Here is a 66,616-nt window from a genome sequence, read left to right on the forward strand (position 1 = left end):
TAAATAGGCGTGTGGAGTTTGAGTGGCATCGTCGTACGCCTGAGTCAGCCAAGTCGTTCCTAACTGTATGGCTAAGACTTGCACTTGCGATTTATCTCGAGGGCTTTTAAACAAGACCACGTAATGTGTATTGAGACTGATGGTGCGATGGTCTTTACTTTGTTGAAACAAGTTTTGGGTAATGTAAACGACACTGGCATTACGGTGATGCCCTTTGCGCGTGAACCACAGTTTAATTTCTTCTTCGTCTTCTCCTAACATGTCTTCGAAAATGACCAAATGGGTTTGACGGGAGTCAGAGACGATGCCGTCGTCTTCTTTAGGAATGCCTTCCACAAACACGATGGAATCGCCTTGACTTTCTCGCAAGAGGCTGTACGCCGATTGCCACTCTTTGTAACACCACACGATCCGCTGAGGTGGTCGATCGATCAAATGATGTTTATGTTCGATCAAACGTTTGACGAATTCGGTTTTGCCTGAACCGCTAGGTCCAGCAATGAGCATGTTAAAGGGATGGCGAAGATACAAAGCCTCCCAACTGGCACGATCTAAGTGTTCGTCGATGACTTTGACAGTAGTGGAAGAGAAAGCAGAGACAGCAGAGGTAGCCATAGTGTCAGGAATGTCATTTGTGACACGAAAACAAACAAGACGAGAGTTTATATACTTTTTTTCAGAACACGTTTATTAAATGTTTCAAATATGAACAACACGAAAGACAAAAATACATAAAAGCCAAATAGTTATGTACAGAAATAAAAAACACATCAAAACGATCAAAGTGGAATATAAACAAGTCTCTGTACAACATGTTTTGGGTAACCAAGATGTCCCAGGGACAGTGTGTAATGTTCTTAAGTCTCTACATGAGGTATTGTCACACAAGTGTCCTCCCGGAATGACCTTTCAGGAATGTCCATGACAGTCCTGTCCTGAAGCGAGTGGTTGTTCTCGGTGACGGGTTCTTCTTGCACTGTCACTAACACAGGTTGAAAAGTAACTTTTTTCCTTGAACAACTCTTGTGCATACTGAGCCACTTATTGGGTCCAAACCTCAAAACCCCCCTTTTTCCAGTCACGAACATCTGTCCAATGGGGGTGTAAGTCACAAGCGACACACACATCGTCATACACGTCTTCGGTAGCTAAAAGTTGACGAATCTTTTTTTCCTGTTGAGGTCGAGAAGTATCCAGATGAAACCGCAAGGCTTTGAGGAAAAGGAGTTTTTCGTAACCATTTAAGGCCATGGGGGTGTGGTAAGTACTGATCGTAAAGAGTCCACAAGGAGACGGCTGGTAAACGAAATCCCAGAAAACAAGTCACTAAGACACACACTATCCGTCGTCCCAAATTGAATGGATACAGTTCTTGTAATAATCGATGGTAATGATCCACGGTTTGAATATGGTCATTGAGTTCCTTCCACGGAATCTGTTCAATGATATGTGACATAATCCGTGGCATGGCAGCCTGATTTTATAGTCTCTTTGTTTCGGAAGCAATAAAGATAATTTCTAACTAGACATGTTCGTTCTCCAGTAGGGAATTTAAATGTTACATACTGTAACCGAAACGTCAGTTTGTCTATATGTTTCGTCTTCCGCTAAGCAGATTCCACGTAACATATGTTGGTAATCCTTTAACTCGTCTTCCTCAATACGTTGCAGTAGGTGAATCTCGAAGTAACCAAAATTACGAACGTTTAGTTCATTCACAAACTGAAAGTGCTCAACAAGGTCTGACCACTGAAACAATTTCTGACGAATCAGTCCTCTTATACCATTCAGGTACCAGTGGTTAAAGATCTGGTGACGTAACGGATGCAATTGTTCTTTACGTTTGACTTGTATTTTGACCAGCTGTCGGTAAATCCTTTCTCTCAACTCCGCAGGCAAGCCCAAAATGTTCTCTTGTAAAGTATCCATAAGTATATACACTGTTTTTGGAATCCTTGGGTGGTGGCCAATAGCCTCGTTTACCTTTGTGCCTGACGTAATATCCACTCATAATCAGTCTTCTTATACTTTGGAACAGAGCATAATTTAAAAACGGATGAATAACTTTGCGTTTGCGTTTCACTTGTATTTTGATCAGTTCTCGGTAAATGTGTTCTCTCAACTCCATAGGCAAAGCACGAATGTTTCTAGCAAAGGATCCATGAATAGGTCATACTAAATCCTCTTTGGTCTGACACAAGAAATGTACCGTTTGCACAGACATGGTTTTACTTCAGTGTTGAATTTAAATCGTTTAGTTACTAATTTACACATAACAATTCGTTCAGGAGTTTCCTCTTTCGGTGACCGTCGAGCATGTTCTACGTAGGCCGAATCTTGCGGTTCCCAGTGGTGAAGTGACACACCGCAACTGAAGCACTTGACTTTATCTCCTTCGCCCAAGTAGAAAAATCCGGCTCTGGCTAATTTTTCGGGGGTCGGGCCTCCCAGATACTTAGGCCATTTTCCTTTGAACGATTGAAGACGATTTTCAAAGTCGCAGTATTCCGACAAACGCACAGGAAACGAATATTCGTCTTTCACAGGTTCGTTTCGATGAGAGTTGGGTGACATGGACAGGCGTTTGCTCAGAGCTGGATGACATCCGTACAGGAGTAGACGTGAAGGTGAACATTCCCCTTTAAAACGAAACCCAGTAAAGTGTCCAAGAGGACGAGCGGCATCGCTTTCGCATCCCTCAGGTTTGACACGCACAGCATCACTTTCCATGATAGGGGTAGTGAGAACAAAGTTCCCATGATGCTTTAGGGCATCGCTCAGGTCACAACGTACAGCATCGTACCCATCGCAAGGCTCACAATCGCAGTCCACTTCAGAAGTCCCACACTTGAAGTGTGCCTTTCTAAACTTGTTTTGTGTTTCTCTGAAAGTATTCATTTTGTTCGCTTGGTCTTGGTAGTCACAATGAACTATCGATCTTGCCTAGAGTTCCTTTTCATATACAGACCAATACCGACGTGTCCATACGGTAAAGTGAAATGATTGGGAAGTCGCACTCGCTTCTGGTACACGATTTGATAGACTTTTTCCAAGGGTCGACTGACGATGTGGTGAGTGGGTAAACGTACAATCTTGTTCGGTTGATAGGTGGTCACTTTAAAGTTTCCATCCTCTCCCGATTGCAAGGCTTCTTTCAGTACCCCAAAGTTGACCACTCGACTGGTACGATAATTCAGAGTCAATCCTTTCACTTTGCACGTCGTGTGCACTTCTCCTTGTTTGTCCCGGTATTCGTAGCCGTAATTTTTGGGACCGCCACTGACGAAACTTAGAATCTTGTCGTCGGGATGCTCGTCTGTCCAGGCTCCTAAACGGTCTCCTTCGATATCAGGGTGCTGTTGACTCGGGTGATGAATGTAGATGCAACTGTCCGTGTCAAAGTACAGGACGCGTTCCCCTAACAGTTCTAAAGCTTCGTACAATTTTAAACGAGCATGAGCTGTCACGTAAGCCGCAATGATGACATTTCCAAAAGGGTCGTCTTGTACAAAGTCCAGATCTTCTTCGTAATTGACCAAGATCAAATCCTCGCGAACGACGTCCACGTGTTTCATGCATTTGGTTTTGTCGTGAATCATCTGGAAGTAGCGGGAAGGTTCTGTCAAATATTCCGTCTTGAGTAAACACGGTCGTTGTGCCATTTTACCCCACAAGCAATTTAACATCACTTTGGCAAACGATCGCCTGCCTTCGTTTTTCTCGATGTGATCTAAAGTGATGCCTTCTTGTTCATTGTATTTCTCTTTGAATTTTATTTGTTCTTCGGGAGTGTGACACCAGGAAGGATAGCCGCTGGCTTCTTGTTTCAGTTTCAAAAAAGCATCCACGTAGTCAGCGAAAATGCCTTTCTGACTAGGATCACCCTTGTGGTATTGTTGTGTCTTGGGAAAGTGGTAAATTTCGTACACTTCTAACAGTTGGTATCCCATGTCCAGAGCTTTGAACAATTCTACGCTGACCCACGTCCCCGTCAAGGCCCGTTCTTCCTGGGTGTGATGGCAAGGCTGGTCTTGGTTGCACGTTTCGGCACAAGTACGGCACAAAGGAAACATCAGTTTGCCTTGGCAATGGTGAGGTAACTCGGGATGGTACAAGTGCGTGGGCGGCAAAACTTTACACTTGATCAGACCTTCGTATTGTCGAATGTTTTTCAGGTCGATGTGTTCCGTCAGCAATTGTGGGTGCCCTACAGGAATGCGACAATATTTGCACACGTAGGGATACAGCGAACACACGTCCAAGTATTTGATTTCTTCTCCTTTCTCTTCGTCGGCTTGGTACAGCAAACAGGTGGCATTGGTCCTTCCTCCGTACAAACTATCCCTCGGGTTCAGGGGGTCCATCAGCTTGTAACTTTCCACGAGGTGGTTTAATTCGGGATCGGTTTTCAAACGGTGGTCGTACTCGTGTTCCCACATTTCAACCACTTGGTATCCTTTCTGTTCTAACTTTAGGCGTCGCTGACAAGTGGCCTGGTACAAGTCTTTCATGGTTCGTTGTAAAAACTGATTTTTAGTGCTACGATCAGGGTAACAGACGGGACATCCGTGAAATAAGCAACCGTTAAACTCGTACACGATCTTGGGGTTTTCTAAGTCCCAGCCATCTACCGAATACGTTCCGATGGTCTTTTCGCCTCCTCCGTTGCGGGCATGCTGAATCCATTTGTCTTCCTTGTCGCACAAGTAATGTAACCAACGTAGGGCTTTGAGCGAGTATTGACGTTTGACATAGTTGGTTGATTGAGGGCTGATGACAGCCACGGTGATTTCAGGCATGAATCGTTGTCTGTACACTAAAGAACACGCTTTGGCAATGGTGCAAACTTCTTTCAGAGGATCGACCCCTCCGTGTTCCATGAACAGTTCTCGAAATTTTCCACAGCAACGTCGTAAAATGTCCACGTCGGAACGACAATACTTTAGCATTTCTTCCTGAAAGTCGAAAGGGTCCGAGGCGTGAGCCTGGTACCAAGCGTAGAAAGCTTCTCGTTGTTCGGTACGCATGTTGTCGGGGTCGTAATAGTGAGCCTCAGGTAAATGGGGTAGAACGGCGTGTTGATTGGCTTCCGTATTGAAAAAGTGTGGAAAGTACCCTTTAGCCATTTCTGTCATTCCAAACGTTTTAGGCATTTGTTCAAAGGCATGGCCAAGTAACTCATTGAATCTTTAAACTGTACTTGTCCTACTTGCATGAAAATGATTTTGGCTCCGTTCAAAGTCACTTTAGGACGCTCGGTGCCTTGTTCCGTATAGTATCTCAAAAGAAACTGTCCATCGTATCCGGAGAAATTGTGAGCCATCACCGTGGCATGACGATGACAATCTCCGTAACGTTCGATGTCCTCTTGGCTCCACGTCTTGTCGATGGGGTCTAAGACCCATTGGGCAAAATCGGCTAACGTGTTCGGTCCTCGAAAGATTTTTTCACGCCCTCCAGGAATTTTGCTGCAGTGAGGGCAATGACTGAAGATAGGTTCCTGAATGCACTTCTCGCACGCTCGATGAGCCACGCAGAAATTAGGAATGTGAATACCGGTCTCTTGGATGCATTCGAAATAAAAAAGATGAAATTGCCTTTCTTCTTGTGACCGTCCTCTTTCTCTGGTGGGGGTTGGTATTTTTGCACATAGCATTGGTGTTCCAAGTCCACGATGTGGTGACAAATGTGACATTTTTTCTTTCCTGAACATACGTGTACCTTGGCACTATTGGTACGTATGCCTTGTCCACACGTAGGGCACAATCTCAGCAGTTGACAAGCACATTTCTGCTGTGAACCTTGCGTCTTCAAATGTTGTTGGTAACAGGTAGGACTGACAAACGTGCGCAGACAAGTTGAACAAGGCACTGGCTCTTCGCTCAGACAGGGTGAAGAGGCCAAACATCCTGTGCATTTCGATCCACAATGCTTGTGTTGCTCTCGATTATTATAACCATGGTCACATTTCTCACAGTAATAACCGTATCCCAGGAATGCAGTGATACTGGTAATGGTATCGAAATGTTCATCGTGATGATAGACATGAATGTATTTTCCGTCCTTAAAGTCTTGGCCTCGAAACAACAGAGGCCCACGCACTTCTTGAGGGTGCACTTTCAAGGTGTAGCGTGGAGCTAGGACATCTTGCAATTTTTGCATTTCAGGAATGCCGCAGGGTGTGTCTTTGGATAGGTCAGCTTGTTGCAACAGGAGTTCTGCTTCGTTTCGTTGTTTGGCTCGGTCCGATTGCTGAATAGTTTTCCAGGCTCTTTTCCATTCTGTCGTGTCGTTCTTGTTGGCATAGGTTCGTCCCACCACGATGGCTCGGGCTAAACACATCTGGTCTTGAGAATTGTGAATTTGGACGAGACTCTTTTTGGTGCTGCGATGGTCGTTCACCAGTAACACCTTATTGTGTTGTCCGGTCCCTTGAGGAGGAGAGACGTGAGTCATGTCCAGTGTGGCTTTTCCATCGGTGATGTCAAACTGGTCATTAGATTGTTGCACGTGTTGAATCTTGTCCATGACTTCGGAAGGGGTTAGTTCTGCGGGTCTGCTAAACTGGATCCAAACAGGGGATTTGAAACCGTCGTGTTGTATGGAAAGTCTCAAGCGATCGTCTTCTTTGGGTTGACACTGTCGCTTGAGTGCGGTGAGCAAAGAATCCCACACCCCAGTGATGAACCCTTCTGCTTTCTCTAACGGTACTTCAGCCTTGAAATCTTTAAACTTCACCGTGTATTTGTAAGCCGTGGTTCTAAATTTTCTAGAGGAGCGCTTTTCCGTCTCTCGAATGGAATAGTATTTTTCAGGGTTGACTAAGGGTGGCTAACTTTGTTTAGAGGGTTCGAATTCTGGTTCACTCATGTCCTCTTCAAAATCACTGGCATGAATTTGTGCCAAGACTTCAGCCCTGGTACGAGGCGCTAGATCATGTTTCTGCCTCTTACTTTCTTCTTCTTCTTCTTTCTTCTCGAATGAATAGGATCGTTTCATCTTGAGTGAAAAACGTCAAATGACTCAAGTTCAAACACCATAGACTAATTTATAGTCATGGCAAACCAGCGTATATAAAAAGGGTGTGTCTTGTACTTTCACTATTCATTTCACTCTCAAACCGAGGAGAACGATGGAAGAGACTACCCAGATGGAACGTTTCGTCAGAGCTTTGCGAGGGGTCATTAGAAAATTCTCTTCAGACCAGCCGACGGACTACTCTCCTTCCTTTCGAGATAAAAGTCAAGATACTTGCTATATCTGTCAAAAGAAAGGGCATTGGTTTTTAGAGTGTCCAGACCGTCAAAAAAGGAAAAAAAACAGGGGCTAGAAAAGACAAAAGTCAAGATACCTGTTATTATTGTCAAGAAAAAGGACATTGGTCTCCAGATTGCCCAAAAAAGAAACAATAGGAGTCAGAAGAAAAGAGGGATTCTTCAGAAGAAGAGAGGGATTCTTCAGAGGAAGAAAGCAGCCAGGTAAAGAAAAAGAAACAGGAGAAGAAAAGAAGAAGGGAAGAAAGTGAGGAGGAAGAAGAGGAAAAGAATGTCTCGAAAAGACATTGACTTTCAATTGCCTACCCTTTTTTTATTTTTTTTTTTATTTTTTTTTTTTTTATTTTTAAAAAAATCCCATGTTAAATTTCCCTTGACGCTATACAGTCCCACCCTGTTTAAATTCCCTTGACGCTATACAGTCCCATATTCCCATGTTCAATTCCCCTTGACGCTCAACAGTCCCAAAATCTATTTCCCATGTTAATTTCCCTTGACGCTAAACAGTCCCAGGGTTTTTCTCCATGTTAAATTTCCATTGACTCTAAACAGTCCCGGGGGGGGGGGGTCTGTAATGCTAATTCCCATTGACGCTGAATCGTCCCCATTCACTACTGACCTGTATAGACTCATTATGTATTAACATTGAGAAAAACAACTTTTACAATGATATAAAACAAAATGTTCAGATTTACGACACAAGTTACCACGAAAGGATAATACTTTATTACCATCAGAATCAGTTACAATTACATCATCGTGTCACTATGGTCCTTCTCTGTTGTAAGTCTTACTGAACACAAATGTTCGACTGATATTAAATGTAAAATCAAGAAAGTTTTTCTTTAATACCGCTCGATTTTATCTAGCGCAAACTTTATCTTTCGTAATACCACGTATACACATATAACGAGGGTCTTTAAAGTACAAGAGTCTCAGATAAACGCTTTATGTGGGTATAAACAACTATGTTAATTTCCGGCTGTCGTAAAGAAGGTATCAGGCTCTTTGCTATTCTATATAAAATAAACCAACTCCTCTCATAAAAATTGTTTGTTGAATTATTATTGTTTTATGTTTTGGGTGGTTTTATATTAGTTATTTTGTTATTTAGAAGCTTTATGAGTGTGGTTATTTATATCGTATTGATATCTTTTATTATCTTTTAAAAGTTTGAAATGTAGTCGAAGTTCAAGTCTGTTTCTTTGATACTATGTTTGTTCATTTATTTGTAATATCCATAAATATCTAATAAGTACTTTGTTTGATGTGTTGTCTTGTAGTTAAATTTTTAGGAGAATTAATTTGTCATTTATATGTGATGTATGTCTTGATTTGTTTCTTTGCCTGGCAATTAATTCAAAGTCACAGACTTCTACACATTCCTCAACTGCACCATTTCTATGACTTATGTTACATACTCTAAATATGATACCTGAATCCCAATCATCGTTGAAAGTCCTAAGTTGGTTCATTTGTTAAAATTGCTATATTTTAAACTGAAAATAAAACAGAACAAGTTATGGTTGATTGTTTTGAATATTAACCTGGGCATCAAACATAAAATAAACCTACAGAATGTGTGCATCTATGTGTTCTTCATTATGTATGTTCATGTACTATAGTATTGCATGTGTACCTCTTAAATCAAGCAAAATACAGTGTGATCATTTCCATTTGTTTTTGTTCCTCATTAAAGAAGTATTGTGTTGCTTCTGTAAACAGTTATTTCATTCAATATCCATATGAATAGAATATGTTTGGCAAGCCTTCTAAAGTTATCGTATTTTTATATTGCTTATTTGAAATAATTTTGAAGACCATTTTCTCTTTTTTTATTTTTTTTTTATTTGTCATAGTATCAAAACTTCTTGTAAACACATTCCTGATCAATCAGGTATGACATTTCTCAAAGTGTATTAGCTGCCACGTTAATAATTAAACAGCCGGTCGTTCTCATTGACCAAATCATATTTTCACTCAGACTTTGTTTTACATTCAACCATCCTTTTGGGTAATTGTGTTAAATCATTCTTTTTACAGTTGTGTTTCCTTCCAATTTTGGTTCTGCAGTACCTTCAGAATCATTAGACAAATTTTTAATTCCCTGAAAGTGTTGGTGTCTTTAACTGTTACCTACATAGGATTACAAAGTACTATGGTATTCTTAAGTTTTATTTATTGTTTTCATATCACTTTCGAACGCATCTCTAATCTTATCCTTGGTACAGTTGGTTGCAAGTATTACCGAATAAATTTATTGCATTCCACAGGATACTCAGTCTCTGTTTAAATACGTTCAGTGCATTTAAAGTATTTTTCTTTTGATGGTCAATTTTAGAAGCTGAACTACTATAGTCCGCTTCACGGCTGTTAATTTCTAATCATCTAGTTTTCTCCACGTTTTAAAATTTTTCAAATCATGATCATCTAACGTGTTAGCAAATGTGCGTCGATTCGTTTTTGAACATAACTGATACTACCTGTATGTAATATTTGCAACGGAATCGTTAAATGTGAAAGTTAAAGTCAATGTTCAGTGATTGACCTAGTGAATTGTCTTATCGTCTGATTTGTTTAATAAAACCTGAATAAGTCATTTCTCCCTCCATGTTTGGAATTGCTTAATGTGAAATTCAGAGCTCGTTGTCAAAGGTCTTTCGCTAAATATGTACGTTACAATCTGTCAGGGGTGGGGAGTATGTGATTTTCCCACTCCTTTTGGTATTTTGACTTTCGCTATCTAGGAAATGATCGACCATGGTCTTATTGCCCGGATCGAGCAAACAATGATATAAAATATGAATTTAATGGAAGGAATAACATAGATCTGAGTAGAAACATAGAATAGAACAACACGAGGCCCCTATGTAAAATATAACAATTTAATCAATTACATAAGCAAAATGAAATTAAATTAAACATTAAATTTGAACGATACACTTTCTTTTAGAAATAGAGTTAAAAAATTATGCTGAATTCAATTAGCCGTTCCCTTAAACCGATAAAAAAGAATTCAACAAAACTAAGTTATGGTCAGCTCGCAACCTGATAGGATACACAAACAGCCCATTAACGTGAATTTATGGTCTTTTCTAACAGCTACACGTATTCCTACTGGAACAATGACACAACTGGAGCCCTTATATAAACATCACCCCCCCCCCTCTGTGGGCTGTTAATCACTAGCTGACTATGTCAGTCGACACATATTACTAATGCTAACACCATCATTTATTGTTAGAAATTAATTCACAATTTCATTACACGAATTAATGGACTTCACTCATTGTTCTAACTACGTTCATTGGTTATTAGTGATTCACTGACATACATTTTCAGACAAGGAAAAATTAATGCATATCAAAGTAATGAGTAAAATTCCTACATTACATGATTTCTATCACATTCAAGACCGATTAATGTACGATTGTTTTCTGAACTCTAAGACAACTGAAGTATGAATTGAAAATGTATAAATTCATCAAATATTTACAAATTTAAATCAATGCATATTGTATATTATTGAAACCATACTTTTGTGTTTCCCGAGCCCTCGCTCGCTTCTCATGAGATAATTCCCTCTGTCTCTTCTCTGGTTCCGGGCCTCTCAGACTCCAGGCCCCCCCTCTCTCTCTCTCTCTCTCTCTCTCTCGGATAATTAATTTAACGTGAGATATCACTTAAAAGGTTTCCTCGGTGTTGTTAAATTCTGGCTTCCCGCAGAAGCCCAGAATGACATATATTTTTTTTTTTGCGAGGGACATTACTTTAAAATGTTTAAGTTCTTCTGGGAACAGAAACCCCCTCGTTGAGCTTTGCCAACCAGGATTGCTTTATCTAACCGTCAAAACTTTCAGCATTCCCATCGAAGTCAGAATAATTCTGTAAATATCGCCTCTGTAAATAACTATTCTGGAAACTATCATTTTATGAAACCTATTTCAAACGGCCCAAGATTTTCCAAAATTCTCTCTGGCTAATCTCAGGTCTATCATTTCCACTATTTGACCTTACATAAAAACTGGCCTCTTCCATGAGTCTGAGTGTTATCGAACGGACTCAAATTAAAATTCACTTATGCCTCCAAAAAGAGCATATCTCATCCTTCGCAAGCAGCAATTTATTGTGAGCCTAGCCCATATAATGGTTACCTAGCACGCTGACCACGACCAAATGTACTGCGAAATTAATTCTACACAATTTGCACAATTATGCAATTATACCGTGAAACTCTATTTTCCTTTCTCATCGCTAATCCTTATACCTAATGTTTATAACACCTCTTTGCCATTATTGCTTGTAATTTTCATTTTACCGTGAAAAATAGTTTTAACTGGTAGAGATTCTCTGGTAGACTCAGTTGTTATCCTTTTATGTAATGTTTGTGGTTATTAATTCGGATGAGAAAACTATTTATAAAAATGGGCAAACTGTATTCGATTCAACAGATGGCTCTAGATCTCTCCCGATTGAATAGTAACCTTTAAATTACAGTTGGTTAAACTGCATAATAATGGCTCAGACATACTAGAAATTTTGAATTTTCAGCACTCAATATCAATATGTTTTCATTGTCGTTTATAGCGGAAATGGTAAATTATCCACTCCATTATATGGAATAAATTTTCCAATTATATTTATATCCCTTATTTTTCTTTTGATTGTTACTCCGATTTTTGTGCATTTTCTACGTGTCATCCGCTAAAAAATGTTCTTTTTTACTCTTGAATATTATGGGTTTCAGAGTTTCCAACCTTTTTCCTGGGGCCTCGAGTGGCCGAGTGGTCTAAAGCGCTCTCCGTTACGGATCACTGCCATCTCACCTCTGTCTGCGTGGGTTTGAGCCTAGGATATAGCCAATGTGGGTATGTGAGAAAGCTTGCCAGTAGCTTCTCGTGGGTCGGTGGTTCTTCCTGGGGTTTATCCGGGTTCTTCCTCCACCATGAATACTGGCCGCCATGCATAGCCTATCGTGTGCTGAAAATGGCGTTAAACCCCACAACAACAACAACAACAACCTTCTTCTTAGTCTGCATCGTTTATTACTTTGTATATTTTGTACTCAGTGACTATTATTTTATGCTAGTCAGGGATTATTGCCATGCTCTTCTCTTCCCAGTTTACAAAAAGAAAACAACAACAACAAACAGTCAGTATAACAAACAATCGTATGCGCAGTTTTTGCATTTTTTCTGACACCTCCGTAATGTTTGAATTTTTTAATGTAATAATTTTAAATTTATTTTACTTTTTCATTTACCTAAAACTAATACCATTTAGTGTAGTTCCGTCGTTGTCTGCAGGTTGCATTGGATACAGTGCTGGTGTACTTAATAAGCTATCCCATTTAAAGTTATGCAATCGACCACCCTTTGGTTTTGCTCGCGTTGAACTTTGCACTAGTGCTTGCAAAGCAGGATTTTGTTTATTCTGTGGACGGTTAACAGTTCTGGTATTTGTTTATATTCCTTTCATGCCCTTTTGTATCATTTAAAGTATACTTTAAAACTGTCTTCGAGTCTGGTTTCATTGCTTTCTTCGCTTCTGTCTGTCTATTCGATAGAATTTGTATGAAAATTACTGGTAAGTATAAGTATAATTTTAAGATTTGTCTAAAGTAGTATAACATAATGATTCAATTAATTTTACATGAACATAATCTCATGTTCCAATCAGATGCATCGATGTCGATAGTATAATTTAATAGTAAAAAGGTCATAGCAAGATAGAAAAATAATGTAAAATTAATGAATATGAAGACATTGTGAAGAGGCTAATTTCTGTCGATCTACAAAGAGCACATTAGTTTGGCCCAGAGAAGAATTAATTTGATTTATGGAGACAGGTGTTTGTTAAATTGTTATACTGCAAGGATTCCTAATATATGGTCGGTAAAACAAGATATTCTTAAATTAAGCATTCATTTACTTAACCATGAGACCGACTGTTAGACACGGCTAACTTAGATTTCATAGTGGAACTGTCAAACTTGAAAATTCCAGAAACCGTTAGTCGAAAACCTAGAAGGTCAAACTGACCCCACATTTTGGTGTCTAGATAAAAGGAGGTAAATATATTTCATCCTGAATGGTTACGCTAATAGGGGTGTGTTTCCCACAAGAAATATCCTAGATATCGCTCCCCCCACCCCACCCCGGTCGAAAAATCTAATTAGTCTAAGCTTTGCTGCAAGAGTAAAGAGATAGGGGACTCCAAGAGTCACTTTGAAAGAAAATTTCTCGTAAAACGTTTGTCCAAGGGACCGGATGTCTGGAAGGTCGACGGACACAATTTTTTGGCGGCAGAAGCGAGGAACGCTCGAAACACGAAGGGGAAAATAGCTCTTCAGACGTATCCTCAGATGTACCTACGCACTGACCTATCAAAGTATCTGTGTATCTACATGTTGACATATCCTCCTACCCACACAAACTTTAAGGACCGAAGAGAGGTGAAACAGTACAAAGCTTGGAGAGAAAAAGGGAAAGGAAGGAAAAGAAAAGGCAGAAGGACAGAGAACAGCTACAGTGAAATTGAAGTGAACCAGAGCTAAGTAGGTTATGCAATTGTTCAAAGCATTGGCTTCGATTGTTCACTCGATCGTATGATGAACTAATTTTTATCAGTAAAGAGATCGGCTATTTTTATAAATACATTTGCGTTTGAAATATTTGATAGAAGATTTATTTCGAAGAGAAGTGTATCTTCCTAATGTATTGTATTATCACCATTGTTTATGTAATTGATTAAATTCTGATTTCTACGTACGGGAGCTCGAGTCGTTCTGTTCTATATATCTGCTCAGATCTCTGTTTATTTTACCTATAAGTTTACTCGATCCGGGCAATAACACCGAGGGCGATCATCTCCTAGATAACGAGAACCGAATAAAGCGGACACCTTGAAAGAAGGTACAATCCGCCAATCAACCCACACCCTTAACAAAGGGGGGTGGGGTACGTTTACAGACATGTTCCAGATACAGCGAAGTTAAATGCATACGTGCTATCAATATAGCTTGTACTTACTGCCAGGCTTGTAAAGTGAGTAAATTATAAACTGGGCAGAACGCAACAGGGAACAAATAATGAATACTAAAATACGTGCAGAACGAAAGAGAACGAAGCAAATAGAGAACGTGTCAACGCGTTCATGAAACAGTTCATGAACCAAAGAAACTGCACAAATGAAATTTTTTTTTAAAACTCGCAAGAGTTCCAGACTTTGAACTTTAAAATCAACTACTCATAACATAATATCCAAATAATCACAGGTTAATTTAAATTCTTATTGCTCCATGGGGTCAGGTAACGGATTAAAATCTTTATCATCGGATGATTGCATTGAGCACTCTGACATAGGTGTTCCTATTTGACATTATTTCATATTAAAATGATTTAATTATCTTAGATTTATTTAGATCAGCTCCATGTCAACAAGAGTTTCAACCAACTGATGTTAGCATACATACTGCCTAGTTTACAGATTTTGCCAGAAAGTCATATCACTCTGTAGTATGTATCTATTTATTGGATCATCAGGAACAAATTTTAATGTATTATTGCTCATAATGTACCTACTAATATTGTTTTGTGTGTAGTATATTTGTGATCTCATAAAATATTAAATATTTGTGTAAATTCTTTGTTAATTTGAGAGTTAAAGTAAATTTTGGAGCACTCAAATAAAATGCATTGCATATTATTTTCTTTTTTGAAAGTGAAGTCCAATGTATATGCATTTAAAGTTTTTTATTTTTGTATCACGACTATATGCCATAAATAATAATACCGAATATTATCAATTATTTTTTTTAAAAATTATTTGTATAATTTACAAATATATGAAGTGAAAAAACGAGAGGCGTTTTTCATTTTAGCTCACTTTGCTCTCTCAACGATTCGAGTAAGACATTCCATTTTCTTGAGATTTGCATGATTTTGTTATTGCATTCTTTACAACTGTTATTTAGTTTCTGAAGTAAAGTGGTTCCCTTTGGAAATAATTTTTTTTTAAATTCGTTTTACAACTGATATCAAGTATGTGGAACGAGGGTGAGAACATAAGCAATGTTTGGGTGTGTGGGAGGTCTATCATGGATGGTTAGTATTAACTTTGCCTAGGAGTTTTAAAACATAATGTTATTACGGCCAAGGTGCCCTAAATGTTTTCACCCCACACGCAATCTGTGTACATGCATCTAAGGGTATCTCTGTTTGAAAAAAATAAAATATTGAGGGTGTTACCCAGAGAATTGCCCGCTTAACGTGGGTCTGTAGAGTTATGCTTACGAAGGATAATTTTTTAAATTTAAAATTGGTGGACAGTAGAATCATGATGGCCCAGGAATTTTGTTTTCAAATTATTTTTGTCGTGTATGTCTTGAGTGTTTTTATTGCTACACCGTGTGACTGTGTGGATCGCTGATGCTCTGACACCTACGTTGTTTTAACCTGATACCATGTGCAAACAAAGGTTGTTATACCTTTAACGCTATCATGGAATATTAATGAAATCCTTATTGTTATCAAAATAATTATTCGCTGACAAAGTGGTTACATATTCTAAAGACAATCTTAGAATATACATTTTTGGAATGGTTGTGGTGACTGGGATATCATTTAATGAGTCAGCTCTGTGGTGGATCGTCCATCATATATGTCAGCCACAATTTACTCTCCAAGCAATGGATCTTTTTTCTCTGACGCTCCCCTGTATCAGTCACCAACAAAGACTTAACGTCTCAGGAATTAATTCAACGCATATTCGACATAGTTGTGAACTTTCTTCGCATCACACTCATTCAAAGAAAGTATGTAAGCAGCAGAGATACCAGATTTAATAAAATGTTATTTGTTGAAAAATTTAAACATGAAAGATGTTACGCCTTCGTCGTATACATAATGTCTTAAATACTTACAGCCATTAAGGTTCATAATAATTACTTAGCGTAGAGTTTATCTTATGGAATATTCTTGGTAATGTTTTACTTCCGACTATACAAGTCAATGAGAACTAAAAATTTGTGTTTGTTCTTTGTCGGCATGCAGCAGCCTTCTTGTTGGAAACTTTCTCTGCAGAGTGTAGTGGAAATCTCAATCTTTGGTCATGCCTACGCCATGCATCCAGGGTAGTTAACCGGTTTGTCAGTCGGTGTGTGTATGCGTGGATTACAACAACCTCCGGGCCCCGTACACACACACAGGTCACAAATGTTATGTGTACCTTGAGTGACCGTAGTAGCATCAGATAGTAGCCGCTGTTTATACTTGTCTAGCAGTAGTAAAACGAAAATATGCCGGAAACTCATACTTTTATATTACACAAATAACAAAAAAGTCCCGAGATAAATTTACGCGATAAACGATCTTCTGAAAACTTGCCAAGAAAAAAAATATTACACATATACAATGTTTTCATCTATGGAATAACGACCTTCTTTGGTATATGTACCCAACAGAAACATAACTTTGTTATGCAGGCACGAGAGAACGTGCACAGGATGCTGACACTACCGAAGCAGATTGAGACCTTCAGCAGACACAATTAGACATCAAAGCTCTCTCGTTAATGAATAGATTTGTAAGTACCGTACTATGATCAAAACTTAACCATGCCTCCAAAGTTTCTATGTAAATTATTTTGCTGATATTGTTCTTTGGAAAATTGAAATGTTAATGTACTAAAGAAAATCCTGCTCGTGTTTTTGGTTTGTTATTCAAGGCTGTCTAGTTCTCAGACGCCAAGCATTTCATTTTCAATTTCTTCGGTACCTCCCAAGATTTCTTCTCTTTCATCTTATAATTAGTTTTGACGTATGCCTGCAAACATTATCAACATGTTCAAATTTTCCTTTATCGTTTCAAGCTTGTCGAAAAAAATGTCTCTTTTTGTCATTGAAATTGTATTTCGTTGTGCAACATATTGAATGTTTCTTCCGTTTGTTCTTTGGGTCATCTTCCTCAAACTTTATTCTATATGATTCAGCATTACACGTTTCTTCACTGTTTTTCCCTGTAGACATATTTGATTTTTTGCGAGCTGAATTCATCTATATCATGTCGACACGATTCCACGCGTCCCTTGAAGAGCGATGACCATAAAGGCACTAGCATGGTATTCTTACTGCTTGTCTAGAGGAACAATTAGTTACTTGGGTAGTTACTGAGAGGTAAATGTCACTAAAGTCACTAGTAGTCACTATTTCTGTTAGTCACGTCAAATTTAGTGTCAGTCTTTTTGTGTCAGTCGTTTGTTTGATATTGAAGAAAATTTAACAAATAAATATTGTTGAAACAGGTAGTTGATAAAAATACGATTGCTGTTGATGATAGTTACCAGCCCTTGTTTAAACAAGATCAAGTTAACTTGTAGAAAGTGCAATGTTTATGCATCTCCGCAGGAAGTTGGAGAAAAGTAAATATTTATGGCTGAGGTATACAAAATGCGCGAATAGTCGAAAAGTTTAGTGGAAAAGTAAAAAACTGAATGAAACATAAAAATATAACTGCTCCATGTAAAAGCAAAATTTATGTAACACTTTGTTCATTGAGAGAACAATTAAAGTCAACGATATACAATACATACCTGCTAGACACAAGGAATTAACGAAATGGAAACATATATTTCATGCTCAAATATCTGGACTAAATAATTCATTTTTTGATGAATTTTAACATGCCAATAATTGAAAACGTTTTGATAAATAAATTAGCATGTTCGACGCTAAAAATAATAAGGTCTTACAGGCTAATTTTAAGGCTAAGATTTTACACGTTTTAACGTAAGCATAATCAAACAGTGTTTTGCACACAAAAACCTAGAAGCTCCAAATATATGGATAACATGATTGACCGTTTGACCAATTCCGACAACAGTACTGAAATGTGTTGTTAAATAAAGCAGAGGGTTCAATATCTATGGATAATTACGTTGAGAGCTTAACAAAGTCTAACCTCAAGATATTGAAAGAATTTTCGCTAACTGAATATGGAGGCTTCAATCGACAATAATCAGACGAAAAAAGTTTGACAAAGTCCAATGCAAAAGATTGAAACGATTTGTTTTCCAATAAATTAATAACTTAATGAATTCAAATCCTATCGGTACACCTGATAACTGCGTGTACATATAAACAAAATATGGAAGACGCAGACGGACAGTTGATGAACTTCTGTCAAATTCACTTTAAATAGCCATGTATGTTCAAATTACGCACAAATAATCCAAGGCACGTTCCATCCGACTTCCGTTTATACATAAAATTTATAGAAAGGAGATCCAAGCCAGTTGTTAAAAGAAGTGATTTTTCTGTTCACATATTGTACGACGCTTTTTTTAAAAATTGCAAAACTAATATATACATAGATTTTAAGTCTAAGAATGGAAAACTTGCATTATATGCAGTGGAAGACAAAAACACAATTTAAGTAAACCGGCTGTTCCTTTTCTGTGACAATGTCATACTTAAAATGGACTGGTCATAGGAAAAAAAATTATTTGCAAATATTCTGGTTTTCATTCGCAATTTGTCCGGTAATAACAGTCGTTTGTATGTCAAGGAATACTTTAGAGACGGACCTGATGAAGAAGGTAAATTAATATAGAAGAACGACGATAATGAGAGACTAACAAGAGAAGGCATTTAAAAAAATCCAGATGCTTAAGCGTTTATATCATAAATCAGATAGGTTTTAAATAATTTTTATTTGCTTGTAATTTAGTCTTTCACTCAAACATTTTAAGAAGACATACGAAACTGTTAGTATAATTTGTTCGGGACAGCTTGTCATTTATAAAGTATAAAAATTTTGAGTTTCTGGAACACTGAAATTTAAGTCTGAAATTCAATTGTAAGGGTTAGGAGCAAATCAGTGAGTCTGAATTCCTGATATGCGTTATTTAAAAAAATGAGAAAATGATAATAAAGCCTTGAGTCGGCAGCATTTGTGTCTGATAGGAATGGGTATGTATGTATGTATGTATGTATGTATGTATGTATGTATGTATGTATGCATGCAGGTAGGTAAATAGGCTGACAGGCAGGCAGGCAGGTAGATAGGTAGGTATGTAGGTAGGTAGGTAGGTACGTGTATGTATGTAATTATATATGTATGTATGTACGTACGTACGTATGAATGCATCTATAGATGGATAGATGGATGAATGGATAGGTACGTATGTACATACGGATATAAGTATGTCTGTAAATTTAATCCCTTAACATAATTTTGATATTGAAACACAACTTTGCGCCTTCTTCCCCGAAGATGGGGCATTTAAAATAATGTTTGTTAGAGGAGCTCATAAAGTTGTACATTAACATATTTGGATATCTTATCTGGTCCAATGTAACGTATAGCTGTCATATGCAATTCAACAAAAGTAACGTCACAGCGCTTAATGCGTTTCCTCCTTGTTTATACGGAAGACGCAGGCTCAAGAAAAGCTATTTGAGATTTATTGATAATCTCTTTTTTGATTAAGAACGCTGAAACACATGTATATATTTTCTCGGGAAAAGAAAAATTTTTGACACTATTTCATCCTTATTATGAATTTCAAAAATATCCATAGCAAATATGGAAAGGTTCCAACACAAATAATGGTGTCTCAAACAATGGTGTCTCAGTCTCGTGCCATTTTTTATACGCGCTTCCACATCCAGGTGTAGAAAGAAGGTCTTTTCAACCACTATAGATGTTTCCTTGCAGTCCAAATAAATGCAAAATACCAATTGTCTTACTATCAATGAATAAACCTCTGCGAAGTCCTGTCTTCAAAAGACGCAAATATTCCAACGAAATGACTTGTCTTTCGTTAGGAAAGTGTCCTTTATACTTAGCTTAAAGATTTGCGTATTTCGTTTTTTCAATTTGCGAAATCGGGATTTGGCAGCAGGCTAGGTTTATCAGTGTCCTCTCTCAAAGTGTAAAGATCAAAGTAAACGTCATTAAAAAGGATCTCTAAATTTTGTCTTTAATAAATAGGTTTCTGTTTATGGGTGTAACCACTAAGACAGGATTTAATGTAAGAAAAATATTTTCTCTGATTGATTGGCTATCTCGCTGTATTTAAAATTAGAAGCACCAAATATTTCATCTGCATCCGCAACGAGTGACAATCATATCCAACAAAACTCCAGTCAGAACCTGTCCTTCGTCATTGAAATAAAGCAAATGCAATGGTTTCTTCTTTACAGGTTGACACATAATGTTTCTAAGCTGATTATCTAGGACATTGGCGGACGCATTCGTTGGTGTCGTCTGCAAATGTATTTCATCGTGCAGAGCACCGGAACAACTACCTTGACAAAAAGCAGTTCGATATTTCCTTGGCGCCAAAATCCAATGACTCCAGCCGATCGCTTCAAAGTCAACTATAAATGGCATTTTACAGCATCCACCACGGGCCTTACGAGGACAGCCCTCAATATTTCTTTTGTTTCTTCTAAAGGTTTTGATTTTTGTGTGAAGGTACAACCATGGTCTTCTTTTGTTCAATGATTTCTGCCTATCATGGCCTTTAGCAAGCCTTCTGCGCTTTCGTCTGCGTTTATGGACAAGAACAAGTTCTGCGCCTCGACCGCATCCATCACATGAAATGTACACTCTAAGTGCTTTTTCTTCCGATTCCACCATATTTTGAATAAAATCATGTGGCAGACTAAGTTTTAACCACTTGGTTCTTCGTACGTGCGACTCTATTGAAGTCAGTTTATGATCCGGTTGACCGTTAGAATTCACACTATACACGGAGAGACGGACAGTTCGACCCCGTCGCTTGCCTCGTTTTTGCATCTCGGCCTGTCTCAGGTGTTTGGGGTATTTTACAAGAATGAGAATGTTAGCGGTTTTTACGTCTAGTTCTTTGCCTTTCGTATCTTTGGACAATCGGAACTGTATGATATTTTCGTCCAAGAAGATATCTGAAAATTAAGAAAGACAACGTTTTTAAGAATATGTATTGCTCCACAAATTGAAATTTGACTATTAGAAGAGTCTTAGGATCGTCATTACTTACTAATATGCGAAACTAGAATTCAAATGTCAACACGGTTCAACTAAAGTCACTGAAACTCTACAAGAATCTATGACTAACGGAAACACTCGCCTGATCATCTACGAAAAGTAAAAAAATTAGAACCAATTATAGCTCATAATAATGTCTTGTTTGTTAATTAAATAAATGAATAATATTATTTATTTTGGGTTAACTGAAATTCTCTCTCTCTCTCTCTCTCACACACACACACACACACACACACACACACACACACACACAGATCCAAAAGGGAATGTAAAATAGGTGCAGACTAGAAAGGTGAATTTTTTAACAGTGTAGCTTAGGTGACGGTCTGCACTCGAACACAAATGTTGTATGACGTTATAGGTTATCAAGTGAGGGTGAACATGTCTATGCGTATCAGCACAGCAGTAGGCAACGGTCTGGACGCCAACTGAAATGCCGTATTACGACAACAAAAAACCAAAAACGTTTCTTATGAGAAGTCTGTGTTTACAGCCATGTTATTCATTTTTTTTGGAGGGAAATATAAAGGCTTAGAGTTTGTCGACAGGGATAACGGGAGTGTTTATGCAGTCTAAATGAGATTAAATGACTAATTGTTGTTTACTTCATAACAAAACTAAAATAGTTATACTTCGGACAACTCAATGATCTCTCTTACCGTATTCTATAATATCGTCACCCTCACGTACCCTACTTTTTATAAAAATGACAAAATTAGTATCCTTATATTCTCTGTTTGTGTGTATATATATATATATATATATATATATATATATATATATATATATATATATATATATATATACCAGGTTATAAAATATACACCACCTAGTTTTGTAACATCTAGAACCCACATATTTACTGTCCACCAACCAATAATCTACTATCAATGCCCAGTTATCGACCATCCAACCACCAATTAAACTATGCCTAATAGCTTTGTTACTACTATCCAACAAATACTGTCTGTTATCAGTACAGAAACAAAAGTATCATCGTAATAATCCTTACGTATCAATATCCAATTATTTATTATCTACCACCTTGGTGTCTAATACCCAGCACCCATGTATCTGCTATCCAGCACCCAGTGACCTAATATTCATCCAGTGATTTACCATTTACACATTGCATCTAATATCCATCGCCCACGCCCACGCATATACAATTCACTAAACAATTATCTACTTTCCATAACCATTAATCTAACATAAACACCCAATGATGAACTATTACCAAGAATCAAATATTTACTATCGGCACCCAGTTGTCCACCATCCACCAGCCAGCTATTTATTATTATCCACGAACCAGGTATCTACTATCCAACAGACAGTTATCTACCATCCACCAATCGATTATATACTATCTAGAACCCAGTAATCTAATAACAACGTCCAGTTATCTACTATACAGAGCCCATTTATTTCTTATCCAAAACCCATTTATCTGCTGTACGTACCCAAACAAAACTATCTACCTAATAGTCAATAGATACAAATACCGAAGTATTTACTATCAACCACTTAGTTGCCTGATAACCAGCACCGAGTTATATACTGTTCCATAACCAATTATGTACTATCAAAGTATCAAATGGTTACTATCAACACCCAGTTATCAACAATTTGGTACCCAAAGGGCTACTATCAACACCCAGTTATGAACAATTCAGTACCCAAAGGGCTACTATCAACACACAGTTATTGATAATTCGGTACCCAAAGGGCTACTATCAACACCCATGTATCGATAATTCGGTACCCAAAGGGCTACTATTAATACCCAGTTATCAACAATTCAGTACAAAAGGGCTACTATCTACCCAATGATTTACTATCAAAGCCAAATTATATACAATCCATTACAGTTATCTATTTCCATACCCAGTTATCTATTATAAAACCCAAATATTTAATATCCACCTACCACTTATATATTATCCGATACCCTGTTATTTTCTGTCCATCAACGAGTAATTTACTATCAACACGCAGTTATCTACTATCCACCAACCAGTTATCTACTATTTACCAACCAATGATTTACTCTCCACCAACAAGTAATCTACTATCCACCAAACAGGTATATACTTTCCATCAACAAGTTATCTATACCCTCTAAATAAAACTAACGTTTCTATCCCCATATCACTCTATGCTCCCTCTTGTAAATTCAATAACAAAAGATCTAGCCCCTTCTATAAGGCCCCATAGTTAACTCCCTTTATAACATGTCATCTGTTCTCTATTATATTTTTAAACAGAGCTACCTTCAGTATATAAAAAAATCCTTACTCAGCAAGCTATAGACCATCTAAATCCTTTCTTTAAAAAACCTAACAATTTCAACCCATATATACCATTTTATAGCTAAAGTAAAAGGTATATTTCCAATCATAATGTCCCTACGTTCTATTTTAAAATAAAACTATTGTTACATTTGCCTCTGTCTATTTGTTGTTCCATGGAACAACGTGAGTTTGTCTGCACTCTAAACTATTTTTTAATTTAGCTAAGATGTCGTAGCCTCAGCTTGATTTATTGTTGTTGAGGCTACGAACTGATCCCATATCATGTAATGGAGCAACAACAACAACAAAAAAAAAACATCACTCAAGTCAGAAAAACAAGAGTGTAGAAATCTACTACATAAGTATAATCATGTTGTGAAAGAAGTTTGGCTTATTTTGAATTTATTAAGCCCTAATACGATAAAATAAATTGGCATGGTTACACTAACCTCACCGTATCCGCCATGACAGATAACGCGAGACTCTCGCCTTGACCCCTTTTTTATATGAGGCTTGCCAGACCATATTTGGATATTCTACGCTATGTTATTATCAATGAAGTGGTAAATAATGGCTTCTTGGTGGAATTTCAAAGTTGCCGATAAACCGTATTTACTTTTAATGCGCAGAATTTCTGACTCAAACCGCGCCATATTTTTCCTACGATTTGTTTACGTTTCCAAATAAAGCCTCAATGTTCTTATATGGCACACAAAAAAAACGAGGCTGCGAACGGAAGTAATCATTATTTGAACTAATATGGCGGACGAGCTAAACGAAAATATCGGATAAAAAAGGTAAACGAGATTTTACAACTATTTCTACAATGATTTTCGATACTTCCGGTATTAAATAAGAGGACTACTGAATTTATTGGATTATATGCAAGGAATATGTTCAAATTGTTGACATTAGGCTAAAAGAGCGTCGGGTGTGAATCACACCCGGCTTGCTCCATTGACACTTATATTCTCATGTTGGTACCCTGTCCACGAGGTAGGAGTAAAGGTACTAATATTAGTACTATCTTACAATTGTGCTAGTTTATTGTTAGGCTAAAGTTTCATTCATCAGCTTTGACACAAAGATAAAATTAGACGTTCTCCCTTGCTATGGTAGATTGATAAATAAACTCATCGAATATTTTACCCCACCCCATAGTCGATTTACTATTGACAGTTGGAACTTTATATTTTTCAGCTATGCAAAGAACGTTTTTGGCAAACAGTAATGTGCTGAAGTTAATCTGGGTTTCCTGTTGTTGAATGCCATGTAAACTAAAGTGTGTGTGTGTGTGCGTGTGTGTGTGTGTGTGTGTGTGTCTGTCAAACACAGAGAGAAAGAGAGTTAAAGCCCAGTTTTATAATATACAGTACCCAGTTTTTTAATATCCAGCCTTATCAAGAGCATTACTTATTATACCATAAACATAAATAGTAGTAGTAGTAGTAGCAGTATGGCATGCAAAAAAAAATGAAGTAGATCACCAATTTTGCTGTATTATAGGACAAGTGGAAATTAACATTTGGTTATACCTTTATGTATGTTTGTTCGAGATAGACAAGAAAATGTGAGCTTGTCTGCATTCTCAATCACACAATTTAATCTATGTTCTTTCTACTTGGTACATATAGTGACATAAAAGTAAATTGAAGTGGGATCATAATTTATTAGAGAAAAATAGAACGTTGTAGAAATACAGTAATTCGATTATTATTATTATTATTATTATTATTATTATTCATACAAGAAATACGTGACATGGAAATGGAGCTTTAGACCGAAACATGCATGAGTTCTAGTTTAAATTAGGTGGACCTTTCATTCATATTTTTCGCAATAGTGTTTGGCTCTAGATTTCAGGCATCAGTGAAAATATTTGATACGTAGTTTTATTTACTCTTTTTCCATATTGCATTTCCAGTGCGTACAAACTTGATGCGACAAAAGATTTCCTGGATTGCATTCTTTTTTCAGTGCATACAAACTAATGAATTCTGAAATCAAACAAGACAAATGTTTTGTAACGGAAAGCTTTGAGTACGTCCCATTCTTTTATTTTTGTTTGTTGTTTTTTTTTTTGGCATTTTTTAAAATAATTTTTTAAAAATCCGGAACATTAGGCAACCATTTTATGTAGTATTCATCCGTAATGTAAAACAATTAGAAAGTAAAGTTTATCAAGTAATATAAATATGGAAACAGTGTTATGATCAGCGTTTTGAAACTGATCTAGAATTCCGACGCATCATCGAAGAGTACGACTTGGTGGATTTCAAGCCATGCAATAGTTTGTTTTGGAGGATAGATCAATGTGACCCGTATGCTGCACGAAGTAGACAATACTCAAGAAGAACCAATCAAATACATACAAATACAACTTTTACTTTCTCGTTGTATCCTTTGGTGTAGAAATATATTCGGGCACCATGAAATGTTCACAGAACACATCAACGTATAATACATTCGTTAGTAAAAAGGGTTAATCAAACGTAAGATGTTACCACCGACAAACTTGTTTCATTCAGTTTCAGCACATCTTTGTCACGGAAAACTGATGTTTCCTTTATGCCGTATGATTGCTGAAACATGTAATCATGACAAAATTGTCCTGAATTTTTTTAATGGGGAAAATTATCTCAGCGTCACATGATTTCAAAGACGGAATACTTGCCAGATCAAGTTTGTTAGTTTCATCTCGCCAACATTAGACGAGAACACATAAAGCACGTGGAAATCAATACGTGACGATTTGATTATGACGAATTACGAAGGAGAGACAGAGTTTGTAGCACTTCATGAGCTTGAAAATGAGAACAGTCAATGCCCGTTTTTAAATTGTAATCCATTTTGGAATATTTAGGTGGTGAACTCGACCGATTGAAACGAAGATTCAAAGGCCGGACAAATCGAACATTTTAATGTGAAACGGTGATGCTCAAAACTGTTACTTTTGTCCAATCCTCTAATCATTGGTCACCATTTTGAAAGGTGTATGAGACCGTCCATGGCAAACGAGTACGACTTCCCGATCACAACATGTTCTTACGGACACACATATCTTCACCATTTATAACGTTCCAACACCAACAGAGAATTGTCAGTACAGACAATAACCGAAAAGATGAATTACACACAGAACAAATATCACTGTATTCTACCAAAAGATAAAACGATGCAATACCCTGCGCCCGGAGTGACGATATACCTTGCGACATCATTGAAACTGCCCGACTTTGTCGTTTGACTATGGAAAGCGATGCTGTTCTTGTACAGCTGAATGGATATCATCTACACACTTACCAGCCACTCTTGACAACATCCATTCAAAAAGTATTAAACATTTACTAAGAAGATCACACATTTCCTTTGACGTTGTCAGACTGTCATTTTGAAAGACGTTTCCAGACGTCGGAAGGGAAATGGCCTACACGTCTGGATATACCGAGTTTTATATCTTTAGCTATAGCTGAACTGGTCTGCTTGGGAGAAGTAGATAAAGTACAAAGTTTTATTTGTGGTGTAACGTTTCACTAGCGGGAATATAACGCTACAGCTTATTTTACAAGCGAAAATTCGCAGTTTACCTTTGGAGCTACCATAGCGGGAATATAACGCTACAGCTTATTTTACAAGCGAAAATTCGCAGTTTACCTTTGGAGCTACCATAGCGTATTTGCAGAGACTTTGTAGAGTTTTAGGAATAACTGCAACGCTACAGCAAAAACGTTATAACCATTGGTATATAGATGCTATAAAAATCCTGATTACGGTGGAATTGTTTCAGTTGGTCAGACATTGGTCAATTACCTGACTCCTGTCATAGTTTGGATATCAATACTTCTAGCTTCGACCTTTCAGTGATAGTTAGAATTTCATGGAATGAATTCCAGGAATATGTTTGAAACTTTAAGGAATACGAGAAGAAAAAAAAATCAAACAACTTTTAAAGAAGTATAGCATCAAAATGATGTGTTATATGTGATGAACCAATGATTGAATCTCGCCGAACTCCTTTACCGCCAGATTCCGTTTTGACTATTTCATCAATACTTAAGGCATTCCTGTGAATTAATAGTTCACAAGTGCGCATTCGGAATCTACATTAGAGCTGTGTGAGCGAATTTACAGGATGCTTGTCAAGCTTTCAGCGAAATGCAAACTCAAAATCATTTCCTGGACTTTTTAAAACCTTTCCTACAATGTAAATATGTTCAACTATGAGCTGTGTTTCAAGACATGTCCATACATTGTATAGCCACTGTGTTTTAATATATGTCCATACACCGTATATGCACTGCGATTTTTTACTGAGATTTGGTTACGTCATGATCTGTGTTTTGTTGTTCAAGGAATGAAAATAACATGAAACATATAAAATATCTTGTGTCGCTGATGAAATATGGGAATTCCAAACACAATTTTCAAGAGAAATCATGTCCTGAAATCGGATCAAGGAATGTTTACCTGAATGGTGGAACTTTATGGATGAATCTACGCACTTGATACTTGTATGACTCACCTTTAAAGTACTACGATTATTGGGGAAAATTAGTACTTAAATTGTTATTAACTAAAAAACCATTATAAAACTAATATTATGAAAATAAAACACAAATATAGATATACATAACAATATTAATTTCTCAAAATTTCTCTCATCATGAAATAATAATAATAATAATAATAATAATAATAATAATAATGTGCGTGATTTGCATTTTTAACGTAGCTTTAACAATTTTTCTGTCATACCACTACGTTTTATGCAGTGACAGTTTATAGCGATGTTTAGCACTGAGGCATCATGCCGCAGACATGTAGCATGATGTCCCACCCAGTCACATTATCTTGACACCAGGCTGACCAGTCCTAACACTAGGACTGTTTAATGCTGAGCGCCAATCGAGGCAGCTGTTAATTCCATTTTTGTAAGTCTGGTATTACTCGGCCAGGGATCGAACCCACGACCTTCCGCATCAGAAGCGGACGCTCTAAACACTAGGCCACCGGAATGGTTATAATTAATAATAATAATAATAATACTCTGTGTGTGTGTGTGTGTGTGTGTGTGTGTGATTAGGATTTTTAACGTAGCTTTAACAATTTTTCAGTCATATTACTACGATGTCTGCAGTGTGGCAGTTTATAGTGATGTTTAGCACTGGGACATCATGCTGCAGACATGTAGCATGATGTCACGCCCAGTCACATTATCTTGACATTAGGCTGACCAGTCTTAACACCAACAACTTAATGCTGAGCGCTAAGCGAGGAAGCTGTTAGTACCATTTTTGTAAGTCTTTGGTATGACTCGGCCAGGGATCGAACCCACGACCTTCCGCATCAGAGGCGGACGCTCTAACCACTAGGCCACTGGATCGGTACTACTACTACTAATAATAATAATGATGAATAATATAAATAATAATAATAATAATGGTGATCACTGGGCGTTCATAGTAGATAATTGGTTGGTGGATAGTATAACATGCCGCAGGATAATGTGACTGGATGGGACATCATGCCGCAGACATGCAGCATGATGTCCCATCCAGTCGAACCCACGACCTCCTGCATCCGAGGTGGACGCTCTAACCACTAGGCCACAGGAGCAGTCTGGTGGATAGTAGATCAAAGAGTGACAACAGTTTGCTAAAGGGATTTAAATACGTAAGTTTTGTATTATGCAAAGGAAAAACGGCTATTTCGTATCATTTCGAGGCATACAAACTCCCTTTTCCATGTCGACAAATTCAATTCTCCTGCACTTCCGCCCAATACAGGACCAACCTGTTGCTAAAATAGACAGCATTCTCATGTGGAACGCATGTAATATACAGCCTTTCAGTTCTACGTCAGACCGTCACATCGAACTTCATTGTTAACAAACATGCCTTAAAAAATGGAGACCTAATGGTAATTTCTAGTTTGTCCATGGAAATTGTTTACTCTATTTAAGATAGATCCTCCCTACGACATTTCGTTTAGATGGCAGACAAATTAATGTTTCCCACCAAACACATGCTACCCTGTTATGACAGATACACGCCACACATATTGAAATGTATTAGTCATAAGGCATTCCAGTTCGAGGGCAGACCGTCACTTTATACAACACTGTTGCAAAACATACCTTTTAAGATGGCGACTATGCTAAATTCACGTTTGTTCTTGAACTTTTTACCCCCTTTTTAACATGATACTATTTCCCCTCCCCTCGTTCACATCCTGAGTGGTCCACGTGACTACTGATATGAGGTGCGGTCAATTATTTTGTAATGATATGTGGTAAGGCCAGGTATTGTGCCATTATATGTGGTGAAGTCAATTACGGTGTAATGATAAGGTGAATTTATTGTGCAGTGATTTGATTTTCATATCGTACAAATTCTTATTAAGTCAAAACCAATGAGTTCCAAGCATGTGATATTTTACACCATATATTTAATGCAATATTATATATAATAAGTTTATGATACTTGGAGAAAAATGTAATTAGGGTCATTCGCCCCGAGAAGCGGTAGATATAATGTAGTCCCACTACGGGATCTTAGAAGTTTATGCAAGGAATCATCAACGATGAAGACATTTATATTATTTTCTCCCTGGGGAGGTTACATAAACCTATACAGAGTCTTTTGAAACAGCTAATTTCATTCTTCATTGCCAAAAACTGGGTAGACGTATACCGTGAATTATCGATAAGAAGTCAAAATAGCTATCTCATGCATAAAAGAGTAAGCTGATAAAGGTCTCTACGTCTGTTTATCTGTCTTTATCTCAGGTTATTGCAATACCATACGCTTCTTCCTTATAACTAATCATACAATTATTAACACGTAATGGAGAAAATGGAACATACAGACCTTATAGCATAAACGTGTTCTGTTCAAATGGAAATATTAATACCAACAAAACATGGAATCATCCAGAAATGGGATGATCTGCTCAATATCGAACCTAATCCTGCACAATTCAGTAAATTTGAGTTGCACGTGTATCATGAGGCCAGGCCTATTAAACTAAGAAGCGTACGCGAACAACTGACGCAACCACGGTGGTTGTCAACGAACGAGATCTTCTGTTTGCATTTGTTTGCAAGACGAGTCACCCATGGGCATAAACTTGAACGCATCCGTGTTAATTAACTGTGTGACATCAGGTCTTTGTTGGACTGTATTACTAGAATGGCCACGTGCTACATGTATATCTAGGTATGTCTTTACAATGTGTTCTCAGTAACTGGGATATTATTTGTAGAGTAGAAGTTTTGTGGAAATATTAAGTCACAATACGGAGAGTAAATTCCTAACAAAAGTTGATTTATACAAGTATGCGCATTCTTCTCCCCTCACTTCGTGTCAGTGCGTGAGTGTGTACGTGTGAAACAAATCAGACAAGCGATGTTTGAAAACCGTGACGAGGCGTGACTCCAGCTCATTCTGATAAACTTGATATAACACGACATAAATAACAAGCGAGTAGGAGTGATACACGTCACACGGGAGTCTGGTAAATGTTACTACACTGGAATTCGACACCCTAAAGCGAGACTTGCACAAAATCTAGTTGTTCTGCTGATTGGTCGGCATAATACTTAACGTTCTAATATGTCGTACGGCCTTGTCCACCTCAGTTAAAGGTATAGCAGCGCGCATGCACCGACTATACTTGTTATGTTGCTGTTGTTGTTGTTGTAGGGTTTAACGCCATTTCTCAGCACAAGATAGGCTATACATGGCAGCCAGTGTAAATTTTGGAGGAAGAACCCGGGAAAACCCCAGGAAGAACCACCGACCCATGAGAAGCTACTGGCAAGCTTTCTCACATAACCACACTGGCCGAACCCGAGACTCGAATCCACGGAGACAGAGGTGAGATGGCAAGGATCCGTAACGGTGTGCACTTTAGACCACTCGGGGCCCCATACTTGTTATGAGTATGACAGCTCACAAATACTTAGAATGTCTGCTGCTCGAAGAGACTAGGGCCTAATGAAAATATTCAACTGAAAGCTCATTCCACTAGGTCACTCTGTTGGAGTATAAAAATACATATTGTATTAATTACTTTTGTTTATTTTCGACGTGGTGCAAAGAATTAGTACAAAAAAGAACAGGCTATTTTTTTCGGCATTACATATTAAAAATCTTCAAAATGTGATATAACAAGACGAGCGAAACCTATCGGGAACAATCATATCGGATTACTAATTTATTTGTTTATTTATTTATTTATTTATTAATTCATGCATTCATTCATTCATTTATTTATTTGTTTTTTATTTTTTATTGAGCGTGTTTGCACACACCAGTAAAGCAGTGGACCAGGATATTGTATGTATAATTATAGTTGCAGCTGAGAAATGTATATGACCAAAAGGCTTGCTGTAGGCAAAAAGGCATTAATACGAGCTCAGCCTAAGCAAACCAGTTTTTGAGGGTATGTTTCTAGCACACCCAAGAATATTTTTTTTAAATTATTTTTTATGTGGTTAAATCATACATTTATTAGGTATATATTACTGTGGATACATTTTTGTATATATTTTTCATATAAATATGAAAATACCATTTTTTTAGACCGAACAACAGAACAGATGGTTGTATAGTTTGCGGTTGAGAATCAGAAACACCCATAAACATTGTAGGCAAAATACTTCAAGCGGGTTCAGCCCAACCAAACCATATATTGAGAATGTGTTTCGGACACCAGCCAATAATAATGATTGTGACCAAATGTATCAGTCTAGTTCATGTGTAGTCTCATAAATTTAACCTGTTAGTATACGACCGTTCCGGTGTCCTAAGTAGTTAGAGGGTCCGCCTCATATGCAGCTGCCTCACTTGGCGCTCAGAATTAGGAGATCAGTGTTAGGACTGGTCGGAGTGGTGTCAGGATAACGTGATAGGTTGGGACATAATGCTACATGTCTTCGGCATGATACCCCAGTACTAGACATCACTATAAACTGCTACACTGTAGACATCGTAGCAATACGACTGAAACATTGTTAAAGCTATGTTAAAAATCCAAATCTCTCTCTCTCTCTCTCTCTCTCTCTCTCATACACACACACACACAGACACACACATAAAATATTCATTAGTTTAAATACTTGCTGACGGATTTGTCCAACATATTTCATTTTAAACGCTATTACACACACACACACAAAAAAAAAACAACAAAAAAAACAAAAAAAAAAAAACATTAGATATTGCACAATTATTGTCCTAAAGCAACTTTAATATTTCTTTGGTATTGCTGCTACTGAAATATTTATTATCATTAGTGAAGGAACAGTGTAAACGTCCGGATTTATTACATTGTGGTAACTTTTGAACATTTATTCATTTTGTTGACTATTAAACATTTGTACATTTTGTTGACTATTAAACATTTTTACATTTTGTTGACTATTAAACATTTATACATTTTGTTGACTATTAAACATTTGTACATTTTGTTGACTATTAAACATTTGTACATTTTGTTGACTATTAAACATTTATACATTTTGTTGACTATTAAACATTTGTACAAATTTGTTGACTATTAAACATTTATACATTTTGTTGACTATTAAACATTTGTACATTTTGTTGACTATTAAACATTTTTACATTTTGTTGACTATTAAACATTTTTACATTTTGCTGACTATTAAACATTTTTACATTTTGTTGACTATTAAACATTTTTACATTTTGTTGACTATTAAACATTTGTACATTTTGATGACTTTTAAGCATTTAACTACGTTAACCCATTTAGAATTGAAATCAGCTGAGACTGTGAAATCTGATGTGAGAACTGACATACCCTTCACTCAAGTTATATTCTACATACTTTATAGACATACTTATCTTTTATTTTCGTCTCATATTATTATCTATGATAATGAACATATGTTAAGTTCTTCCATTCGGCTTTATTTAATCAAATTCTTCCTAATGGAATATGTGTACACTTCCGATATAATATAGGTAACTGTGACCTATCCCTTCTGTCATTAGATTTTTTTGTTTTCCTTTTACCATACTTTTCTTTATGCGATTATAAAACTTTTTCTTATGGACTACAAAATATTCGACCATTCTGTTATATACTACAAAGCGACATCACTTAATGAAAATGTGTCAAAAAAGCCCTTAAAACAAATCTTGCAACGTATGTGTAATGAGTTGAAATTTGAGTAAGCATTGAAAATTAAAATTGAATACATTGTACATTAAAATGTTATTGCAGTCAAGCCAGCAAGGTTTTATGTGAAGGGTCACTTCGACCTCTTCCCATGTTAGGTGTTAAATTGAGGGGGAGAGGGAGAGGCTAGCATCTACAGCTAATTTAGAATTGACCCGGGCATCGCAAAGCATTAAGATGTCGACCATACCAGCTTAATGGGAATGCCATCTCGAATAGTCACTTAACAAAAGCAAATCGGTATGTGTAGTATTTCTCAGATTCAAGGCCGTCAAAATCCGACGGAAGAAATAATTATCTTGGGGAAAAAGAAAAATTAGAAACGGCTGATTACGATTGGTCAGTTTAATTTAAGGCCTACATCCTGGAAGAAATCTTTAATTTAAGGTAACGACTTTAAGCGAATTTCCTCAGTCCGAGATGTTCCTGCAAGAGGAGCAAGACTCGTCTGACTCCGGCGAAAATCTAAAGAGTAGTTCTTTTCTCGTTAAGACAAGTAAGGGGACCAGGTGGTTGTCTTGTAGGCAAAGACAGGCCTTTGGTGCTAGGACACACATTTTCTTGGAAAGAACAGCATTAAGGGAAACAGCTCTCTGGAACAGTCTGGGACAGTCCGAAAGACGGAAATCCGGATAAGAGATCAAGCGGTTAGGATAGAAGGATCAAGAAAGATCAAACTTATACACGTTAAGGTGGAAAGACGCGGGATACATGGAGACAAAGACAGAAAGCGACGCTAGGTGATGCAAATCAGGCGTGGACATTGTGCTCGTTTCACCACTCTCGTTATCCTAATGTAATGAATCAATAATAGAACACTGCTATTGAAATTCTGTAAACGGAAATTTGTTTGAATAGAAGCAGAGACTATTAGTTTATGTCACTGATTAAATTGTTATTCTCTTGTCTAAAGGGGGCTCGTATTGTATTATTTCTTCTCAATAGTTATGCTCAGTTCTCTGTTTAAGTTCTATCTATCCACTCACATCGGGCAATACAATCAAGGGAGGTCATCCTCTAGATAACGATAACCAAACCTAATTAACCACCACTCTTTTGCGAAGAAGGAACATCGTTACAATATGCAGCAAGCAAACGTTCTTTCCTTTTCACACATTTAATGCATGTTATGGGGCCCCAAGTAAAAGAGTGGTCTAAAGTGGTCACCGTTCCTGATCACTGCCATCTAACCTGTCTGCGCGGGTTTGAGACTCGGACTCGGCTAACGTAAGTATGCGAAAAAGCTTGTCAGTAGCTTCTCGTGGGTCAGTATTTCTTTCCGGTATTTTCCCTGGTTCTTCTTCTACCAGTTAAACTGGCCGCTGCCTATAGTCTATCTTGTTCTGAAAATGGCATTAAACCGAACCATAACAACAACAACAACAAAGCACATCTTTAACTTAGCGTACAGCTGTATTACATGCCATTACTCTGGCGTCCTCTCTTGGTACATTCCTGAAGTACAAATCTGGTTTTTGTCCTAACTTAGAAGAGGTACAAAGATGCATTCATTACGTCCAGAAATTCGTTATATATGTATACACACTCATTACACCTACCTCTTACCAAGTCATATTAAGCTCAGATGAATAATGAAAAGACTGAGGTAATGGCTTTTTAATGAGTAATATTAAGTAAATGATAGGGATTTTGGCAAATATTTGAATAATATCATGTTATACTAGAAGCTTTCATGTTTTCTGCCTTCCCCTGCAAACATTTCCATTACAAAATTAGTTTAGAAATGAATATATTTATAATATAAAAACATATTACGATGTCTGCTAAGTGCGGAAAGTTATGTTCTGTGGGAGACACTGTTGTATATTCCAGTAGGAACAAAGTTAATATGAACAAGTATATGAAGGTGGATAATGCAGTAAATGATTTCCAATATTCACCGTGCGTGTGACTACCTCTACCTTGACCTACCATCCACACTATTTTACTGTGCTTTAATCTTTGCTTTAATTTCGTCTACTTCGGTGCAAATGTGAACTTATTATTGTCAGAACCAAGTGTGATCACTTGTCCATTAAAAATAAACTTTGACGTAAATTTTGGGTTTATACATCAATTAGATTATTTTAAAACCTGATGTGCTTGAGATAGAGCACGTCCGCTTAATAAAGCATTCAAGTAGCCACCTAATTAAGCATGTAAGTATCCACCTAATTAAGCATTTAAGTATCCACCTAATTAAGGTTGTAAGTATCCACCTAATTAAGCATTTAAGTATGACCTAATTAAGCATTTAAGTATTCACCTAATTAAGCATTTAAGTATCCACCTAATTAAGCATTTAAATGTCCACCTAATTAAGCATTTAAGTATCCATCTAATTAAGCTTTTAAGCATCCACCTATTAAGCATTTAAGTATCCACCTAATTAAGCTTGTAAGTATCCACCTAATTAAGCATTTAAGTATCCACCTAATTAAGCATTCAAGTATCCACCCAATTAAGCTTGTAAGTATCCACCTAATTAAGCATTCAAGTATCCACCTAATTAAGTTTGTAAGTATCCCCCTAATTAAGCATTCAAGTATCCACTTAATTAAGCTTGTAAGTATCCACCTAATTAAGCATTTAAGTATCCACATAATTATGCTTGTAAGTATATTTGTGAACAAGGCATTTTATATTGAGAATATGTTTCTGAGCTTTTATTGAAAGAAGCACATATTTTATTTTAGTCCCTTTTTCGGAAAAGTTTCCTTTGCTTAGAATCATTCCAACTTTGGGTGTACAGGGCTACGCAAAAAGAAATAGTTTGTGTTATATATCATTCACACTATGCCGTCAGTGTCGAATCAATGAGCACTTGAAAGAATTACAACAGGTGAGAACTGCATGTGTCAGTATGGTTAGCAAAGATGACAGACGATTTATATAGTTTCTGATTGCTGGAAACTAGGTACTCGAAAAACTGTATAGCCTGGTTTGAGGTTGGTTGATGGTAAATTAGTCAAGTGCTAACATCATCTATGGGAAAGTCAAACATTTTACCACAAATTTCCCCGTAAGGTTTCAAATTTCACCCAACATCTAAATTTAAATATCTCTCATCACGAAGGTCTTTACAACTGTAAATTATTTTTAAAAAACAAACACAAGTTTATGTATGCTTTCCTTAAGCTTCTACAGATACAAGCAAGTACATGTACTTTTACGCAATATATATATATATATATATATATATATATATATATATATATATATATATATATATATATATATATATATATATATATATATATATATATATATGTGTGTGTGTGTGTGTGTGTGTGCCTGTGTCTGTGTTTCTGTGTGTGTGTGTGTTAACACAGAACTATATGGCGGATATTATTATGCAGTCTTCAGCATATCGAAGATTTACCGGGTAAAGTGATACAGTTTGTCGAGAAGCACAGCTTGTATCTAAGAGATGTGTTCCAGAAGGAAAACAGTGGTTTGTATTATCCTTCTTTATATTATTCAAAGACCAAACAGCCTCGGCCTTTTGGCGTTATGTTAGGAAATATTCAGCGTCGAGTATAAATTGCGTGGATCTGCTGGAGTAGTTGATGCATAAGTGGGGCAGACATTTAATTAATCGAAGTGATATGAGTATAAATATTTTGTCATGAATTTTCGATTGTTTCGAGCTTTTGGGGTGACTGACAAAACAAGGTTGCGCGCGATGATTAAACAAAACATTCGTGAGATAAAATGTATTCGAGTGATACTGAGTATTCGAGTGAAACTATATACTAGAGTAATTGATATTTGAAAATTCAAGGTTTCGCTGTAAATTTAAAATGAAATTTAAATAAAATAGAATACTTATATTCTATACTAGTTTTCTCCACTTGCCTGAATATATTTTAACCATTCTCTGAACTCAATATAATATTTGATAGTATCCGTTCACTTTTAGAGGGAAATAAATACCAATTAAGCAAAATGTGACAGTTACGACTACTTATGAACCTGTTTTTCATGTAAGACAACAAAAGGACCATAGTGAATATTCGAGTATATGTGTAACACGCCTGACGTGCTTTGAAAATGTGTCAACGTTTCTTTTATCAATGCTTAATATATCAAGAGTCCCATTTTCTACAGCCACTCCATCTAATAGAAAGGGCCAGTAACATTAGCTTCTTCGGTAAACTTATGTCCATACAAAATACGCCATTATCGCCTTTACACTACAAATGTTCCCATTTAAACTTGTGAACAAAATTGTTATTTTCTGGTTTGAGAATCTACCTTCACATTAACATTATTCTGCCTGTCATATTCCGACCTTAATCAACCCATTCAAAACTCATACATCAGTCTTCTGCAGCCAATCGTACACTTACATTAATCAACCCTACCATAGAATCCTAAACCAACCTTCTTCGGCCTTTTATAAGCCATACACAGCCTTTATCAACCCAACCAAAATCTCAACAGCCAACCATGTCAACCCAGTCATAGCTCCCTTCACCAACTTTATCAGCTCTTACACAGCTCCATCATGACGTTTTATCGCTGTCTGTCAAATAACCGTTATGTCGTAGATTTCAGTTTTCATCAGATTACATCGGCCGCATAAAAGCTCCATAGACGAACCTTTATCAACCATTTCATAGCTCCACACACCAACCTTCAGCCACACTCCGACCATCATCTACACACCAACCTTCATCCACACACCGACCTTCACCGGCCATATCATAGCTCCACCACATCAACCTTCATCAACACACCAACCGTCATCCACACTCCGACCTTCATCCACACCCGGACGTTCATCCACACATCAACCTTCCTCCAAACACCAACCTTGATCAACCATATCATAGCTCCACCATTGGCGCTATCACTGTTACGCACATCCGTCATCATTAGGCCACATGCCAACATTCATCAGCTTTATTATAGTTCCAGCCCTTTCAAAACTCAGCCTAGAAAAAAAAAACTTCATCAGCTGCCCAATTTGATTAAAATAGAGATCTTCATATAATATGTAGTTATGATGGGCATATGTATGAATTCATGTTCTGCTGACCTTGATTCGCCAATCAAGTCACAGCTTTCAGATTTCGGAAGTGCAAGTGCCATTCTGAATATATAATTACTAACGATAACTTCCTTAACAAACCATGCAATGCTTCATCTGATAGGCTGCTAAATGAGTGGACTGGAAATTCCAAGGGTAAATATAATATGACTTACTATCCATGTCTGTCAGATCTCCTTCGTGTCAGGGATTTCGATGTTAATATAACTGCATCAGCCCCATCTTAACTCCACACTGCAACTTTCATCAGCCCAATCGTTACTCAGTACATTAATCTTTATCAGCCCCATCATAACTCCACACAGCAACTTTCATCAGCCCAATCGTTACTCAGTACATTAATCTTTATCAGCCCCATCAGAGCTTCACACAGCAACTTTCATCAGTCCAATCGTTACTCAGTACACTAATCTTTATCAGCCCCATCAGAGCTTCACACAGCAACTTTCATCAGTCCAATCGTTACTCAGTACACTAATCTTTATCAGCCCCATCATAACTTCACACAGCAACTTTCATCAGTCCAATCGTTACTCAGTACACTAATCTTTATCAGCCCCATCAGAGCTTCACACGCCAACGTTAGCTAGCAGTATCATGTCTCTTTACAACAGGTCCATTATAGCTCCACACACCAACCTTCAACAGCCAATCTGAACTTATACACAAACCTTCATCAACCCACGTAAGAGAGAACTCATGTAACAAATACGAAACTGCATTTGTGTTCGTTGTTTCGCTTGGAGTCTGATTAAATAGCACGTTTGATATGGATATTGAATATAACAGGCATTAACAGACTGGAGAGATCCCTACACATTTCAAATTCGTTCTTTCTAATGACTCAGAACGGAACAAGAACGTAGTTTTGTATATTTATATCATTAACATACCAAATATGATTTGATTAACGCGTGGGGTCGAAACACGGCCGAGTCATATCAAAGACTTATAAACATGGTACTAGCAGCCGCCTCGCTAGGCACTCAGCATTAAGATGTTTGTGTTACGACCGGTCGGCCTGGTATCAGAATAACGTGATTGGCGGAACTAATAGAATCTAAGTTGGGGTTTGTACAGAGACAAGGAAATACCAGTCAAGGAGTTATATGATGTGTCTCCCCACGAGGCATAGCCTCAATAGAAAACAAATAATGTAAGTGTGTGATTTTGATTTATAAAGTAGCTTTTAAAAAATTCAGTCATATCGCTACGATGTCTGCAGTGTGGCAGTTTATAGTGATGTCTAGCACTGAGGCATCATGGCTCAGATATGTAGCACGATGTCCCACTCAGTTACATTATCCTGACACCATGCCGACCAGTCCTAATACTAACCTCTTAATGCTGAGTGCCAAGCGAGGCAGCTGTTAGTACCATTTTCTAAGTCTTTGGTATGACTCATGTAACACCGCGACTGCGATTTCCTTGTCTTGGTACAAACACCGACATAAATCTTTTCCAACTAATTTAAAATATCCCTGCACCCCTGCAATTTAGTTAGCAGATTCAAAACACAGTAATCATCAGGTACTATTCGTGCTTCTAACTTTATATAAATGTCTTCAGGTTTGTACCCTTTTATGAAAATCTGAACAATTATCGAAGTAAAATATACTTATATATGTCGCACTTAGATACAACAACAAAAAAAATATTCAAAAAGTTATGAATGTTATGTGTTGAAAGTGTTTCTCAATGTTTGTCTGGTCACGTGCTTTTTTTTCCCAATACTTCGCATTAAGACGAATATGTTAATGAGGACAATGGGCTTAGAAGTTCTACGTATAAATTAATAGAAACATAAAATCATTTGACATTATTACTGTATTATCTCACTTAATCGATGGATGTCATATGAAATTGAAAATAAAGCATATCTTTTATATCGTTAAGTTTTAACTGTCATCAGTTCTAATTTGGAAAAAGGTCTTAGGTAGGTGTAAGAATGCAAATTTATGTCAATCCACGAAGAGGGCATTAATTTGGGCCAGAGAACAATTAATTAGATTTATGGGGACCGGTGCTTGTTAAATCGCTATACTGCAATGATTTCTAATGTCTGTGTCGGGGGAGGAAGAGATTCTTAATTAAGCCTTCGTTTACTTAACCGTTAGGAAAGTGAAGGTTACTTTCAATTTTATATAGGAACTGTCATATTTAAAAGTTTCCAGATGTTGTTTGGAATTCTATAAGTTATGCTGACCTCGATTTTGGCGCCTAGTTTTAAAAGGCGGTAAATATAAGGGACTCCGAGAGTAAATTTGGAAGAAATATTCTCATTAAAAGAAAATTTCAAAGAGATCGGATGTCTGGAAAGTCAACGGACACACTTTTGGCAGTTGAATCGAACAAAGCTTAAACGCGTCAATTTCATGTTGTTCCTTGATACCAATATAATGATTTGCTTGAATTAATTGTTTATATTTGCATGAATTTATTTGTTTAAATCAGTAGATCAGTTCTCTTGAAATGAGTGTAACTGTGAGTTAATCTATCTCAATGAGTACAATGATCTTTTTTATACAATTTGACGAATTGTTTGAATTTTTTCGTCTTGATTGTTATAGGAATCTAAGAATTTCATGCATTACTTTAGTTGATATGAGTTACGAGAATACGTTTGAATTCACTAATCGTAGATGATTTAATAAATGCTCAAGACTCGATTGTACGTATTCGCTGAAAATAACGTAGTTAATCTATACAGCAAATTTCATTCATTCATTTGTGCAATGAAAACCGAACCATTATGCCTCGTTTAATGTTAATGGGAATCAGTGATGAAATAGCCATTAGGAAGTACATTAATCCTGTGTAACTAGGTTTGTTTATGGTCTGACATGTTTAGCTTGACCAAACAGCCTTTGGTCTGTTTGAATTTCGATAGAACGATATCTAACATAACGAGAGAGGAGTACTGATATGTTCCCAGTAGAACAACTGACAAAAGATTTAGGTTGCTTCTCTGTTTATTTTGAAAGGGGAAATAGCTCCACGGACGTATCCACTGAAACATCCACGGACGTATCCAATGAAGTATCTACTGACGAGTCCACATACCTACTTATCCAAGTACCTACGCACTTACGTATCTACCTATCCACACAAAGTTTGAGGGCCGAAAAAAAGCGACAAAGTAGGGAGGTCGGAAAAGCGACAGGACATGGAGGAACTGCCGTAGTGAATTTGGAGAGGACCGGAATAAGCAGGTTATGAAGTTGTAGAAGGCAATGACTTCGATCGTTCACTCGATTACGTGATGAACTAATTCTATCATTTAAAACAGATCGACTATTTATATAAATATATTTGTGTTTGACATTTGGTGAAAGATTTATTCCAAAAAGAAATGTATCTTACTAATGTAATGTATTATCCCAGTTTTTTATGCAATTGATTAAATTATTGTTTTCATATACGGGGGCTCGTGTTATTCTGTTCTATATATCTACTCAGATCTCTATTTATTCCATCTTTAATTTCACACTTTATTTTAATATTTACTCGATCCGGGCAACAACAATACCGAGGGCGATGACCCTCTAGATAAAGATAGCTAAACAAAGCGGGCATCTTGTAAGAAGGTACAACCTCACAACACCGCCACCATAGTAACCGCTACAGTAGGCAACGGTACAACACTGTGCAATCCGATATGCCTACTGAGTTTAGTTCTAATGAGGCGTGTAGTGACATCAGGACATTTCTAATTCATGACGTTTTTGGAGATTTCTATTTTCTGTCCTGGAAATATGGCAATTATTGATATCACTTGTGCAATGATACGCTATATGGAAATCTTTTTGTGGAACAAAATGCGGAATGATTAATGAACCACTCTGGTTGGTAAGTGCTAGAGTTTTCATTTGGAGTCGCATTATTACATTTGATTCAACTGGGGCCGATTGTGAGTATTCGACAAAGTTAGAAGAAACTAGTTTGACATAACACATTTCTGGTGTTTGCCGGCTTTGCAGTAGCACTTGAGAGGTTGGTTTCGTGAGGCCAATGATGTGTATTGCCTGTGTTTCTGGAGCTGCATCAAATATCTCGATGTGTGTGTTTGACAAAAATTAGTTTTGGGGTTCTCAAAGTTGGAGAGACTTTAAGTTGTTTTATGAATGAATTTTTGTTGTAGTTATATATTTGGTGTTGTTAGATTTTATAACAACTCCGTCAAGCACAACGTAAGACATCAAGGGTTTCGTTTTAGAAGTAGTTCTTTGCACGAGGACATCATGACTGTGTCGACAGCTCTTAGATAAATAGACTGCGATAGAAATAGTAAAGCTAGCAAACACATGTATATTTCTCCGTCCCTTGGTTGAGAATATCAAAATCTATGTTGGGGTTTGCCTCGTGGGGAGACAGATAATGTAATCCCACAACTGGGATTTCCTTGTCTTGCTACAATCACTGATATAGATTATATTTTTCCGCTTAAATTAAACTAACCATGCTTTTTTGCAATTCAGTTCCCAGATTCAAAACACAGTATTATTCATCAGGTAGTATTATTGCTTCTCACTCTATATAAAGGTCATCAGGTTTTGTACTCTTTTATGAAAATCTGAACAATTATCTAAATATAATAAAGCTATGTATGCCGTTCTTTGAAAAAGGAAAAATTCAAGAAAAATCTTATAATTGTTAGGTGTTGAAACTATTGCGCAATAAGCGTCGTAAGCCACGTGCTATTGTTGCGCAAAATACAGTACGGAGAATTTATACGAATATGCTAATGAGGGCGATGGGGCGAGCTGTCAACCTGTTCTACGCATGAGAAAATACAGACATAATTTCTGAATTATCTGATTTAAACGATTGGTGCAATATGAAATAACAATAAGTAATATATTTTATAAGGATGACTTTTAACTGTCATCAGTTCAAATTTGGAAAATGTTCTGTCCTCTGCAACGATACGATACATTACAATACTAGGTACAGACTGCAGTACAGTAGTGACGGAGGAGATTTCTAATTCATGGTATTCCTGGAAAGTATTATTTTCTTTTCTGGAAATATGGCAAGTGTTTTTAGAACAACTCCGTGAGACACAGCAGAAAACAACAAGTCTGTCTTCTTTTTAAAAGTAGTTAGTAACGCGTTGATACCACGACCGAGACGACCTGACTGAGACAACCAGACTGAGACAAGAAAAGTAAGGTTAGCAAAACAGCTAGACTTCTCTGTCGTATGGGTGTGAAATAATGCTACATGTCTGCGGCATGATGTCCCAGTGCAAGACACCATAATAAACTGCCACACTGCAGACATCGTATGTCATATGCCTGATAAGTTGTTCAAGCAAAGTTAAATATCTAAAACACTAATACACATATTCAGTGATCACTATGTGGCGGGGTATATATGAAACGTTTGGATAACTGTGAGAATTTTCGCCACTCTTTCTCGAAAAGCAAAATGATATATCTTCGGAATATGCACTGGAGGTGTCAGCTATGTTAAATGACTACTAGGCTGTATACGTTCATATACCTATATGATAGTTTTTATATATGCAGCGCGTGTAAGAACACTTTATGACGTAAGAAATGTTATAAAGTAAGATAATTTAAAGGAAAGGCATAACAACCAAAGCATCCGAATGTATTTTCAAAGTCAGTCTATAACACTGTTCTGCAGGTTGTTCAATGAAAATTAGTATTTTTGTCGCGCGATAAACAGAATATTACAGGAGTGCCAATTTCAAATGAAATGTGTGAAACTTGTCGAATAATTTAACCTTTTTGCGCAACAAATCTCGCAATTTCATACATTTCAATTGAAATGAGCATTTGTTGAAGATCCTGTTACTAAAACCTCAGTATAAACACTGAATATTATAACGCGTATACATTACTCTTTGATGAATTTCAATACACAAATAAAATGAACCTCAATACACAAATAAAATGAACCTCAATACACACATAAAATGAACTTCAATACACAAATAAAATGAACCTCAATACACAAATAAAATGAACCTCAATACACACATAAAATGAACCTCAATACACAAATACAATGAACCTCAATACACACATAAAATGAACCTCAATACACAAATAAAATGAACCTCAATACACACATAAAATGAACCTCAATACACAAATAAAATGAACCTCAATACACACATACATGGGCAAAATATGAGATATGCTTTTTCTTTGTATAACTCAAATAAATAAATAAATAAATATATATATATATATATATATATATATATATATATATATATATATATATATATATATATATATATATATATATATATATATGCATGCAATATCTCTATTCACTATAACCTGAACGTTCCTCTTCCGGTTGGAAGTTTAAATAATTCAATGAATCGAGGCTGGGGATCAGGGCGAGAAAAATATCCTCGCATCCTCACCGAGCCTCGCTGAGGCGACGGTACGGACCAAAATGTTTTCCCACACCCAGCCACTGTGGCGTGGCCAATACAGTGGGCAAGGGAGCAATTTATCGTCCGAGAACAACTAAATAAGTGCAGTAATACAAAGAAAAGAATACTGCACGTATAAAGAGTCTGGATGTGTATTTTTACGTGAAAGTTACTTGTCCACACCTGAATTTATTCGTAGGCGTAAATTATTAACGTAAAAGACCAAGACAATCGTTGCTTTGAGACGGCCATCTTACCAGCTATGTTTCTGACAAATGAAAATGCCGATAGGTCTACTAGGTATGTGATGTACTTAAGAATGTTAGACTTCACGGAAATCGAGCTCCCACCATGCTTGCCGATATTTCTTTTACTGGGTGAGCGACCTGCAGCCATTGAACATTAGCGACATGATAGGGAAATGAAAGTCGTGTTAATTTTTTGTTATTGGTTGCAACTGGTAGCTAAAGGCCAGGACGTTAGTGTGAAAGTGGCACTATGCATGGTTTTAAAACCTAGGTAAAACGCTTTTTAGGCAAGATAAATACAAGACAAATTGTATATACGTTGACTGTATACTTTTATGAGAGACAACATGATTTTGAGGCTTGGCAATCTACCCAGGAAAGGCAGAATACAAAATTGTTGCGAACCAGACACGGTGTATTATTTTCTTTTAAGGCTGGAGGGTGCGACGGGTAGACAAATCTGGTTTTGTACCGTGGTGAGAACGCCGCTTAAACGTTCATTGAGAGCTTTGAGTAAGGGTTGGCGATTGCAGAAGAGTTGAGAAAACAACAAGTGCTCATAAAGTTGGACAACACGGCCTTGGAGGGCCTTAACTGTGTTAAAAACTGCTGCATTTGTGGTAAGGTATTGGGCACTGAAGGGCAAAAGATCCACTGCCACATCATTGAGGTGTAGAGAGGCGCAATTCACAGGGCAAGCAACATAAAGTTGTGGACTAAAGCAGAGAAAAGGATGGGTAGGACACCTACTTCATCATGCGGACCACCTTATCTGTCTCGGAGGAACTGGTTAGTATCAAATCGAATGCCATAGAGAAGTATGTTTCTTTTTCAGTGTGACAGCCTGGTGCACATCGTTGGGGGCTGTGATATTAAACTGATGTTGCGAGGCGCCAGGAGGTAAATTTGACACATTGGCATGCTTTTTGAGCAGCCAAGACGTTCACCCAACCAAAACAAGGACACAACAAATATGTAGATGACGTGATGTAACAAGACCCGACTGACGACGACAGGGTTCACAACCAGCAACCTAATCATGGGTGGTGACAAGATCGTGTCATTGTCATTCCCAACCGATTAAAATGAATATAATGATTACGTAGATGAGCATAACCGCATTTACCACAGACTTTTGAGAACTTTGTTTTTGTTTAAATAGCACCGTGATGGTACTATTGGAAAATTCGTAAACAAGATCTCATCACTAAACATGGGTGACAGCAAATCGGATCGTTGGCAGCCCCAGCCGGAATAATATTAATGAATGACTGATTATCATGTCTTGTGACGCCAAACTAAAAATGGACCTCATCAAGATTGCTACCGAGCTCCAGAATGCAGCAGCAAAAGATTACGTAGATGCTGCTATCAAAAAGTGATGCGTATTTCGCCAAACCGATAAACGTTTTTTTAGCAGACCGGAGACATCATGGATGCAGTCCTCATTATGGGTGCCACAACCAAGACTGTGTCTTTGACGTACCCCACTCAGTCCCAAAACGCTGCTATAAAACAATACGTAGACGATATGTTACGGCAAACCCCATACATCAATGAAGGCTGACAATACCATGACCTCTGCCTTCGGCATCAGTTGCAACAAAACAAAATTGGTCGCAACCTCTACCGAGAGCAGGGATGCAGCGACAAACATTTAGGTAGATACATTTAACCCGAGTACATACCGTATTGCAGATGACGCCCTACTAATAACCAATCATAGGGTTCTTAAGACTGGCAATAGCATGGCGGATGCCCTAAACATGGGTGGTTATAAGATCGTGTCTTTGGCTGACCCAACCGAGGCGCAGAGACCGGTCATAATAATATACAGACGGTGCAGTGTGGCAAGCTCCGGCTGCCAAAGCCAGAGTTCTTAAGGCTGATAACAGCACCACAGACACACCAAATATGGGCTCCAACAAGATGGTGTCGTTGGCAGACCCATCCGCCCACGACGCGACAACCAAAATATATGCAGACAACCAGCACAGCTAGATATAGACCGGACAGCTTGTTTCCTGCAAAACAGGTAGTATTATGAATGGGCCATTTATCATAGGCGATTGTAACCCAAACTTTATTCCACAAGACAGCGCTAGAACGGTTCTTAAAACAGTAGACACCATGATAAGTGCCCTAAACATGGGTGGCAACAAAAACGTTTGTAGCCCCCACTGAGGACCAAGACGTGGTTACAAATATTACGTATAGCATGCTGAGAAATACAGACACTGGGCTAAAGAAACGTTGAAATTATTCCAACTAACTTAATGCGGATAGTCAGTGTGCTGTCGTCGGTTGGGTTACAACCCTATAATTGTTAATGTATTTTGCCGCATGAAAAATCAAAAATGGAAACTCTGCAAACAAAGCCAGTCTCAACATACAATTACCTAATGCGGTTCGAACGTGTGAATTTGTCCCGCTTGGTCGAAAAGACTAACAAAGAAAATCATGGAATTTAATATGACTGGGCTTAAAATGGACAAGTCAAAGTTCACAAAATACTTTTGTATCGGTAACTATTAAACTTATTTGTTACAGCACGAACCACTTCCTACACCAGCCTACAAAACCTACGGTACATAAGTTGTTGCCGCCGAAAGTAGACAGCCAGAAAATTTTCGTTGGCAGTTATATTCATTGGATGAAATTATGGACATAGTTGGCAAATAACATGCATTTCTATAGATTTGTTTGACCTCTCGGGTAGCCCGAGGGCTGGAGACTCAGGAGACCACTCTAGCTTTACAACAAAGGTCGTTTTCACGGCTTATAATCGCGCCATCAACGCATACCCTAATGATCTAGTTTTGCTTGTTGATGCTACTGAGGCCCTCAAAACCTCGGGAGTGGACTTCTCTTGTCTAGTTACCAAACAGGCCAAGATATTTGCTTGTAACATTACTGTCTGTACTGCCGATATGTGCGTTACTCAATGCTAGCGAGCCTGTAGACCACTTCAAAAGATACGCCGATATCCGTTCCGTGGATAGGACCTTAAAAGCTGCAATATGATGAAAAGTGTGCTAGTGATGAACAAATAACCCGATCTAAAGCTTACGATATCCCATTGACCCCCATCGTGCTGGTACGCTAAAAACTGTCACTAGCAAAGATGTTGAGACCAGGCCGTACGTTCTGACGTCTCTGGAATGGAGCATACTGTTTCCAATAGCATACACATTTGATTCACGTGACAACCATCGTTATATCGATCGCGAATTCATGAAATGGTAGATGTTTACCCTTTTGCCACTGCATCGTCGGCTAGCGGGTCCACTGCTCCAAACGAGTCTGGTCCTTTCCGCTGGGTAGCTATTATGCACGTTTATGGATTTACCTTCCTCGATACCATTGTCATTACTTAGCCAGGTATTTACTTAATTATCCTTCATAGACGGCAAGACAATAGTCCGTGGACGTCGCGTTTCATTTGTGTAAATGGCTCTTCCATTTCAAAGAGCGACAATGACGACCAGTCTATTATTGCCTGACGCGAAAGCTTTGCAACCAACATTGTGTTAAGGTTCAGCCACGTGAAATCGGGTGTGAAGGCCTCAACGTTGGCGCTTTTTACCCCGTTGCCACATTTACCACTTTTTGCTCTGAATGTTTCAACCGTTTTTATGGTATGATGGAGCAAACTGTCGACCAAACTGCTCAAACACAGATCGCAAAAATTGCTCCAGATCTTGACTAAGAGTGCAAACTGCTGATGAACGAGTACCTGCGCTAGTTCTGTGTTACCTGGCCGCGGTTTATACTACTGTCGAATGAGGACACACGACAGATATATATTGAGGACTAGCACCACCTAGACACGACAGACCACCACACGACCACCTAGTTCTAGCCGTGCATGGATAGACAACTGCCTGAAAGATTAGATCGAGATTGTTATTACAAGACCGTTGTCTCCGTCACTATCAGCCAAAAGAATAGAAGGTACCGTTCCTTATTATCCAAGGAGCATATATATGGTCTCAGCAGAGATCGCATCGACTCTGGGGCATTAAGTTTAAGGGAAACATATATTTACTTCAACCACATAGCTCTTGTACATGTGCATAAAAGTTAGTTAAGATGCCTGTCCGCGAAGTATCAATAAGCCCTGACGTAACAGATCAAATGAAATTTAATATTACTCTTTTTTGGTTAAACAACTATGAGATTTAATATCCCGAGACACGCTGAGATGATGGCAATGACTGCCAAACTTTCCATTAAAACTAAAGGCTGACATCACGGTTTACCGCGGTCTTTTCAATGCCGTCGATGGGGTTGACATCGCCACTAAAGTGTCTGTGGGTGCTGGCGCTGCCTGGATAGTTCTTTCTTTTATTTTTTAACAACGATTGTTGGTGGGTCAATTGCTATAAGCCTCTGGAGTGCAGTTTTGTTCTGAATTGCGCTGTTGATACTTGGAGATTATAGTAGCTGTTGCCTAATACTCAGTGCCCAAAAGCATGATTAAATACGCGTGCTTGCCGAAACAAAGCTAAATACCATTGCAGATTTTGTTTCAAAGGCTTTTATAGACAATGTTTTATCAGATACGACCTTACGTTCATCATCAATGAAACAGACCAGCAAGATATAATGAAAAACGAGATACATAGGACTCAAATCTAGCAGTAGAATTGCGGAAAACTGATTTTCAGTCCTAATAGAACAGTTTCAGTAAATATAACAGTCTTGTGATGGTACCAGTATCATTTCCTATAATAAAACTAACGCGCCTGGGTGGCAGGGAAAATATTTTTGCCATTTGCGCTTCCATCTACGTTGAAGGTGTTATGCGCGCCCTATTCTTTTCTCCTACTTCGCTAAATGACCCATTTTACTACTACTCAAATTGTCCAGAAAATTTATTAATCACAAATAAGGCACACAAAACAGAGATAAAGCAAAACGGGTAAAATCGTTAAAATAAAATAGACATTTTTATGTAAACATGTCTTCGCCAGCCAACGTTCCGATATGTTAACCTATCTATACCTTGGCGGATAGAGCAGATATTACAGTGATTCGTCCTAGCTATATCTATTCATTTTCATGAGGTGCCTCACGTAATAAGTAATGTCAACTAACCAATAAATAATGGTGGAGGTAATTGACTTCAAAAAGTTACTTTGTACGTTTAATATCTAAAGTACGACTACGTACCAGAGAAAATTCTTCACAGGTGTATTTGCTTATTTATGAGTCTATTGAAGTGTTTTATTGTCTCAATTACGTAGGAACAGTGTTCAAATTTGAACAACTTAAGTTTGATTGGATGCTGTGGCTTGCCGCCTCATGAAATAAAACTGTCAGACCCAAATCACAAAAATATCTGCTCGATCCGCCAAGGTGTTAACATATCGGAACCTTGGCTAGCAAAGATGATTTAAACTACACTCTTTCAAAAAGTCTAAGACCATCTCAGCAGGGAGCATATCACAGGCAAACGTACTGTCTTTATTAATCGGTTTTTATGATAAGCACTAGAGCCCGTCAAAGCCGGTACGCGGCATTAAATCAAACGAAAGATTGTTAAATAGTGATATCAATAAAATTCCATTTATTTTTAAAGTCGTAATTTCCTTTACCTGACGGTTCCGAGAAGCTGATGATACTGGACAGTTCTTCGAAGGCATTATTATCCTTTGACGTGAAATTGTCATGCACTATTCTATCAGTAACTTTCGGCGTCTTCGGGGGTGGCGTGACCTCATCTGGAGGCCTGGGCATGTGCAATCTACTCAAAATATCGTTTTTGATAATCGTAATCCGTTTGATCTCTTCAATGGAAGGTATTCCTAATTTCCGACAATTGATACAGTTCTGTCTGTACAGGTCCCCTAACGACTGTATTCCAAACTGTTGCGATCTTGTAAATAGACACTGCAAGAAAACTACTGTCCAGAATAGTTCGAATGGCCGCCAGACTGCTAGTTCCATGCTGGGTTCAAATTACCTCTGAAATAAATGATTCTTTTCTAAGTGTCGTAAAATCAAGCATTGGTTTTCGTTGCCATATTATATTATATTACTATAGCAAATTGATTGAAAACAAGTTCAAAAAGACAAGAATACGATTGTCTGCACAGTCTTATAAGAATACAGATGCACGTCGATTTTCAAAACTCGCCTAAGCACATTGAAAAGGGGATAATGATAACGCATACGACCGATTGTTATTTTGTATGCATTACATTTGATTTGTAAGAAGAACTTAGTTCGATAATATCGATAATCGGGAGTTCGTATAATCGATTATTCGAGTGTATGGATTATAAACTTGTATGGTAAAAGGAACTTGGTTCGATAACATCGATAACTGGGCGTTTGTATAATCGAGTCGTCATAGATATACATTTGACCTTTATGTCTTAAAATCGTATTAAATATATTTGGAATCTGGATATTTGCATTTCGCATAGTCGAGACTTTGAACTAGTTAAGTTCAAATTAAGAATGGTTAGGTGTTACTGTTTACTTTAAAGGAAACGTTATGTCCGCTTTTACAACCCATGGAGAAAAAAAGAAGCATTTATCTTGCCAAAAATATATCTATTTTGGAGATGCTTATCATTAACAGTAATGCTTAAAATTACGAAACATTGTGACGTCATCACAAGAGTACGCAACAGATGACTGAAAGGAAACACTCGTGTTTTTTATAAATATCTCAGCACTATGCATTTGATGTGAACATGATGAATTTTGTCACATTTCATGTTGGAAGAACAAATAATGACTTTAATTTATTTATTTATGCATGAATGAGTAACTAACTAATGGATGGATAGATCGATGGAGGGAGGGATAGAAAAAGGAATTGCTTGGTTAATGTATTGATATATGGCTGTATGCATATATATATATATATATGTTTGCATGTCAGCCTGTATGTATATCGATATTGTGTGTTCAACTTTTGTCCAGGATTGTAGATTGTAATGATCTTTTGTAAGGAACATATTACATAGCGAACTTTTGTCCATGATTGTAGATTATACTTTAAGATATTGATAATTTGTAAACAACATGTTTACTTGGGTATGAGTTCAGGACATCGTATTAAGTTGTTTATTGATACTTGATTTCCATGTCCAGCCTTTCTTGCAAAATTATTTATGTTCTAGAAGCAAACAATTAACCCACATCCCGGTCATTTTATTATATGCTATGTTTTTGTAGAAGTTTGGTGTTAACAAAATTATTGCATTCTTATTTTAATATCAGTCTATTTTACTTTAAAGTTATCTTTTTAGTTTGAGTTAAGCCTGAGGATTTGTGTCTCCCAGTCCTTGTCATACTTGTAGCTTGATTCTTGGATTAAATCATATCCATTGCAGTTTCTCTTCTGACAAAAAATTAATTGAAAAGAAATTTCTGCCTTGACGCTCATATTGGTCTTGCCAAACAAAACTATTTTTCTCCAAGTTCACGTTTTCATTATAAACGATTTGAACTGGTGAAGAGCGATCCAGCTTCCTAGTAATAATTGCTTGGCAAGAGAAATCGGAATGATCGGTGATACCGACAAATTGGCATATAATGGCACTGTTTCTTGGTAGACCATTTTGGAAATTTAATGTCTGTATAATGTAAAACAAAATGAAAACAGCTTCCGCCCTACCAAACTGACTGTTATTTTCATTGTATCATTTTTGTACTTTCTTTTATTGTATCTTCTTTTCAGTTCCTTTTCTTATACTTATTGGCTTCCTTTATGTTTTTCTTTCTTTCTCTCTTTGTTTTCCGTTTTCCTTATTTTGTTTCTTCAGCCCACGATGTGTGACTCTGATACAAAATTACGGGGGGGGGGGGAGATTTCTTTACTGCCTACACGTGACTGCCTCGGACAGGTTTGACTGTACAATCAATATTCATGATTTAACCATTGACGTCACCGTTGAGTTTGACCAAACATTCGTTAGCATTGCTCATTTTGTAGAGCTTGTTAACTCGATATTGACCGTTGTAACTCCTGAAGTTCTCAAAATAAAAATAATATGATTAAAATCGTATCTCCATGTCCTAGTTGAAAATCTGACACCGACCGGTTAAGGGTCGTGTTCTGGTGACCTATGCTATTACCATACTAGTTAATAATTTTATCAGCCAATCAGATAAAGACTTATACCTTCGCGTTTTGGAGACTGAATAGCATGACTGAAGAACATCAACTTATGCCGAACGATCTGATTCACTTTCTAATTTCTGAAAGCTTTATTTCCATTGGCTAATTCAAGAGTCACCATAGCATGACCCATAAGCGGTCGCTGTCAGATCTTCACGTAGGACAGTGGAGATCTGGTGTTAATCGGTTTAAATTCAATCCGAAAATAGAGATGCCTTCTTTAGAATTTAGTGTTATGAAAGGCATATATGTATTAGCTTTGTTTCCGATTTTCTGAACATTGTTTGCAATGATTACTAAATTACTGATTTGGAGAATTTAACCCAGAAATATGCCACAAAATAAAAAAACACAGGATTATTTGTTCTTAGCTTTTATCAGATCTATAAGCTTTCATGGTCAGCCATAAATGAAGATTGGTTGATAAATGCTTTGGGAAAGCAAACCAAACAATCTATTAAAACAAACAACGAAAAACAGCAGTGGATATTTGACATATTTAAAGTTAAACAATACATTCATACTTCATACACGTGCGAGCATACCTATGTATCTACCTATCTAACTACCTATATAAATATATACAACTATACATACATACCAGAACGAATTTCATCTGCCTTGGAAATCGCTTTGTATTCTTTGACTATCACTAACCCCTTCCAATGCAGCGAATGATGCACATAATTCACGGACGGGAAAACAACATTCTTTTATCGTTTCTTATGCAAGGAGTTCTCAAGGGCTTACCTTCACATAGGGAACACAGTATTAAATACGCTTGTCTTCTGTGGTATTTGTTTTTTACTTTTCAAAGTAGCTTTAACAATTTTAGTCATATCGCTATAATGTCTGCAGTGTGGCAGTTTATAGTGATGTCTAGCACTGGTGCATCATGCCGCAGACATGTAACAGTATGTCCCACCGAGGCACGTTATCCAGATAACAGGCCGGCCAGTCCTAACACTAACATCATAATGCTGAGCGCCAAGCGAGGCAGCTGCTAGTACCATTTTTATAAGTCTTTGGTATGATTCGACCGGGGTTCGAACCCGTGACCTCCCGCATCCGAGGCGGACACGCTAACCACTTAGGTCACAGGAGAGGCGGAGCGGTATATTAAATATGTGGTTAGCCAAAACATCTTTCTTCATTTCCAGACAACTGTCGTTTAATCTTAAACAAATATTTCTCCAGATTGCTTTTCTTAACCAACTACGCCAACCGTCATCCTAGTTTCTAATTAGGTTTGCATCCCGTACCTAATACTTGATTGTTTTTTTCTTCAAAATCTTGTCATGGCTTATAAGGATATTACGTTCCATATAAAATTTAATTACTATTAGTTTTTGTGATCTCATGCTTTTCACGGTCTATTGTTTGTGTTAAAAATGTCAATTTACTCAGTTTCCGGATATTGTTTTATGCACAGTCGGTGAACCTCATGGGTGTGTTCACCATGGATGATATAACTCACCACTGTTAAAAGTAGGTCACACTTTCTGATGAGCAGGCTTAATTTTTGCGTTTGGCTCAGTTTATTTTACAGAAGGGGAGAGAGGGAATAATGGAAACCAGTATTTCATACGAAAATAAACACGTTAAAAAACGGTACCTTTTTCATACAAAGATTGTACTTGTATACGAAAAAGAGACCACATGCCCATAAATACTGAACATTCCGAATATGCCATATCAATATATGCACGTATCTTTCGTTGTTTTCTACACCACAGGAGAGGAGCATTTCAGGTATACTAAAAAGTATCCGAATAGGACCACTTCTCGTTCTCAAGTTTAGTCTGACCAGTCCGTGATTGAAAGCTTGGCAATCAAACATCGGGACTACGACTTGAGTTATTTTACTTTGGGGTTGATCATGGAATATGACCTTTTAACAATCTCGCGTAAGAGTTATGTAAGAGTGATCTTCCGTGCTGAGAGCAAATCGAGAACGAGGCTAACGGTGTACAGCCTCGGCTAAAAGCAGTGCAACGCAATTGGATACGGTGATGCGTTATATGTTGTTTTATTATAGATAAATGTATTAAACTTTGAACTGATCACCCATTTACTTCCCTGAGTTAAATTTGTATTGTTTAAATACATTAAGCGTGTTGATCGAGCAAGTTGTGTTGCACTCCAAGCGATATGCTAACCTCGCAAATCATTGTATTGTATCACATTTATTGGTTTTATTTATTTATTTATTTATTCCAATCGATATTTTGTTTTAATTAATGATCCAATTGATATTTTTTAAATTAATGGTACGTAATTAATATAGAGACCATATATTTACCCCAATATTATTCTGTAACTGATTACCTTTTTAAAACAGTAAATCAATGGTGTGTCCACTCTTGGGTCAATCACACCAAAGGCGATGATTGTTCTCTGTTATAGTCATTTTCGTGATACAATCTTTTTTAATTTCACTATAAGATAAAATGACCATGGTCGAGTTTTTATTAATTGGTACATTTTTCCTAATCACTCACGAACGAAATAAAGTCCTCTTTTGTATCGTCAAATCAGCGGACTTTTGGCAAGATTTGATTTTAGGCAGTACTTAGGTTTCATACCTTAGCCTCTTCACATAGCTCCAGAATACCTAGACGCATCTTCGCTGGTTAAGGGTCCTCGAATGTAATATTATAGATATGATAGAGTGTAAGAACGGATCATATCAGTGTTCTGAGGACCTTTTGTCACTCAGTATGATTTTTTTGTTGTTGAAAACCAGTCTATTGTTGTTGTCTGTGTCCAGCACCTATTGTTTTAGCATTCGTTATTCTTACTTTCCAAACATTTTGATCTTTGAAAACAAAAATCGGGTCCATTTTTAGTTGGATCCAGTATCTTTAATTCATATAACCATGACCTTCAATAACAGTTGGTAAAGCACATCGTGGCAGCCACGAACGGCCTTATCAAAGGTGGGACCCGACTTGCATCATTTTGGCCCCCTCCCTCTCCACCGGATTTGCGCGCTGGGCCCCTGTGAGCGCGGGGGCCAAATCGGTCAAGTTGGCGTAAGGCTGGCTCTGGTGGCTCCGATAATTCATGAGTGCCTATGCGTTGTTTGGCTACAGATCGAAGTGAGTTTTGGAGTGCAGAAAAGACTGCTTACATTGTTTGAACTTTCAATATGATATTTTATCTGTGGTTGCAAATTTTGATCTCATGTCACTAGGATATGGTGGGGTGGGGCAGGGTTTGTTGCTACAATTGTTATGTTGTAAGTGGTTGATATCACCAAAGTGTCACATTAAGTGCACTGGAAACTGGTTGGAACTGAAAATAGCCCTTCAAAGTTACCGATATGTACAAAATGCCAGATCTGTATCTAGTGATATTTTATATCCAATCATATGGGAGGAAATTCAGTCTATTCATAAAAATCTGAATTATAAAATCTTATTTTCAAATACTTTAAGTTATATATTTTTTGAACTCTAACTAGCTATTTTTTTTGGTGATGCAAGTCACACTCGCCTTAGTTTCTAGCATTGGAGATGCGATCGGAAGATAAAGATCGAGCTTGTACATGGTTCTGATCCTGTTACATAAAATGATTTTATTTGTTCATTCACTTTTAAAAGCTGCCTCTCAACTTAGAGAGAAAAAAATGTCTATTCAGCTATGATATTCAAGTATTGTTTTATACGTTAAAGAGATACTAGGAATCCCATCGTTAACTCGATCCTTGGTGATTGCAAAACGCGTCTTTTCCAAATCTATGAGCCTCAAATAAATTAAAAATGTTCTCCGAGCTGACCGGAAGTGCTATTGGTTGTTTAACAAACCAAGGTTTATGATGGTAAGAAGATGTTTTGACTCTGGAGTTATCTAGTTAACCCTTATATCCTGATTTATCCCGTTGTGCATAAAAACACAAGGAACAAAGAAAATATAGCAAATAATGCGTCATGGTGAATTATCACTGAAATGAGTACTGTCACCGATAAATTATTTAGGCGACGATGGTGAGATAAATAACTTATTTTGAAGAAGAAAGAAAACAATAGTTAAGTCCCAAATGCATATCTGTCACATTTTATAGTTATTGACATTTATAAAGTGATTTATTTAATACAAAGCTCTTTTAAATACAAAAAAGAGAATGATTGCTACAGTCGAAAGTTAAAGATACCCCCTAAAAATATAAAATAAAAACTAGATAAAAAATGTTTTTTTTTCAAAAATGAAAAATAAGACAGAAGAGAAAAGGGAGAGATTGCATGCATATAATGAGAAATTTAATAAGGTGATATTTACCTAAAGAATATCTGGTTCTTATAATACGTATCACGCAAATACCGCTTCCAGTGTTAGTGTTGTTTAACTTCCAGTTGAAGGAATGTTCTGCCACATTATGCGAATGTTATATATTACTCCACTTTGTGTAATGACTACGCGTGTCCCGTTGACTGAATCACCTTCTTAACTAGCTGACTGCTACCGATGTTGTAATCAGTCCCACAGCAACGCTGATATTAATATTAGCGCAAATACGCGCGATATCTTGCGGGAGTTGCTGAGAGTGTGCTATTACGTACGACGACTCAACTATGTTAAGTGAATCCTCTCTCGGTCTTTCCTTTCTACGGGATAGAGCCAATTTTTCTACAAAAGAAGATATTCTATAGGCATCTTTCATTATGGTGAAAATTCTCAAATACATTAATCTTTGAATTTCTCAAAATTTATATTTAAGACTTGTTAACGAGTTCTTTGTTATCTTACATGGATCTGGTCTAGAAATAAACATGTTACTCTAGAAAGATTTTTGTCATAATCAAAGGCTTTGGTCTAAAAGCATGAACCTCAAATTGATAATATCTTGGAAAGAATAAACAAATCAAGATTGAGGTTTCTGATTTGCTGAATGTTAGCGACGATGTAATTATTAAAAATTATGGACATTTCGCACAGCTTTAGTTTGATTGTTGACGTCATACCCGTTTTTTTTTTTCTCTCATCCTGTTTATACAATTTGTTTAATATTGCAAATACGAACCATTCTATATATACGTCTCGGGTGATCCGAGCAATAGCACTCGTTAGGAATTATTGGGATGTGATGCAACATGTCGTTACTCATACCAGAAAAATGCCTCCGTGAATAACGCTTTAACCCAACGGACAAACTGAAAGAAAGTATACATGCGAGAGTTACATTTATTCATATTTTCACATATGTGAAGAAATTATTTTATAAATGTGAAAAATAATTTACATGTGCAAAATATGAGGCTTATTTTAAATTTTTTCAACATATGTAAAATTCTTGTTCACAGATTTGAAATTCTTCTACAATAGTTAATTTATTTCACATAGGTAAAATTCATGTTCACTAATGTAAAAAACGAAAAGGACACATTCGGATACAAATCAACAAAGAAACATTGTGTTTTCAATAATCAAAGGTTGTAAGAAGCCAGAAGGAAGAGATTACATGGATACAGTGTAATAGTTTCTAGTCATACACACACGCATGTTAAAAAGCCAAAGAATTTTCATATGTTAAATATTATATTTTATACATATACAGCATTTTCTCTCACATTTACATTGAATAAACGATCTTTTCGCATACATGAAACAATATATATTTTTCATATGTAGAGTTCTTTTTAACAAATATGACACAAGTCATATTATTTTTCTGATATAAAAGTATTTCACATATCTGTAAAAGTATTTCACGGATGTGGACAATATTTTTTGCATATGTGAAATAAATGCTTATTGACAACTCATTTTACTAGTGCATTAGATTCGATGTTTATCTTTCCTTTCCTGCTATTATTGTCAAAATGAATTTAATGTTGCTGTTGTTATTCGTTTGTTGTTGTTATTTTGAATACTTACGCAGCACATGTTTGTCCCAAAAACATCTCTCCGTATACAAAAAGTTCCCTTCCTCGATTAAAGTGCTTGTGTTTGTCACGTTTATGCACTAGAAAATTTTCCCCCACAAATTACTCATTTATAAGATATCTCAATGTCTGTTCACGTAAAACCCTGTTATATTTACTGTGAATGCATTACTCTGATAAACAGACTTCGTCATAGTGATTTATTGATTAAAAATACGAAATTAGTTAATGAGAGAACAGTATATGGCTAATTGCGGAGATACGTAGACTAGAAGACAACATTTTGTATAAAAATCACAAATGTCGATGTCGTTCATTGCTTCTGACATAAGTATGGCGGTCCTCACAAGGTATTGTGGGTAAATGGGTATAATTTCTATTAATAGCAACATACTGACATCTAAACTTAGCTTCTTATAATCATGGCTTGATTTGTTTCTCTCATTGTATTCTATGAACATGAACGCAAATGTCAGTCAGTTGGTGTATGTTCAAACCTTGCGGTAGACCGTACTTATAGAGGGCGACGTATCCATCAATATTCAATAGTCCTAAATCATTGTGACATGCATATAAAAAGACCTTGTACGCGCGTTTCATCAGGGACATTCATTTGTATTCAGTCGGAAGTTCAAAGCTAAAACAAAGACCAAAACCATTAAAATACAGATACAAGATATATTGTGTGGCGGTAGAATACGCTAGATACAATGAAACTCAGCCCTGATTTCCCTGTAAAACTGTCCTAATCGTCCTTCATTTTGATATACAGCCATTATAAATCCGGAACAGAACGAGAGGGTGGGGCGGCAATGGGGGTGTCGGTGTTGACGCGCCTTCCTCGCATAAATGAGAGCTCGAAACAACCAGAAAGTTTCTTGCAGTAAGTTTGCTTCACCGTGATATGGTGAACATAAGCTCGGGGATGCTTAAAAATGAAGAGTTTCTCCATGGGTCCTCATCTCTGTTCCGTCCCATAGACATTTCGCCTATCTGATTACGCCTGTCCGTAATGGATATTTCTGGGTCAGCACATGGATAAGGTTGCACTTTTCTTGTATTAGTCGTGTTTCAGTAAATAGGCATAGTAAATGGTGACGAAAGCCTGCACTAGAGATGAAGCGAGCGATCATCATTTTGATCGCTCGCTGCATCTCTAGTGCAGGCTTTCGTCACCAATTACTATGCTTATTTACTGAAACATAAAACATAATCTAGTAATTATGTATTGAAACATAAAACATAATCTAGTAATTATTTATTGATTTACTTATTTCAAGCTCAAATAACAAGCGCTTACAGGGACCAAGTATCTAACATAAGGTATCTACAACAACAACGAGATAATGAAATCAGTTAATATAACAATCGTTTATATCCATCAACGTAGTCAAGTAACTGTTGTAAAATGACACCACCCCCACCACCCGCATCTCTCCCTTTAGGACTCACGGTACTAATTCAGTTCCCATAGTAAACCTATGCCAACACCATGATATTAAAAACTGAATAACTTAAAATTGCTGAGTGTTCATGATCAAACCTATTTTTATCAGTATAGATTAAACCTGGATGTCAGCTTCTGTTTAGAGGAAAGGATATGAGCCGCGGCATTTTCTGGATCAGCATGTGTTTTGAAACATGTGCTTTCAATTCCGCACCAAAGAGTCAGGTGCTAATTTTAGTAATGAGTGTTCCAAACTCAAGACTATTAAAGAATTGAAATTCCATCAATAAAACAATGTCTCTATTTTATTTTCTTCTCACTTACAACTAGGATAAGCCCTCGGAAAACGAAGAACGATCCGTCTGCTCACTGTCATTTCAATTTCTTCCTTACAAGTAATTTTTAAAGGTGGAAATATAAAATTAGAGATCTAAACAAATTAACTTATTTTGGTATTGCTTTTAATATATTTGATTGCCCTGTTTCGCCCAAGCTACTCTAGCAAAGCAGAGCCTTAAACTTTTGTTTAAACTAGCCAAATACGCCATTTCTGAATGAGATATATGCCCAAATGGACATAGAACACGATTATTTTTATTATATGTTCTCTACATTTGTTTCTCAATAGTGACCGTTCCACTGTGTGACAATCAATACAAATCATATGTTAATCTAAAATACCTTCAAAGACGACTTCACAGTGAAGTTTTTGTCAAAGGATGACCTGCATGTTTTTGAGAGGCTGAACTGTCAACGGAGCAGCATGTAAACAGAACATAGATTTCTCTTCCGGATCATCACAAAGGCCTTATTACTCACTGTGCACTGTCGCCGAAATACACACGGAAAACCACACCCTGAGCTCATATTCTCAAGAATGAACAATTACCTTTAAATCCCTACCAAAAATGCCATCTCGTTTCTGTGCGTGAGTTCGAGTCTCAGGTTCGGCCAATGTGGGTATGTGAGAAAGTTTGCCAGTAGCTTCTCGTGGGTCGGTGGTTCTTTCCGGGGTTTTCCCTGGTTCCTCCTCCACCGTTCATACTGGTCGCCATGTATAGCCTATCTTGTGCTGAAAAATGGCGTTAAACCCCACAAAAACAACAACAACATCATGTACTCAAGGGGTACAGGTAGTCTAAAGAGAAAATACATGCTTCATATAACAAATGGATGGGAAATCCCAGCCAAGTGCACGATATCAGTCGTTTCTTTTTTGTTATATGTAAATGAGATTCCCAGTGATCGATAGAGTAGTAACATTCAAGGTACAACACAGTGAATTTGATAATTTCACCAATGCACCCTTCATTCTTTTGTCAGTAAAACGGCGCTTTTACTTGCTTATGCTAATGATAAAATACAAGAACAGCGTGGTTTACAAAATATGCACTATGAAAGAGCTTCCCTGGCTCATATAAGAAAATCTGACTTATGATTTTATAATGCAATGGGAACCTAATATGCATTACAAATATGGAACGCATGATAATTGATGGGATAGATAGCGAGTTTTCAATCCCCCTATAAGGTAGTCATTCTTTCATGGCACTGTTTGACTGTGCATCATCTTGTTCGTACACCTAGCTGGCGAATGAATTGGGTAGTTGTCCTTAAAAGCTCAGCTATGCGACAGCTGACTGACACCTGTCACTCAAGGCCGAGGCAATTAATTAAAGATTGTCTTTTGCACGAATCTTTCCTTCACGAATCTTATTTCCTCTTTAAATATTGTAGGCCGATAAATCAGCTTCAAATCTTTACTGATACTGACTGAAGTTTTCGGGGTCGATCTCGCCTATTTTCTTTAAAATGTGAAATTGCTTGTAGATACATTCGTCCGCACACATCGGTGTACATTTTAGACACTTATTGGTATATCTCGCGGCTCTTGAATAACGATCAGGTAAAGGGCACTTTCGACAATATGAAAATATCATTTACTGATCAAATCCTATGTTTGACAAGTTGTAAGTGTATGAGGACTAACAATCGTACCTAATGCGGCCATTTCAAATTTCGTGTTTATGTTGGAAGACAACTTGGAATAAGCTTTGTCTTGGAATGCCGAACTGTTCTGCTCCTTCTTGAGAAATGCAAGACCATGGGAAGCGGTAAAAAAAATAACTGATGCGTAGGTTAGTTCTTGAGTACTTTGAAGAAGGAGAAAGTTAAGGAGATTATGTATGTTCTTATGTTACGTGTTTAGCCTCGAATAAACAGTAACACAAGAAAGAGTGAAAACAACAAGCGTTGAAAAATATAACAATTGATTTCCCTGGAAAAATGCTGTAAAAATAAACAAATATGAACTTACGGTTTTAAGAATCAAGTCCAAAAATAATCCAAGAATAATCCACGAATAAAATTTTAGAAGTCCTAATAATGAAATGTTCTAATGAATTAATGTTCGAGTCCCGACGAAGAATCAAAGATGGAAGGCGATGGCGTATGCTGTAACATGTACTGTGTTGAAGCCTACAGTTCCTTGTAGAAATAAGAAATATCACTCCAGTTTTGGTAATCCGAATAAATTTTTATAAGAGATGTCTTTGTTTAAGAATTTCGTAGGAGCACACATATATTTCCAGGAAAAAAGAATTAATCCTTTTGAATCCAAATTATTCGAAATAATTCCAAACGACACAACAGACACTTTCCAGTGTAAAAGCCCAACTGTGATTATTTCTCAAAAACGATGGTCTAAAACATGAAATTTACGCCCCAGATAAGGGTCACGTCATCATGTTTACATATTTAAAAAAATCACATAGCCCCTTTATGTTCTTGATATGAACCAGTCATTTAACTCTGAGAATACAAGTTGTTTACTTCGCTAAAAAACTATTTCCAAGTCTAGAGTCGACTATTCAATACAGCCTCGATCTCATTCTTTTAAGTCCCACAAATTTTTTTTTAAAATTAAATAATAGCTTGTTCACGTGACTGTTACTAATTTTGAATTAAGGTCGAGAACCAAGTCAGCCTTATGTGTTTATTAAAATGAACCGTCAAGGTCAAACTATTTTCTGGAAAAAACTACGAGTTCCTAATAAACAGAACTTCATTATTTTGACATAAAATGAAATGGAAAAAGAAAGATTTTAAAACTTACAAAGAATTGAATCATACAAAAATTAAATCAAATGCATGTATGTATGTATGTATGTATGTATCTATGTATGTATGCATGTATGTATGTATCTATGTATGAACGAATGGAAAAGATCACCAATAAACTGGCAAGATGAACTATGAAGATAATGTCTTCTATTTCTTGATCGCTCCAGTGGCCTAGTGATTAAAGCGTCCTCCTCGGATGCGGAAGATAGCGGGTTCGAACCCTGGCCGAGTCAAACCAAAGACTTGTAAAAAGGGTGCTAACAGCTGCCTCGCTTGGCGCTCAGCATTAAGAGGTTAGTGTTAGGACTGGTCGGCCTGGTGTAACGATAGTGTGACTGGGTGGGACATGATGCTACATGTCTGCAGAATGATGCCCCTATGCTAGACATAACTATAAACTTCCACGCTGCAGACATCGTAGCGATATGACTGAAACATTGTTAAAGCTTTGTTAAAAATCCATATCACATACACGTACACACGTTTCAATTCCTACCCTATATGAACACGATAAGAATGCTGATATTTGCATCTCAAATCCCAATTAATACATTGTTAAATAAGGCAATAATGATCAATACTCTTAGACCTCTTTTGTTACTTAAGTTTCGAAATAATTTTAGTTAAATTTTTTTGACAAATAAACATTACTTATGTTTTGCATATCATTGCAAGTATGACATGTAAGTAGTTATGGGGGATGATATGGGATCTAAGGGACTCACTGTACTAATTCAACTCCAATAGTAAACATATGAAGACACTATCATATTCAAAATTCAATAACTTAAAATTTCTGGGTGCTGATGATGAGACCTATAATTCTCCATGCACAACTAACCTTGGTGCAAGCTTATGTGTGGAGAACACCATATGAGCCGCGGCATTTTGTTTATCTACATGTGCATGAAACACATGCTATTGATTCTGCACCAAATGAATCAGGTGCTACTTTCATTATTGAGTACTCCTGAGTCAAGCCTGTAAAAATACTAAAATTGCATCAATATAATTTTGTCTATATTTTTTTTTAAATTACATGTAGGATAAGCTCTCACAAGATATTTTACTAAAATTTTAATTTTCATTATTAGCCAATTATGGACCACCAAACCCGTAAATACTCTATTATTTGTTCACCCATTTCTAGACTGGTTCACAATTCTTTCGTATAATTAGTACCGTGTGTCCTAAGGCACGCCATTGTAATCTGAAGGTCTTAACAGTCAATATGACTGTGGAAATCGTTGACACACTTTAACATTAATATTCAGCCTTAGGGGATCAATGCGAATTGAACATTAAGTATGACTCAATGAGAATCTTTCAGAATTTAACATTAAGTATGTCCTTATTGTCTATGGATTCTATGCAAGATGTAAGATTAAAAGCGTCTGTAGCTAAGTATATACCATGATCTTATGGACCTAATTGGATTTAACACGGTGGAACTCCTTGAGTCAACGCCTACCTTGATACACTAGGAAGTATCTTAACTCGTAAAAGCTAAACACACAAACTACAGAGGTGAGATGAGTGGGATAAAGTAGCAGGTACAGTGACGAGGAGTACCACATATTGACCATGCACAACCACATTCACTATGGAATCCTTTTACAAACCAACCAGAGTAGACACAGTATGGATATATAAGCTCATTCACACACTTGTGCATTGCCCAGCATATCATGTCACAACAATACCTTGACACCTATATAGTATATGGCTATGGTGGCGATCTACAGATGCTCATTTTGCATAGGGTTAGAATTTGAAAGAAAAAGAATTTCCCCGGCTTTACTCACTGCTTATACTTGCTATTTAAAAAAGACCTTGTATATCTTAGGTATAATTGAAAGAAACTTTAATTCCGTTTATTTTGGTGTATGATTGATGGGTGTAATATGGGTTATAGAGTATACAGACTGGCCTTACTCCAGATGTGCACCTTTCAAAAAAGTGCTAGCTCCACTTGGTCATTTTCACTTCATGAACTTCAGAGGTAAACTGTATAAAAAAAGAGCCGATAACTTCTTTTACATTTTAGATATCTGGTAATTCATTCATTGCACTTTCAGAAGCTGGTATTGTATAGTCTGGCAAAATTCATTTTCCCTATTTTAATAGCAGCTATGCATAATGTACTTTTAGACTAATTCAGGCTGATATTTTAGCACAAAGGAGCAGTCATTTTAGTTAGCAGTGTGCTTAGAACATGTACAGTTTCCAAAAATACAATATCCAGAGAAATATCATCCACATTACATTAATGTAGCATAGAGGTATGCCAACATTCTCTCCACTGTGCATGATTTAAATGCAAACAACTTCAAATTACATACGTAACTCCTTCAAAAATACATAACAACTGGTGAGCGCCCCTATGATATGACACGACACATACCCCACCCCCACCCCCGCCCATGTGATCCTTCAACGAGCCCCATGAAGACAGCAGGTAAGAGGCTAATTATACTTTTTGCATAATT

The 66,616-nt window shown here is 37.0% G+C and overlaps 1 protein-coding gene across 1 annotated transcript; it reads right to left on the reverse strand.

Annotated features, from left to right (window-relative positions):
- Positions 1–17,788: 17,788 nt before the first annotated feature.
- LOC149779561 (inhibin beta chain-like) lies at positions 17,789–58,168 on the reverse strand. Its single transcript, XM_089940285.1, has 3 exons — positions 57,954–58,168; positions 51,133–51,502; positions 17,789–21,204 (listed from the first exon to the last, which is right to left on the reverse strand). The coding sequence occupies exons 2-3, from the start codon at positions 51,482–51,484 to the stop codon at positions 20,375–20,377; spliced, it is 1,182 nt and encodes a 393-aa protein (XP_089796411.1). The 5' UTR covers positions 51,485–51,502; positions 57,954–58,168; the 3' UTR covers positions 17,789–20,374.
- Positions 58,169–66,616: the final 8,448 nt, after the last annotated feature.

The sequence above is a fragment of the Sinohyriopsis cumingii genome, chromosome 17 (genome assembly GCF_028554795.1).
Source record: "Sinohyriopsis cumingii isolate HCF-2022 chromosome 17, ASM2855479v2, whole genome shotgun sequence".
Classification (NCBI taxonomy): domain Eukaryota; kingdom Metazoa; phylum Mollusca; class Bivalvia; order Unionida; family Unionidae; genus Sinohyriopsis; species Sinohyriopsis cumingii.

Bases quoted from the DNA above. Each gene is read 5' to 3' on its own strand.
- LOC149779561 (XM_089940285.1), bottom strand. From the start codon at position 51,484: ATGGAACTAGCAGTCTGGCGGCCATTCGAACTATTCTGGACAGTAGTT. The intron at 21,205-51,132 runs GTAAAGGAAATT...CTTAATTTTCAG, and splicing joins CAGCTTCTCGGAACCGTCAG to ATATCTTCTTGGACGAAAAT.